The sequence below is a fragment of the Triticum aestivum genome, chromosome 7D (genome assembly GCF_018294505.1).
Source record: "Triticum aestivum cultivar Chinese Spring chromosome 7D, IWGSC CS RefSeq v2.1, whole genome shotgun sequence".
NCBI classification, from domain to species: domain Eukaryota; kingdom Viridiplantae; phylum Streptophyta; class Magnoliopsida; order Poales; family Poaceae; genus Triticum; species Triticum aestivum.
The window spans coordinates 182,566,223-182,637,774 of record NC_057814.1 but is presented as its reverse complement, the minus strand read 5'-3'; the positions used below and the strand labels follow the sequence as shown (position 1 = coordinate 182,637,774).

Below are 71,552 nucleotides of genomic sequence, written 5' to 3'. Positions count from 1 at the left end.
ATAAGATATAGCCGTTAATTTTGATCTCTCGCCAGACATTTGGTTATCCTTTTCATTATCTTTATTAGGGATGGCCAACCGGAGTTGGACAAGACACTTAATACTATTGTGCAAGGCGGGGGCTGGGGAAGAGAAAACAGAGGATAGAGAATCATGGAAGGAAGTAGAGTGTCGCGTCGAGAAGATGGAGGGGAGAGGATGACGATGAGATGCATTTATCTACCACTTCAGGACCATGAAATATCATCCCATGTGAATAGTCTATGCCTCATGTCACATGCCATTTTTCTTTGTATACATATTTTACTAGCCCGTGGCAACGCACCGGCGTTCTACTAGTAATTGGAATATTTCAGGCCGTGTGAACCTTTTTGTGAGCCAGCTTCGTCCGCCAAGTCAGGTATCTGCAGACCTACGAGACGCTATTTCACTCGTAATGTCAATTAACGCCGGACCATTCACAGATCCCCGCAAGAATAGCATGGGGTCAGATTGCAGCGATCAGATGCCGCTGCGTTCAGGACGTCCGCTCTCGGCCAATGACCCACTGTTTTTAAAAACAAAAGAAGGAGGAAAAGGTGCATGCGCATGGGATCCATCCCAGTACCTACAGAAAGGAGACCGGCATTGCTAGCCACTCCGCCCACCTAGCGTTCATGGCTAGTAGTTGGGGACGTCCTTCTTGAGGTAACTAGAGGCGGTTTTCTTTCTTCGCTTTATTTTGTTTCTTTTTCAATTTTCATTTTCTTGGTTTCTTTCTTTCTTCGTTTAAATTTATTTTCTTTGATTTTATTTTTCATTTTATTCTCCATTTTCCCATTCTTTTATCATTTGTTCTTCGGTTTTATTTGTTCATTTTACTTTTTTTTGGTTTATTCGGTTTCTTCTTTGATTTTTATTTTTTTTTGTTTCTTCTGGTGTTTCATTCTTCAGTTTTGTATATGTCAACAGTATTTTATAAAACACGTCTAAAAAATTCCAATACCGATTTAATAATTTTTCAATACATAGTCAACATTTTTTAAATACATAGTCAACACTTTTTCTATACACATTTTTTAACATTTTAAAAGATAAGATCAACATATTTGAATGCATAGTAAAAAAAATTCTTAAACATACTTTAAAGATTTTTTAAATGCTTCATTGACATTTCTCAAATACAAGATTAACATTTTCTAATACATTTAACATTTCTTCAAATGCTTTATCAACATTTTCTCAAATGAAAGATTGACATTATTTAGAATGGATTGTCAACACATTTTCTATACACATTTGCATTTTTCAAATGCTTGATTAATATTTTCTAAATCTAGTTCAACAGTTTTTCAAATGCTTGATGAACATTTTTATATACATTGATAAAAAAACTCTTTTTTTACGGATGGTCAACATTTTTTCTGTACATATTCAACATTTTTCCAACGCTTATCTAACATTTTGAAATACTTCTTCAACATGTTTTCAAATGCTTGACTATTATTTTTATATACATGATCAAAAGTTTTCATCATTTTTTAGTACCTGGTGAATATTTTTTATACACATTCAACATTTTTCAAATGCATGATCAACATTTTTCAAAATATTATGTAAAGTCTATATTTGTAATATATATGTTTAGAATATTTGAAAGTGTAACCAAAGGAAAAAATGGAATCAAAAACAGAAATAAAAATCTAAAAGAAAACAAGGCAGTCTACTACCATGAACTGGGTCTGCCCAGATGCTCGCACGCGCTTCAGCTAGTCGGAAGCTCGACTCGCTAAAGGTTGCTCCTATATTGCCACTCCTATTTGGCGCATAGATTGCCAAATAGGGAGCTGGCGCGTACCCCCTGCAGCGTCCGCTCATACTTGGGTCGGCCCATTTCGGGATTCCTCCACCACCGGAATTTCTTTTTTTCTGTTTTCTCTTTCTTTGGGGTACCCCTATTTCTCGCTTTAAGCGAGCACAGGCAAACACCTCGTGTCGGGAGGAGCCCCAGAGGTGCTGGCCCAGCCGCACGGGAGGCTACGGCCTATTTTTTTTCCTGTTTTCTGTTCTCATTTTTTTGCTTTTTTTTTGTGCTTTTTTTTATACTTTAAAATATTATAAAAATACGCAAAAAAAACTCTTCAAAAGCACATTTGTAAAATGTTGAACAAGTATTTGAAAATCTTGAAGAAATATTAATAAATATTGAACAAAAATTTAAAAAATGTTGAACAAGTATTTGAAAATGTTGTACAAGTATTTGACAAATGTTGAATAAGTAATAAAAATGTTGAACAAATATTTGACAAATGTTGAATAAGTATTAAAAATTGTTCAATGAGTATTTGAAAAAAAAATATTGAACAAGAATTTCAAAATGTTGAACAAGTATTTGAAAAATGTTGAACATATATTTAAAAAATGTTGAATAAGCATTAATTGAACAAGTATTTTAAAAATGTTGAATATGTGTTCGAACAATGTTGAATGTGTATAAAAAATGTTAATGACTTACTAAAAAATGTTTTTGACATATAAAAAAATGTAGAGTGAAAATGGAAGAAAAAACATAAGAAAAACCAAAAGGAAAAACAATAAATGGAGAACACAAAAGAAAAGCAAACACAAAATGGAGAAGAAAAAAGAAAACCAAATAAAAATGGAAAAGAAAAAGAAAATAAAGAAATAAAAACCAAGGAAAACTAGCTCGAATAGCTCAAGTGGGCTGCGCCCCTTTGTTTTAACAGCGAAGGGGACTTTGGTGGGGTGGTTATCGGAGCGTGGGATCTCCCTGGAGACCAGGGTCGATGCCGGCTTCTCACCTTTCTCGTATCATTTTTATTTAATATACGCGCTTGAATGGGTCGGCCCAATATGATGCGAGGCGGGGGGAAACCTTCAGCGAAAGATCCCTTCCACCTCAATGAAGGCAATAAATAGTTGGCGCGAATAGGAGGTCCCCTCGCCGAACGCGAGATATTGGTGCTCATATGGGCCGGATTTGTCAGAGGAGACTATTATGACTATGTGGATGGATGGCCCGGCTTTTGACGTTCCAGTGTATGCTGCTATTTACGGTTTTATTTCTTTCTGAGGGAAGATATTTACGGTTTTATAATAATGTGAGGCACTCTTAATAATCTGATTAAATTGACTTACTGTGTAAGTTATTTGTTTGCAACATTATTATGTACATGTTTGACTTAAATGAGATGTTTATTGTCATTTTATGCCATGTTATTGTCATGTTACTCATTGAATTAATTCCATAAAGTAGTATAGTGATTTAATAAGAAAACAATGTGATTCTCTAATGAGAGTGTTTGAATTGTAGAGTGATTTTTTACGGTAGCTCCACTCTCTTCCCAATAGAGCTTCACCGAAAACTAGACAAAGTTTTGCATTGCGGTAACATCGAACGGCCGTATTGATCACCCAACACATTGTTTTTCACCGAGTTTTATATCCAAGTTGAAAAGATGATAAAAAAAAGCAAATAAACATGAACGAAAATAATAAACATATATTTTATGCTCATCCTTGAGGGAACTTTAAAAAAAATCTTTCTATGCTTCATGAAGGAAAAAAATATTGATCTACCATACAATAACATCTCTTGATCTAACGGAATGATTGAATTTACGAGGAATGTTATTTATATGTTTTAAATAATAAGAAAAACGTTTTGTGATACTTTCTTCCTTGTATATGAGGTCTCCGGGACAATCCAGTGAACGTATTCCCTTCAAAGATACGTTGAACTCCTTGAATGCAAGTAATATTTAATGATTGAATGGTGTCTAAGTGTACATTCTGATGCACAAGAACTAAGCACATTGTGCATTTTTTAGGTGTCATCGGTATTACTAATGTAGGCGAACCTATAGATGCGAAAGAATGGAAGCGACAATGTGCTATGAAAAATGGATACTGAGAAAAAAGATGAACTGCTTAAGAAGCATCGCGAAGCCTATAAACAAAAGAAAGGTTGACCATTAGTTAATTGCCAGGAAGCATGGACAAGTCCATGTGTGCTCTCCCAACTACAAAGCACCCTGGTTGTTAAAGGCGCTTAACAATAGTCATAATGTTAGTTGAAATTATACACTTACATGGTTCCATTTTTCCAAGCAACTAAAACTTTTCTGCCATGATTAGAACAAGCAGACCCTGCTTGCAACAAAGGAAAATATAGTCCCGATGAAGATAATGATTGCCTAGGCAGAAATGACACGTACGAAAAGCAATTAAAAAAATTACCATCTCAAGGGAAAGAAAGCAACCTGACTGGTATGAAGACAACTAAAAAAATTACTATGTTAATAATTGATCACTTGTTTTTTATCTACATAGATATGTGACGCTTGTCTATTAGGTAGATATTGTTGACATCAACACTTGCAATAATGTTAGTCCCACGCCATCACATACTCAACCGCAACCCCTAGATACCAAAGAGCGGAAGGGGCAACGAGATAGGGAACGATATGCTCAGATGGATAGCGATAAGAAAGTTGTGCTACTAAAAGACAACATGAAGCCTATCAACAAATGAAATCATCGACAAGTAAGATTTGCACAACAACAGACATAATTGTTCATTCATAGCATGTAACACATATTTCGAATTTGTCTCCGCAACTAGCACCCGTACGGTGTTACCACTATCATGTCATTCAACAGAGAAAATCGGAAGTAATTGTGCTACTGATAGGGACCAATATGCTCTGATGGATAACAATATGAAAGATGCACTACTAGAAAGTAAACGTGAAGCCTATCAGCAAATGAAATCATCGGTGGGTAAGAATTGCACAACGCCAATTAAAATTGTTGATTACTAGAATGTAACACAACCAGCACTCTCACCGTGCTACCATTTCATATGGTTTCAACAGAGAAAATCAATAGTAAATGTGCTAATGATAAGGAACGGTATGCCAGTATGACTCATGAGCAAAAGCATGCAAATATAGTCCGCCGCATGTCAAGGCGCAACACTCTCAGCCAAGATTCCTTGGCCATGGAGAACCCATTTTACATCCCTGAGATAGTTCGTAAAAAATGCAAGTACATTTGATCAGGATGGCTCCGTGGTTAGACTTGATTGGTCTATTCCCGAGCTCATTGGCACCCCTATATATGTCAAATCCTCTTCTGAGCATATGTCGGGTGTGGACACACCCACGGTATGACGACGGTGTCGGGATATTGCTACCACCCACCGTGGTGCTACAACAGACACCGCTGGGAGATGGAACCAGTCACCGAGGGTGCTACGACCCACGTCGGTCGTTGCTATGAAGATGATGGCAGGATGCTACAACCAACCACCAGGGTGCTACTATGGGCACCACGGGGAGATGGAACAAGCCACTGAGGGTGCTACCTACGACCCACACCGGACGTTGCTACGATGGCAACAACGTGTTGCTGTAACTGGCCATCGAGGATGCTATGATTGGCACCACCTAGAGCTGGAACCAGGTATCGAAGGTGCTACGACCCCCTAAAGATTACATGGATTGATCTTATAGAAGATCATTGTATTGAAGATCAAAAGAGAGCGAGAAAACCATATAGCTACTACTATGGACCTGTAGGTCCTCAAGAAACTACTCACACATCATCATAGAGGCAGCTAGGTTGATGAAGATAGCCTCCCCAATGATTACCACTCCAACATCGATAAAATTGTTTCGGGTCTCGCTCTGAGGGTCTCAGAATATATGTGAATTTATAGGCCAAGAATGAGGTCAAAAAGAGCTATGGGGAGCCCACAAGTCAGGGGGCGCCTACCCCGTGTGCGCACCACCCTGGCTTGTGGGGTCCTCATGGGCCTTTTCGTCCTCCCCCGAAGCTTCTAGTGTCTCTTATATTCCAGGAAAAATCACTGTAAGGTTTCATCATGTTTGGACTTCTGTGGTACAGTTTTCCTCTGAAACAAAAAACATGCAAAAGAAAACATGAATTGACACGAGGCACTAAATTAATAGGTTAGTTCAAAAAAAATATAAAATGACAGGTAAAGCATACAAAAATGATAATATGATAACATGAAATAAAAAAATTATAGATACATTAGAGATTGTCGTCTGTACAACTACCACTTCCCCCCTTGCCATTAGCACAAACGCTTTTCCGTTGGGAAGAGTGTCCATTAATGACGCCCAATGCGTTTTGCACCCATTTCCCACCCGTGCGCGCCAAATTCAACATTTTTTCCCACCGAAGCGCCAAATTCGTGGGTATATGAACCAGGCCACCCCACTCGACGATGCCACTCCGCACTTATCTGCCCCTGTTTGTTGCTAGCGCCAGTCCTCACCTATCATCCCGCTTCCATGTGGTCGCCACCCTTACCCCAATCGGCCATGTCGCCAGCCCTCTTCACGGACCTTTCCCAGCAAGAAGAGGAATGCATAGAGAGATAGTTCTGGGAGAGGGCATGGGATCACTACTAGTGGTTCGAGGTGGACGCACTCCGTAAAACTGAACTAGTTGCCATCTCAGAGTGTCTCCCCGCCGTCAAACACTATCTTGGCCTGCGTATCGGTGGCCTTCTTGGCAGAAATGGATGGCGGGCTTCAGAAATGTGGCCTTGTCCCGCATCAAGGACGCACAGGTGTTTGTCGACCGCGTGACTGCAGAAGTCGGCGCAGCCTAAGCATCCTCCGCATGCGCGGTCACTTTCAAACAGAAAAGCCCATAGCCGAAATTGTAGTAGAAAACCGTAGTTGTAATCGACTACAAAAACGCTTCCATTGTTGAGATGAAGAGGGAAGAAGTCTTGATACTCAATGACAAACGGTTCTCACATGAAAAAAATTGAAGACACAGTTTACGGCAATTCTGCTTTTGCGCGTCCCCTCGGCAACCACCATAATATTATGGAGCGTGTTCCATGCGTGTTATGAGAGCTACTAATATGATGACTGCTAGAGTTGCTCTTAAGCAAATTATACTGAACCATATCTTGCCACACAAGGATAGTTTGGACAGAAATACTAGATGATTTTTCTCCGTAGGAATCGTATGCTAGAACAGTCGTATGATCTGATGAAAAGCCTGTACCTGTTTCTGTTGGTTCATTCCATGGGCTTGACTGAACCGGAAGTGCGGAACCTGGGCTCGATGGCAGAGTAGCTGAAATCAAGCCCATGAACTGGGATAAAGTTTGGCCAACTTATTCATCAACGCATTCAGTTTGAGCACCGGGGTGAAGTGATTGATGCATACGGTTCAGTATCCACATACTCATATATAAACAAAAAGAATAAAAATTGGCTCACTTGGTGCGTCTCTTTTCTTCCGAACACGGACGGCATCAGCTCTAGGCTGGACAGTTAGGTGGATCTCGTGATCCATTCCATGATCCATCGACACTTGCTTGACCGACCGTTCGAAGCAGAGGTTGGCCTCCCGTCAAATCAAGAACGAAAATCGCGCCTGACGCCAGGGTAGAACGGATCCGAAGCCACTACCTCGTCGAGAAATTCGGCCAAAGCTATCATCCATCGCCACTTCCGTCCTGGCGTCGACCGATCCATCGACACGCGGAGCCGTCCAGTTTCGGCGGGCGTCTCCGGCCAGACGTCGCCGCGTGAATGCTCACTACCGCATTGCCGCATTGCCACTACGTGGAGCACTTGGGCTTCCCCGGCCTAATTTTGCAGCGCACGGCAGACGTCGTTGTTTTGAGTTGTACCGGCCGAGAGCTACCTCTGGGAAGAGGATGCGCGGTATTATCCATCCAGAGGAGATTTCCCTCGGAGGCGCGGTCAGGTGATAAATCATCAGTCGATAATAATTTGTCAGCAAACAGCGGCAACTGATTCTCTTGGTGGGGGGCACAAGAGGAGAGGGAGAGGCCAATCATGAGTGAATGGTGTAGGGAGGAGAGGGCCACACCGACACGGGACCTGGACGTACGGCGGAAAGTTTTGATTCACGTGCGCTGCGTCGCACCAGCAGACCGTGGATCTGGCCTCTGGACATCTCCAAGCTCCAAGGGGCGTACGTGTACAACTCCTAGATTTTGGGGGGAAAAGCACCTTTCTCTCGCGGAGCAGCAGAAGAGCAAACCCATTTCAACTCACAGAAAATATGGTTTCAGCAACGTAAGAGCAACTCCAAGCCGGTGATCTATTTTATCCGTTTAGGTCATCCGGACACAAAACATGCCCCACAGGGCGACCAAATGGATACAGTGTCTGCCTGTTGTCTGTTTTGTGTCCGTTCGAACTCATATGCTGTCCAAATTTGAGGCATATTTGGGTCAGAGGCGGACACAAAACGGACATTCTTTGTGCCCTCTTCATCCGCCTCTCTCGGGCTGCATGTGCAGCTTGGCCCACTTGCCATCCACCCACCCGTCCCATCCCATCTCTCTTCTCCTTTTCCTCTCTCTTCTCTCACCCACCCACCCGCCCCATCCCATCTCTCTTCTCCTTTTCCTCTCTCTTATGCCACCCGCCCGCCCACCCCGCCTGAGAGCTGGAGCAGCGCCGGCCTGTCGCCCTGCCAGCGCGTCCTGCAGTCCAACTCACGGAGCTCGCCACGCCGGCCCCGCCATGCGCATGCGCCCATCCTGCCGTCCCCGCCAGCGCGTCTCCGCGTTAAAGCTCGCCGCGCCTGGCCTACCCCCCACGCCTCGCCTCCCCGTGCTCGCCCTGCCGTGCGCCCGGCCGCGCTCCTGGGCGCTCCTAGCCACGCCCGCTCTCAAGCTTCTGGCCACGCCTGGCCGCGCCTGCTCTCGAGCGCCCGGGCGCGCTCCTGGGTGCTCCTGGCCGCGCCCGACCACTCTAGCCCCGTTGCTTCCTGCTCGAGCTGCACGAGCACTTGCTTCGCCGGCGGAACCAGCCGTAGAGGCAGCAAATGGCTCCGCCGCTGTCTTTGTGTTGGGTGTATCCATCATCCTCGCGTGTCCGCCGCATGTCCGCTAGGCGGACGAGCGACCCAAACGGACAAAAAACAGATGAAATCCGTGTCCATTTGGGTCCCTGCGTTGGAGTTGCTCTAAAATTTACTCTTTTTTTGAAACGAGGCAAAAGATTTGCCATTTTCATTGATTAAGAAGGAGTGAGAATTGCCCCGTTAATTAACGGAAAACCGGGCTAAAACCGATACAATCAACCCACATAAAATGGGTACCACCGGCCAACCTGGCCACCGGCATGGGATCACAGAGCTACAAAGTGGGAAAGACATCCACTGTCCATTTGGGTCCCTGCGTTGGAGTTGCTCTAAAATTTACTCTTTTTTTGAAACGAGGCAAAAGATTTGCCATTTTCATTGATTAAGAAGGAGTGAGAATTGCCCCGTTAATTAACGGAAAACCGGGCTAAAACCGATACAATCAACCCACATAAAATGGGTACCACCGGCCAACCTGGCCACCGGCATGGGATCACAGAGCTACAAAGTGGGAAAGACATCCACTGAGCAGTCGCAAGCGTCATTGTCATCACCGGTACCTCCGAACGGGCGACTCCGACTTCACCGTAGACCTTCATCGTCGAAGCCGACCCGCAAACAGCTGCACAGAAACCATGAAAGCACATGCCAACAGAAGGCCACACGCACGAACAACCAACAACTCCGACTCCGACGACGATCATCACAAGGGAAATATGCAGGACTTGCGCCGACCGTGCCCGGAAGAGCACCTCGGACACGCCGGGAAGATCCAACTACCGAAGCCCGAGTCGCGACCAAAACTCCTCTCGACGCCATCATCGTTGCCAAACAGAAATCCGCGCCCCCGAAAAGGCCGCCTCAGCAAACTACGCAATGAAGATGTCGCAAACCACGCGGCGAAGATGCCGCCATCCACCGGTCTCCCAGTCGTAGCCGGCTCCGAGACGATTCCCCCAAGGAGGTGAAAGACGCGAAGACGTCTCCATCGCCCGATCCAGCGGATCTGAGGTTTCCCTCCGGAGTCAAAGCAGTGGGGAGAAGCAGGAGCACCTCCACGATGACGCTTCCAAAAAAGATCGCGGCACCCGCGAGCGCCGCCATCACCGGCTCCGATGGAGACCGAAGCAAGGATTTCTCCCGGAGTTGCGCCGACCACCAGCGCCACCGACCACCGCCTACCAACCACCACCCCTGCTGAGAGCAACCTCACTCCGGCCGCAAGATCCCTCGATCCACCGCAACCAGACACACACCACCTCCCTGGCCGTAGCCGCCGCACCACCAAATCCGGGGCTACCGCCCAGCAACCGAAGGCCTCCACCGCGCAGCCGCCGCACGCTGCACAGCCAGAGAGGAATCCCGGGCAGGGAGGCGGGCCGCCACCCCACCCCAACTCGCCGGACGAGCTGCCAGATCCGCCGCCCGTCAGCCGAAACACCAGCCGGCACCATCACGACACCAAGCCGGAGAACGCAGCAAGGGCCCCTCCACGACGCGCAGCAGGGGGCCGAGCCTCCCTCCACCCCAGCACCACCGTCCGCGCCGGCCGCAGCTCGCGAGGATCCAGATCGGGCCCGCATGGGCGCCACGACCGCGACCGCCGCTCGCAACGGCGCGCCCAACTCCGCGACCGGATCCCGCGCCTCCCGCTGGAGACCTCCTCCACCGCGAGCCAGGACGCCGCCCCGGAGCCAAGCGCCGGCCAACCGCCGCCCACACGTCGAATCCCCTTCCCGCGAGCGAGCAGCGGCCAGAAAAGCGCCCCGCCACCGCCGGCTTCGTGCAGGCTTTGCCTGCCGGAGGCCACCGGCGGCGGCGAGGGGGAGAAAGGAGGCGGGAGGGGCGGAGGCTGAGGGGGCGGGGGTCGCCGCCCGTGTCGCCCCGGGGAGGGAGCGGCGCGGGGGGAGGGGGTGTAGTATTTATTTTACATTGAAGTTTCGGTTTAGTAAGAGCATCTCCAGCCGCGCCCCCAGAAAGGCCTTCCCAGGCGATTTTTTCGCGCCGGCGCCAAAAAAGGCCCAGCCGCGCCCCCAGGAGCCCGATTTTCGCCGGCCTGGGCCGAAATCAGCGCCGACGGACCCAGGCCGAACCCGGCGCGCTGGGGGGCGCCGGGGCGAGCGGTTTTGGTGCGAAAGAGCCGCGGGCCAGCCGCGTCAGCGACACCGTGCCTCGTCTTCCCCCAACGCCTCGGTTTCCCGCGAGGAATCAATGGCAAGGCTGCCGCCGGTCAGTCTTGCCATTGATTCCTCACGGGCGGCGCGTCACGGGACGGCGCGCCGACGCCTCCCCTCCCTCGAACGCGTACACACGGGTGCGGCGCGACTATATAAGCCGGTAGCCTCGCTCGCCTCTGGCCACACCACACCAGCCCCGCCCTAGCCGCCGAGTTCTACCTCTCCCGAGCGTCGCCGCTGAGCCCTCCCTCTCCCTCTCCCGCGAGCCGCCGCCGAGCCCTCCCTCTCCCTCCTCCTCTCCCGATGGCCGAGCGTTTCCCCGGAGACGAGGCGGCGGCCAACGGCTTCGGCCGCCGCACGCTCCGCGAACAGGAGTCATGGCTCCTGTTCCAGGCGAACATCCTGGCGCCGCCAGACATGCGCGCCGGGCCGACGGGGTGGAGACTCAGCAACGGGGGAGTGCCCATTCCCCCGTTGCCCAACGTCGTGGCGCGCCCCTCCTACTTCGCCGATGAGGTGGAGGTCGTGTGTGCCTCCCTCACCGACGCCCAGCTCGCCCTCCCCCAGTACGCCGCCGACAACCACGCGGCTTGGGCGGCGTACTTCGAGCGCCCTCAGCAGCGGCGGCTTGCGTCCACCAACGGCGCGCCGGTGGTCGGCGGCCTGAAGAACAGCGAGGGGCGCCACCTGTGGTGGGGCGTCCCCGGCCGCACACTCAAGGGCGTGCCGACGCACCTCGAGGGCGGCAACAACCCGCCGTTGGCGTACCCCCCGGCGAGGGCGGCCGCCCCGACGCACCGCCGACGCGACTGGCAATGGGTGCCAAGGAGGTTCGGCTCCTCCTCTTCTTCCTCCTCGCGCTCTTCCTTCCACTCCTCCGGCTCTCCGGCGTTGCTCGGCGTCAAGGCCGAGCCCGCGGTGGAGATTTGCCGAAATTTAGTCGTGTTTAGCCGAACTTCGCAGAAATTTGCTATATATTTTTCTTTTTTGAACACGCCTGTGGGCGGCCCTGGGGCCGGCGGCTGGGACCAACTCACCCCGGGCCGATTTCTTGCGCCGGCTTATCCCCAGTCGGCGATTTTAGACGCTCCCTGAAGGGCCAACGGGTGGAGATGCTTTAATTTGTTCGGTTTTGAGTAATAATCACCTTGGATGGTGTAGAAATGTCGAATCCTCGTTCGTCCCCTTTTTCTTCCATGGGAGGAAAAGGACACGTGGTTTAACAGAAAAAGGGTAACGTGTTACTCGGCCCAAAGGCTTCCAAAGCAGTTCGACATCACGAGCTAATTCGGTCCATAAGATAACATAGTTAACCAAGCCACGCTTAGTTGCTGAAATCATCATCATTAGCCATTACGAAAAGCAAGCCAAGCAGAGAGGCAGTAGCTAGCACAACATCTCGCGCTCGCTCCACGTCCACGTCCACAAATGATGGTAGGTCGGCCCTTTTCACTCGCCGAAAGGGACTCGGTCGCATACAGCTCAACACACGATGGCTCCATGGATGGATGCTACGTACTCCCTCCGTTCCGTTTTACTTGTGGTTTTAGTAAATCGGAACGAAGGGAGTAGTACATACTACTGCTCCTTATCTGCTGCTAGTGTACAGTTTAGCAGCGCCGTTTTGGATGGACGGGAGGGAGGCATACGGACGGAGTGGCGAAATTGGGCTCATGTTCCGGTTGCCACTGGAGGCATGTTACCGTCGCGATCGCGATAAATATCTGGACGGATTATTGGAAAGGTGACCAGATCACCCACATGGTCGATCGTCGAATTAGTAGGGTTTTTTGTTTCTTGAGCAACTCGAATTAGTAGGTAGGTAGCGGCGGGGCGCAGAAGATATTTCCGTCGTCAGCGCGGCCCTGCTCCTGCTGTCGTGGGGACGAGGTTTTTGGCGACGTGGCCCGTGCGGCCACCAATCAGGAACAAAAGAAAACACCACTTGAGCATACTTTTTACATATAGTATTTATCAAGGAGTTCTATGAAGGAAAACGATGAATTATACTCTCCCTCTCATAATATAAGACTTTTTAAATATTACACTAGAGTCAAAAAATGCCTTACATTATGGGACAGAGGAAGTATTATATATTGTTTTCTGCGAAGGACAACGATGTGTATTAAATTAATTGAGAAATAAGACGATGTTTTTTAGTTGAAAAAAATAGACTATGTTAAGGTGTGTCAAACTCGGTCGAATACTCGCCACCATCTCCATCCTTGGATATTTTATAGCGACTCAAAAGAGTCTCTTTTGTACACCTGTTGATTTTGCCAGAGTGGAAGTGAACTGACAAGCACTCAAATCAAGCAAGGGGCATGTAAATGCCGACTACGAGTTTGATCACTTTACAGATAACCAGAATACTACTAGTACGAATTGCAAAAATACGATGCCTAAAAATTAGCGAAATCAACACAATCACTTCCATACAGTTTAAAAATTATACTATTTAGTCCTAAAAATACTATTTTTTAAAATAGATAAAACAGTTTGGAAAAATATATATCAACTTCTTTCGCATGTTGTAGAGTATATGATCATATATGTATGTAACAAATGTTCACGTGGTTTTCCTATGCGCGTCGCGTTAACGGTGGGTTCAGTGAGCTTCGGGTGAAAGCCTAGCTCGACTTCCGTCGATGCTCGTGTCGACAACATCATATGGTGTTGTTCACTCCTTGGAGGCGTTGTCGTGGAGCCCCTTCGCCTTCCACGTCATTTCGATCTCAAGCTCTACGGATGAAAAAAGATGTTTTGGCATTTGTTGAAGCGGGCATCGACATTGTTCCCTGTCGTTTCCCTCCCAGGGGCGACGTTTTGGAGGTCCAGGATGTTTTGTTAGATGGTGGTGTCTTATGTGTCTTTGCAATTTCGTCGCTAGCCAGGAGAGTGTGTAGCCTCGGGTTTGATGTGGAACTCAGAGCGATAACTCTGGAATTTTTTTAACATGGTGATGCATAGCAACGAGAGGGGAGAGTGTTGTCCACGTACCCTCGTAGACCGTAAGCGGAAGCGTTATGACAACGCGGTTGATGTAATCGTACGTCTTCACGATCGACCGATCCTAGTACCGAACGTACGGCACCTCCGCGATCTGCACACGTTCAGCTCGGTGACGTCCCACGAACTCACGATCCAGTGGAGCTTCGAGGGAGAGCTTCGTCAGCACGACGGCGTGGTGACGGTGATGATGAAGCTACCGGCGCAGGGCTTCGCCTAAGCACTGCAACGATATGACCGAGGTGGATTATGGTGGAGGGGGGCACCGCACACGGCTAAGAGATCAATGATCAACTTGTGTGTCTATGGGGTGGCCCCCTCCCCCGTATATAAAGGAGTGGAGGAGGGGGAGGAGGCCGGCCTCCTAGGCGCGCCTCAAGGGGAGTCCTACTCCCACCGGGAGTAGGATTCTTGGATTAGGAGAGAAGGAAGGCGGAGGAAGGAGGAAGGAAAGGGGGGGCGGCCCCCTCCCAATTCGGATTGGGCTTGGGAGGGGCGCCCCCTCCTTTGCTCCCTTCTCCTCTCTCCCACTATGGCCCAATAAGGCCCATATACCTCCCGGGGGGTTCCGGTAACCTCCCGATACTCCGGTATATTCCCGATCTCACCCGGAACCATTCCGATGTCCAAATATAGTCGGCCAATATATCAATCTTTATGTCTCGACCATTTCGAGACTCCTCGCCATGTCCGTGATCATATCCGGGACTCTGAACTATCTTTGGTACATCAGAACACATAAATTCATAATATCAATCGTCACCGGACGTTAAGCGTGCAGACCCTACGGGTTCGAGAACTATGTAGACATGACCGAGACTCATCTCCGGTCAATAACCAATAGCGGAACCTGGATGCTCATATTGGTTCCTACATATTCTATGAAGATCTTTATCGGTCAAACCGCATAAGAACATATGTTGTTCCCTTTGTCAACGGTATGTTACTATCCCGAGATTCGATCGTCGGTATCTCAATACCTAGTTCAATCTCGTTACCGGCAAGTCTCTTTACTCGTTCCGTAATACATCATCCCACAACTAACTCATTAGTTGCAATGCTTGCAAGGCTTAAGTGATGTGCATTACCGAGAGGGCCCAGAGATACCTCTCCGACAATCGGAGTGACAAATCCTAATCTCGAAATACGCCAACACAACAAGTACCTTTGGAGACACCTGTAGAGCACCTTTATAATCACCCAGTTACGTTGTGACGTTTGGTAGCACACAAAGTGTTCCTCCGGTATTCGGGAGTTGCATAATCTCATAGTCATAGGAACATGTATAAGTCATGATGAAAGCAATAGCAATATACTAAACAATCAAATGCTAAGCTAACGGAATGGATCAAGTCAATCACATCATTCTCTAATGATGTGATCCCATTAATCAAATGACAACTCATGTCTATGGCTAGGAAACTTAACTATCTTTGATTCAACGAGCTAGCCAAGTAGAGGCATACTAGTGACACTCTGTCTGTCTATGTATTCACACATGTACTAAGTTTCCGGTTAATACAATTCTAGCATGAATAATAAACATTTATCATGATATAAGAAAATATAAATAACAACTTTATTATTGTCTCTAGGGCATATTTCTTTCAGTCTCCCACTTGCACTAGAGTCAATAATCTAGATTACACAGTAATGATTCTAACACCCATGGAGTCTTGGTGCTGATCATGTTTTGCTCGTGAGAGAGGCTTAGTCAACGGGTCTGCAACATTCAGAATCGTATGTATCTTGCAAATCTCTATGTCTCCCTCCTTGACTTGATCGCTGATGGAATTGAAGCGTCTCTTGATGTGCTTGGTTCTTTTATGAAATATGGATTCCTTTGCCAAGGCAATTGCACCAGTATTGTCACAAAAGATTTTCATTGGACCCGATGCACTAGGTATGACACCTAGATCGGATATGAACTCCTTCATCCAGACTCCTTCATTTGCTGCTTCCGAAGCAGCTATGTACTCCGCTTCACATGTAGATCCCGCCATGACGCTTTGCTTAGAACTGCACCAACTGACAGCTCCACCGTTCAATATAAACACGTATCCGGTTTGTGACTTAGAGTCATGCGGATCAATGTCAAAGCTTGCATCGACGTAACCATTTACGACGAGCTCTTTGTCACCTCCATAAATGAGAAACATATCCTTAGCCCTTTTCAAGTATTTCAGGATGTTCTTGACCGCTGTCCAATGATCCACTTCTGGATTACTTTGGTACCTCCCTGCTAAACTAATAGCAAGGCACATATCAGGTCTGGTACACAACATTGCATACATGATAGAGCCTATGGCTGAAGCATAGGGAACACCTTTCATTTTCTCTCTATTTTCTGCAGTGGTCGGGCATTGAGTCTGACTCAACTTCACACCTTGTAACACAGGCAAGAACCCTTTCTTTGCTTGATCCATTTTGAACTTTTTCAAAACTTTATCAAGGTATGTGCTTTGTGAAAGTCAAATTAAGCGTCTTGATCTATCTCTATAGATCTTGATGCCCAATATATAAGCAGCTTCACCGAGGTCTTTCACTGAAAAACTCTTATTCAAGTATCCTTTTATGCTATCCAGAAATTCTATATCATTTCCAATCAACAATATGTCATCTACATATAATATTAGAAATGCTACAGAGCTCCCACTCACTTTCTTGTAAATACAGGCTTCTCCAAAAGTCTGTATAAAACCATATGCTTTGATCACACTATCAAAACGTTTATTCCAACTCCGAGATGCTTGCACCAGTCCATAAATGGATCGCTGGAGCTTGCACACTTTGTTAGCATCCTTTGGATCGATAAAACCTTCAGGTTGCATCATATACAACTCTTCTTCCAGAAATCCATTCAGGAATGCAGTCTTTACATCCATTTGCCAAATTTCATAATCATAAAATGCCGCAATTGCTAACATGATTCGGACGGACTTAAGCATCGCTACGGGTGAGAAGGTCTCATCATAGTCAACTCCATGAACTTGTCGAAAACCTTTTGCAATAAGTCGAGCTTTGTAGACAGTAACATTACCGTCAGCGTCCGTCTTCTTCTTGAAGATCCATTTATTCTCGATGGCTTGCCGATCATCGGGCAAGTCAACCAAAGTCCGCACTTTGTTCTCATACATGGATCCCATCTCAGATTTCATGGCCTCAAGCCATTTTGCGGAATCTGGGCTCATCATCGCTTCATCATAGTTCATAGGTTCGTCATGGTCAAGTAACATGACCTCCTGACCTCCAGAACAGGATTACCGTACCACTCTGGTGCGGATCTTACTCTGGTTGACCTACGAGGTTTGGTAGTGACTTGATCTGAAGTTACATGATCATCATCATTAGCTTCCTCACTAATTGGTGTGGGAGTCATAGGAACAGATTTCTGTGATAAACTACTTTCCAATAAGGGAGTAGGTACAGTTACCTCATCAAGTTCTACTTTCCTCCCACTCACTTCTTTCGAGAGAAACTCCTTCTCTAGAAAGGATCCATTCTTAGCAACGAATGTCTTGCCTTCGGATCTGTGATAGAAGGTGTACCCAACAGTCTCCTTTGGGTATCCTATGAAGACATATTTTTTCGATTTGGGTTCGAGCTTATCAGGTTGAAACTTTTTCACATAAGCATCACAGCCCCAAACTTTAAGAAATGATAACTTTAGTTTCTTGCCAAACTATAGTTCATAAGGTGTCATCTCAACGGATTTAGATGGTGCCCTATTTAACGTGAATGCAGCCGTCTCTAATGCATAACCCCAAAACAATAGCGGTAAATCAGTAAGAGACATCATAGATCGCACCATATCTAGTAAAGTATGATTACGACGTTCGGACACACCATTATGCTGTGGTGTTCCGGGTGGCGTGAGTTGCGAAACTATTCTGCATTGTTTCAAATGAAGACCAAACTCATAACTCAAACATTCCCCTCCATGATCAGATCGTAGAAACTTTATTTTCTTGTTACGATGATTTTCCACTTGACTCTGAAATTCTTTGAACTTTTCAAATGTTTTAGACTTATGTTTCATCAAGTAGATATACCCATATCTGCTCAAATCATCTGTGGAAGGTGAGAAAATAACGATACCCGCTGCGAGCCTCAACATTCATCGGACCACATACATCAGTATGTATGATTTCCAACAAATTTGTTGCTCGCTCCATTGTTCCGGAGAACGGCGTTTTAGTCATCTTGCTCATAAGGCATGGTTCGCAAGTACCAAGTGATTCATAATCAAGTGATTCCAAAAGTCCATCAGAATGGAGTTTCTTCATGCGCTTTACAACAATATGACATAAACGGCAGTGCCATAAATAAGTTGCACTATCGTTATCAACTCTGCATCTTTTGGCTTCAATATTATGAATATGTGTATCACTACTATCGAGATTCATTATAAATAGACCACTCTTCAAGGGTGCATGACCATAAAAGATATTACTCATATAAATAGAACAATCATTATTCTCAGATTTAAATGAATAACCGTCTCAAATCAAACAAGATCCAGATATAATGTTCATGCTCAACGCTGGCACCAAATAACAATTATTCAGGTCTAAAACTAACCCCGAAGGTAGATGTAGAGGTAGCGTGCCGACCGCGATCACATCGACTTTGGAACCATTTCTTACGCGCATCGTCACCTCGTCCTTAACCAATCTTCGCTTAATCCGTAGTCCCTGTTTCGAGTTGCAAATATTAGTAACAGAACCAGTATCAAATACCCAGGTGCTACTGCAAGCATTAGTAAGGTACACATCAATAACATGTATATCACATATACCTGTGTTCACCTTGCCATCCTTCTTATCCGCCAAATACTTGGGGCAGTTCCGCTTCCAGTGACCAGTTCCTTTGCGGTAGAAGCACTCAGTCTCAGGCTTAGGTCCAGACTTGGGCTTCTTCACTTGAGCAGCAACTTGCTTGCCGTTCTTCTTGAAGTTCCCCTTCTTCCCTTTACCCTTTTTCTTGAAACTAGTGGTCTTGTTGACCATCAACACTTGATGCTCCTTCTTGATTTCTACCTCCGCAGCCTTTAGCATCGCGAAGAGCTCGGGAATTGTCTTATCCATCCCTTGCATGTTATAGTTCATCACGAAGCTCTTGTAGCTTGGTGGCAGTGATTGAAGAATTCTGTCAATGACATTATCATCAGGAAGATTAACTCCCAGTTGAATCAAGTGATTATTATACCCAGACATTTTGAGTATATGTTCACTGAGAGAACTATTCTCCTCCATCTTGCAGCTGTAGAACTTATTGGAGACTTCATATCTCTCAATCCGGGCATTTGTTGAAATATTAACTTCAACTCCTGGAACATCTCATATGCTCCATGACGTTCAAAACGTCGTTGAAGTCCCGGTTCTAAGCCGTAAAGCATGGCACACTGAACTATCAAGTAGTCATCAACTTTGCTCTGCCAGACGTTCATAACATCTAGCGTTGCTCCTGCAACGGGTTTGGCACCTAGCGGTGCTTCCAGGACGTAATTCTTCTGTGCAGCAATGAGGATAATCCTCAAGTTACGGACCCAGTCTGTGTAATTGCTACCATCATCTTTCAACTTAGCTTTCTCAAGGAATGCATTAAAATTCAACGGAACAACAGCACGGGCCATCTATCTACAACAACATAGACATGCAAAATACTATCAGGTACTAAGTTCATGATAAATTAAAGTTCCATTAATCAAATTAATTAAAAACTCCCACTTAGATAGACATCCCTCTAATCATCTAAGTGATCACGTGATCCAAATCAACTAAACCATGTCCGATCATCACGTGAGATGGAGTAGTTTTCAATGGTGAACATCACTATGTTGATCATATCTACTATATGATTCACGCTCGACCTTTCGGTCTCAGTGTTCCGAGGCCATATCTGCATATTGTAGGCTCGTCAAGTTTAACCCGAGTATTCTTCGTGTGCAAAACTGGCTTGCACCCGTTGTATGTGAACGTAGAGCTTATCACACCCGATCATCACGTGGTGTCTCGGCACGACGAACTTTCGCAACGGTGCATACTCAGGGAGAACACTTGTACCTTGAAATTTAGTGAGAGATCATCTTATAATGCTACCACCGAACTAAGCAAAATAAGATGCATAAAAGCTAAATATCACATGCAATCAATATAAGTGATATGATATGGGCATCATCATCTTGTGCCTTTGATCTCCATCTCCAAAGCACCGTCATGATCACCATCGTCATCGGCGCGACACTTTGATTTCCATCGTAGCATCGTTGTCGTCTCGCCAACTATTGGTTCTATGACTATCGCTACCGCTTAGTGATAAAGTAAAGCAATTACATGGCGATTGTATTCATACAATAAAGCGACAACCATATGGCTCCTGCCAGTTGCCGATAACTTTGTTATAAAACATGATCATCTCATACAATAAAATTTAGCATCATGTCTTGACCATATCACATCACAACATGCCCTGCAAAAACAAGTTAGACGCCCTCTACTTTGTTGTTGCAAGTTTTACGTGGCTGCTACGGGCTGAGCAAGAACCGTTCTTACCTATGCATCAAATCCACAATGATATTTCGTCAAGTATGTGATGTTTTAACCTTCACAAGGACCGGACGTAGCCACACTCGATTCAACTAAAGTTGGAAAAACTAACACCCGCCAGCCACCTGTGTGCGAAGCACGTCGGTAGAACCAGTCTCGCGTAAGCGTACGCGTAATGTCGGTCCGGACCGCTTCATCTAACAATATCGCCGAATCAAAGTATGACATGCTGGTAAGCAGTATGACTAGTATCGCCCACAACTCACCTGTGTTCTACTCGTGCATATAACATCTACGCATAAACCTGGCTTGGATGCCACTGTTGGGGAACGTAGTAATTTCAAAAATTTCCTACGCACACGCAAGATCATGGTGATGCATAGCAACGAGAGGGGAGAGTGTTGTCCATGTACCCTCGTAGACCGTAAGCGGAAGCGTTATGACAACGCGGTTGATGTAGTCGTATGTCTTCACGATCGACCGATCCTAGTACCGAACGTATGGCACCTCCGCGATCTGCACACGTTCAGCTCGGTGATGTCCCACGAACCCACGATCTAGTAGAGCTTCAAGGGAGAGCTTCGTCGGCACGACGGCGTGATGACGGTGATGATGAAGCTACCGGCGCAGGGCTTCGCCTAAGCACTGCAACGATATGACCAAGGTGGATTATGGTGGAGGGGGGACCGCACACGGCTAAGAGATCAATGATCAACTTGTGTGTCTATGGGGTGCCCCCCTCCCCCGTATATAAAGGAGTGGAGGAGGGGGAGGAGGCCGGCCTCCTAGGCGCGCCCCAAGGGGAGTCCTACTCCCACCGGGAGTAGGATTCCCCCCCTCCCTAGTTGGATTAGGAGAGAAGGAAGGGGGAGGAAGGAGGAAGGAAAGGGGGGCCCGACCCCCCTCCCAATTCGGATTGGGCTTGGGAGGGGGGCGCCCCCTCCTTTGCTCCCTTCTCCTTTCTCCCACTATGGCCCAATAAGGGCCCATATACCTCCCGGGGGGGGTCCGGTAACCTCCTGGTACTCCGGTATATTCCCGATCTCACCCGGAACCATTCCGATGTCCAAATATAGTCGTCCAATATATCGATCTTTATGTCTCGACCATTTCGAGACTCCTCGTCATGTCCGTGATCATATTTGGGACTCCAAACTACCTTCGGTACATCAAAACAAATAAACTCATAATACCGATCGTCACCGAACATTAAGCATGCGGACCCTACGGGTTCGAGAACTATGTAGACATGACCGAGACTCATCTCTGTTCAATAACCAATAGCGGAACCTGGATGCTCATATTGGTTCCTACATATTCTACGAAGATCTTTATCGGTCAAACCGCATAACAACATACGTTGTTCGCTTTGTCAACGGTATGTTACTTGCCCGAGATTCGATCATCGGTATCTCAATACCTAGTTCAATCTCGTTACCGGCAAGTCTCTTTACTCGTTCCGTAATGTATCAACCCGCAACTAACTCATTAGTTACATTGCTTGCAAGGCTTATAGTGATGTGCATTATCGAGAGGGCCCAAAGATACCTCTCCGACAATCGGAGTGACAAATACTAATCTTGATCTATGCCAACTCAACAAGTACCGTCGAAGACACCTGTAGAGCATCTTTATAATCACCCAGTTAGGTTGTGACGTTTGGTAGCACACACAGTGTTCCTCCGGTATTCGGGAGTTGCATAATCTCATAGTCATAGGAACATGTATAAGTCATGAATAAAGCAATAGCAATATACTAAACGATCAAATGCTAAGCTAACAGAATGGGTCAAGTCAGTCACATCATTCTTTAATGATATGATCCCGTTAATCAAATGACAACTCCTGTCTATGGCTAGGAAACTTAATCATCTTTAATTCAACGAGCTAGTCAAGTAGAGGCATACTAGTGACACTCTATTTGTCTATGTATTCACACATGTACTAAGTTTTCGGTTAATACAATTCTAGCATGAATAATAAACATTTATCATGATATAAGGAAATATAAATAACAACTCTATTATTGCCTCTAGGGCATATTTCCTTCAGAGTGATGGCTCCAAAAATCTGTCGCATAAAGATTATACAACACCAGTCAACCCCGGTGGCACCCCGATGTGATGGTGTAGGATGATGGTCGAGCAAATAAGCAGGTGACACCTCACGACCATCAGTGGCTAGCTCTGGAACGACCGACTAGAGCACCAGCCACGACCACGCGAGCAATGTAGCAAAAGGGCCACATCCCAGCAATCGGGAAGCCATGCCAACGACTTGGCTACCGCAATGTCGAGGCGCGCCACCGGAGCTCCTCCTCCGTGAAGCCACTGCAGGACACCACACGCACCACGAGAGATGCAACGTAGGCCCCCCTTTGGAGGTGAGGCAGGGCATGGCAGCGACATACAAGGGAGATAGTGACACGAGATTTTTTTTCTAGGGTTTGTTGGGTTGCCTCCCGAGTCGCCTACAGGGAGCGGCACGTGGCCAAACGATACTTGTGAAACCCAACACGCCAGGGTATCTCTAGCAGATCCCTAAAACTCCAAAATGCATCCCTTAACCTATTTTCTTATCATTTTTAAGGGATTAAATGTTCTTAACCTAGCAAAATACCTTAAAACTCAATCCATGAAAAAATCGGAACATGAATTTTTTGCACACAACTCATTTCAAACACTAATTTTAATTAGTCAATTGCATAATTCCTAATTATAGAGTCCATGCCTACTATAGTAAGAACAAATCGGCATTGAACTAGCTCAACCATCGATCTAAAGAATATAAAACCACATACTAGCTAGCTCTACTAGTCGTCGCGATTAAGATACCTTTCAAAGTGCGAGCTCGATCCCAAGTTGAAGGATGAACCAAGAGCCGCCACCACCACCACCACCGCGCGCTGGAGGGGTCGACCTCATCCTCCTTCTCAAGGAGGTCATCGAACAACTGCTTGTTCTCATTTTCAAGGAGGTTGATCTTGCCATGCTTGTGGTCGACTACGCGCTCGTCGTCCATAGACCGATAGTAGCCTACAATGACGGCGACAAGGTTCGGCTCGTCCTTGATGAGTTTGGTCACCAACTCATCATTCGCACGCTCAGCTGCCAGCCGTGCCTCAGACTTTCAGTGCTTGTTCAACTCGGGCTAGGAGATGATCCGAATGGCTGGAGGGGTGAGAGCCGCCACAATGTTGGCCGAGATACTAAGCGTCGCCCGCATGCTGAAGAAGCGAACTGTGGTGGCTTCATAGGCGCGTGCCGCATCTTCCCCGTGTTGAAAATACCCAACCATTGACGACAAATGTCGACGTGGCATATCCTCGCCGCAAATATTCCTAATGGACGACGTCCGAAGACGTGATACTTTGCAGATGGCAGCGGCAGTGGCAGCAACAACGACATCACCACAAGGCTCGACGAGACGATGAGGGGTTTTGGAGACGGTGGCCGAATCATAGAGGACTACAGGTGCGAGGGGAGGCGGCAACGCAACTAGGAGGGCGGTCGTGCCAAAGTCGAGGAAGATGACGCTTGGGCTGTTGGCGGCAGTGCCAGCATGGTGGTGGTTTGTGGCGTTGCTGAAAAAAGTCAGATCGTGAAATAAAATCTGAGAGAGTTCATTTAGTGCTAAAGTATTCTGACAAAGTCAAAATAGTGATTTTGGTCACCTGCTGAGAGCGCATTAGCCCTCTTGATTTCATCACCCCATTTACTCTTTCTCCTTCTTTATTTTACCTTTCACTCTATTTCCAGTCGCGAGTCACTCACAATATTTTAAACTTTCGTCTCCGTTTTTATCTTGGAGTGTGACTAACTTGCAGACACAATTTCAGAAACCTTAACAAGAGGCAAAGATCATTTCATGTGCTTTTTGTGGGATTGATATTCTTACTTCGAAAAGATTGTAATTAAACTTTGTGCACTTGCAGATCATCACCTGTAAGCTGACGCCCAGAATTGCCATATTTTTATGCTGACCCTTCCAGGTCGGCTTATGAAATATATCAGAAATGTGATGTCTAGTGTTAGCCTTGAGCTTAACCACCCTAGGGCCGGTGTATCTATCCTTGCATTGGTGTTTTATGACCGGACATGGCGACGACGAACCGAGGGTGTTTATATCTTGCTGAGGATGTTTATCCCTTGAGAGAAAAGAAATTACTGTAATTGTTCTTCTATAGATGTCCATGTTATCAGTATGCACGTAGTTTATCAATTGATGGCTTTTATCCCTTATTTTACACCAAGTTAAACACCGGAGTAGCAAAACAAATGTTTTTTACGGCAATTTATATAGTCCGGGTATGGCAATTCCTTCAAGCAGAAATTTTCGTAGTAAATCCTTTGTTTGCCAGAATTTGCCATGTGTGTTTTCAAGAATTTGCCAGAAAAACCGTTCACATGTGCCATGTCTTCGGCGAACGTCTAAGCCGGTCCAACAAAAAAGAACATGAGCATCATAGATTTTCCAAAATATGTACCAACGTAGACCCCCTTTGGGTGGGGGGTGCAGTGACCACCTCGAACAGTATAGCAACTCAAGTCCTCATAGCCTGTCGGTCTCTTTTTGCCGATATTTTGAGGTTGCACAGCTAGACCAGTTAGAAAAGACAACGTTCTCTGCATGCAGCACAGGACGGGAAGGAAGGAAGGAAATATCTCCCCGCGCACAACACCACAATCATAGCAGCAGAATAACTGGACGTAGGGCACACACACAGACGGACTTAAATATCGAGGTTGACGATGCACGGAGAAGCGGAAATATCTGGAAAATATCTCCGGGGCGCGACGAGTGGCGACGGAATATCCAAGTCCTCCCCGGCTCCCGTCCGTCCATCCTAGTACCACTGCCACACAAAAGCGCACGCGAAAATCATAAAATACAGCCGCCCGTCCGAAAGTCGGAAAGCCTCGCCTTTCAGCTGCTAACCAAAACGGGCCGTCGCTGTGAGCCTGGGCCCGCCCGCCAGCGACCCGGCCGGGGCCCACCGCCTCCTCCCACGGTGTGGACCGCCGCTGCCTGCGCGAGTGCGCGGACCAGTGAGGGCAAATTTGATAAATTTGACCTGGGGACGAAATCAAATCACAAAATGAACTGTCCGTGAAACTATTTCACGTGGCTGACCTTTTTGTGTGACGTCCGACACAAAGGCGCCACACTACATCGTGCAACGCCTCACAGATAGGCGCTACACGTCTGGCCAGCGTTGCACCCCAGACTGCCCAAAAATTGCTAAGTCATTATGCAGAGCCTAAGAGCTAGGCGCTCCACTGACGCCTAGCTCTCAGGCGCTGCACACTGACTTAATAATTTTCGGATCACACCGGTGCGACTCTGGACAGGCGTGTAACGTCTATCTGTGAGGCGTTGCACAATGTAGTGTGGCGCCTTCATGTCGGGCGTCACATAAAAAGATCAGCCGCGTGAAATAATTTCACGGGCAGTTCATTCTGTGATTTGCGAGAGTCTACTAGTGGCGGGTGCAGCAGTGGAACTTTTCGCCCGAACAATACCCGCCAAGCCACCCTCCACGCACGCCGCTCCTGGTTACGGGACGTCACTGACATGGTAGACCTGTCGTAGAGACCTGGCCCGCGTGTCGGTGAGGGAGGGAGTGGATCGGCGGCGTGGCGTGGACCGCACCGGCGGGGGCCGGGCGACAGGGGGCACACGTGGCGCGCCTATCCTGGGCGGGAATGACGAGGGTGCCCTCCGAAAAGCGCAAAAGCGCGGGCCGGGGGGGAGATACCCTTTTCGCTTTCCCCGTGGCCCACCCGGTCCGGCGCGGGCGGGCCCCGCCACCCCATCTCCCCCCACGCTACCGCTTCCTCCTCTTACCACTACTACTTGTACCGCACCACACCCTCTCTTCCTCTCTTTTGTTGTGCTCCTCTCCTCCTCTGCTGTACATCTCTCTCTTATCTCTCTCAGAAAAATTGTTCTTCGTCCAGCCCCTCTTTTTTTTTCTCCCTCTCCCTGAGAAAAAATAGTTTCTACCGGGCTTTGGGCCGCCGGAGCGAGCTTCTGGCCGCGCCCCACCGCCTGGGGTCTCCCGGCGCGGGCTGGATCTGACGAGCTGCGGTGTTGGTTGCTTCTTCCTTCAAGGTGCGCGCCGTCTCTACCTTCTTTCTTAGCCTGTTCATGTTTCTCTTGGATTTGGGAACTCCGGTAGCGCGAATCTGATGATTTGTGTCGGTCCTACCACAGCGTCCTGTGGTTTGGATCCATTTTTTATGCTCGGGAAGCTGCGGTGTCGCTGGATTTGATTTTTTTTAAATTTATTTCCACGGCCGCCGTTTTCTTATGCTGATCACGCGGCTTGCTTTGATCCGGGGTGTTTTGCTTTTCTATTGATTTGGTTCGGGTTTTCACGATTGGGCCGGCGACTTCCGGTCGATTTAGCTTCGATTATGTCACTGTGGCTCGTGACTCTTCTACAGCAGTCTTGTCGTCTAGTTCAATTTCGATTTCTGCACTTCTATATATATTATTAGTAATCGGTTTTCCTCGAGCCATCCTCCGTTTTTAGCAGCAAGCGTAAAATGATTCCTTCTGCATACACGTTTTTTTCAGATGGATTTTTTAAAGAAAATAACGTAATTTTCCTTAATTTAATTGTCACCATGTTTTCGATTATAGATTTTTTATTAATAGGCTTCCCTTATTAAATAGGCAAAAAAGGAACGCTCGGTATTTAAATAGAGTTTAATAAAGTAAATTATATATTTATTTGCAAAGGAGATGTCAAAATCTATGTATTTTAGCTTTTATCCGCTAAAGCGTGCTTCGGTGCGCACGAACTGAAAATATCTTTTTAACTTTCAAAACAATATAACTTTTATATAAAACAACTTTTTGTACCACTTTGTTCGCACGAACGAATAGTCTATTTTCGTTTCCTTTACTTTTTCTTTTCCATTTACATTTTCTTTCTCGGCTATCTAATGCCATTTTATAGTACTAGAAATCGATCATTTTTAGTTTTCGCATTAAAAATAAACACCTAATGTTTCCTAGTAGTTCCAGCCCAATAAAATCAATATTGTGAAGTCTTTGTTCCCTTCATTTTTGTAACTCCTGTTTGATATTATTCCCCCCATTCACGATGCTTCTTGCAAACCGCTTATTGTCCTTAGGTAAAGTTGTGACAGAATATAGTTCATTCAAATGTAAACAACGATATGGTTGCAGTACCTATTGACCAGTGGGGAATATATACTTGCAAGCTACCATTGTGAATTATAGAAAGTACCGAGAGCATAAGATCCCAAGACTCGTGGTTTGTACTTTTGTAGTGGGACTCCTACTTCTTTATGCTGGTCGGCAAATCGAGGCGGAGTCCACGGGTGTACGTGCCCATCGAAACCTAAAATCTTCTTAATGAAGATGGCGGCAAGATGTCCCAATTAGGAAGTAGATATATATTATCCATGGTTTTATATTATTGTTACCTTGATGCAAGATGTCTATGTGGCACAGCATGATTGTTGCTGCATGTTTTGAACTCTTTTCTTTGTTTGAATTGAAAGGGCGGTTCCTTGGGTCAGTATATAGTAATTGCATCATGTTAGTCTCATGTATGCACCATTAAATCCCTCTGTGCTGGTTTATGATTTTATATCCTTTTCCATACTAATGAGTTCTACTAGCACACATTTTTAATGATTGATTGTCACTACTACACAGGTTTCTTGCAAATTTGGGTGATCTTGAAAGCTCGTGAAGAAGGGGTTGTTGGCCAAGTAAAAGATCCTGGAGCTGGCTTAAAGCGTTGTCCATAAAAAAATCATGGGTGCTCTCTGCGATTACTGTGGGGAGCATAGGTCCATGGTTTACTGCCGATCCGATGCAGCTTCTTTGTGCTTGTCATGCGATCGCAATGTGCATTCAGCTAATGCTCTTTCTCGGCGCCATACAAGAACTCTTCTATGTGATCGGTGTGCTTCACAGCCTGCTATGGTCCGCTGCCTAGAAGAGAACACCTCACTTTGCCAAAATTGTGACTGGAATGGGCATAGTGCTGGATCCTCTGCTGCTGGACACAAAAGACAGAATATAAACTGCTATTCAGGGTGCCCATCATCTGCAGAGCTTTCAAGAATGTGGTCATTCATTTTGGATATTCCTAATGTGGCTCCTGAGCTGAATTGTGAGCAAGTAATAAGCATGATGAGCATCAGTGACAGTGCTGTCAGTAATGGAGACAACGCGCAAGGGGACAACAGTTTGGTAGATATGGCTTGCGCAACACTTGATGAAGAAGACAAACAAAAGTCTGTGATAGGATCATCTTCTGAAGCTGCTCTGAACCTTCTTCCACCTGCTAATAATCAGACAGCTGTATCTGTGGATTCGACGACAGCTAAGGTGCAATAAGATTCTCACACATCCTTCTGCATGTAGAACTATTAATAAACTTATGCTGTTGCATATACTACTACGGTACTATGTGGCTATGCCATCGTTTTAAGATACTAGCAGCTTTCCTTCCTACAGTTGGCAAGTCCTTCACTTGCACTATATATCATGATTTTATTTCATTTTGTGCACGCATATTGCACTTGAATATTTTTTGTTACTTACTATATGAAATTTATTGCAACTTAGTAAAAATATATACCCCTACTGGATTTTTTTTCCAAAAAAGACGCTGCCTACAATATGCTAGCATTGGTGGGGTTACAAATGAATCTTGATTCTTGCCATGTCGTGGGTCATTCAGGACATTTTTGGAAATATGAACACTACTTGCTACTGATGGCATGACAAGGTTACATGGCATCCCACCAGTGGAGTGATATGTAAGATTCATTTTCAGAAACAAATTAGGGTGAGATTCTTTTAGAACAATTTTTTCAAAAAACTTTATTTTGGGGAACAAATTAGGATGTACTTTTGTTAGTAATTACTAATTAGCATATGTAAGTGAATATTAACACAAGCCAGATGATAGGAAAGCTGTGCGTATCACACTCTGTGCTTAATTGGAATGAGATACTTGCCATATTTATAACTATTGGTGGTCTACTACCACCTATGGGGTAAATAGGTAACCATGTAAAGTTCTAGCCATTCAGTATGAGTAATAGATGGTCTACATGTAAGTTAGCGGACTGTGAGCATCTACTTAGTGAGTTCTTAAGTTGGGAAAATTTGCAGATGTGTACAGATAAAAGACTTAACAGGATCTTCCCTCATTTGCATTTGATATTCTCTCATATATTTCTCTCTGTGGACTGGCATATGCAACATCTATAGGCTTCTCTTAAGTTCTTACCCTGCCCCGTGCTTCTTCAGATATTAATTTTTCACTAATGTGTGCTTATGGTTTCCTTGTGCAGTATACGCCAGACAAACATATGTTCAGCAAGGACAGCATATATGAAGATTTCTCTATGGATGATATTGATCTGAGTTACGAAAATTATGAAGAACTATTTGGTAACTCTCATATTCAGACTGAGGAACTCTTTGATGATGCTGGCATTGACAGTTACTTTGAACCTAAAGAAGCGACTGCTGTGAATTCTGATGAGGTTTGTAGCTTATTCCCACTAGCCATTTATTTAGTTAGAAAAGATGTTTTATAGGTGTTCACATTCATGTGGCGATGTTCTCATAACTGGAGTTCTCTCTTTGTTTGAACAATCACCTTGCTCTGATGTTAATTTTGTATTCCTCCGATGCAGACATACTTGAGATATAGGAGTACAATTTCATGTTTCCTTGCAAGAATTCAGTTTAAGAACTTAATGTGTAAATGATTGTTATGGTTTCCCTTTTGAATTACAATCATTGTTGAGAAAAGCATGAGCTGTCACTTTTGAATTACAATCATTGTTGGAAAAGCATCAGCTGTCACCTTTTTCTTTGTCATATTGCAATGCTTTTTCTTTCTCTTTTTTTGGCTGACCTCAAGATTACTTGGTTTCAGCAGCCCAAGCCAAAGCAGCCGGCTGCTAGCAATGCGTTATCTGCTGACTCTGGGATGTCAAATCCAGCAGTAAAAGAAGATGATTCCAGTCTTTGTATTCCTGTGAGGCAAGCTATTTCCTATTCTGGCTTTACTGGTGAGAGCATTCCTGAAGAATACCAAGACTGTGGTGTATCACCAATGCTCCTTATGGGCGAGCCTCCTTGGCTTCCTCCTGGCCCTGATGGGTCATTTGCTGGAATTAGAGACAGTGCTATCACACGGTACAAGGAGAAGAAGAAAAGAAGAAAGTAAGTGTCTTTATTATTAAACTTCCTGTGCCTTTTTATTTCTGGAAGGTGTTGCATGTTTACTTGTAACCATGTGGTAACTTTTAATCATACAACAAAAATATTCTGTAGCTTGTATATTTCTGACATGCTACTGCCTATGTAGCTCTATCTCCTATTTTTCCTTGATAGCTAGCTGACTATTCTTCATCTGTTGTGGCCCTTTTTATAGGTTTGACCACAAGATCAGGTATGAATCTCGCAAGGCTAGGGCGGATGTGAGAAAGAGAGTCAAGGGACGGTTTGTTAAGGCCGGTGAAGCGTATGACTATGATCCGCTCGACACAAGGAGCTACTGAATGCAGAAAAGCATTGTGCTTAGATTAGCAATCTTAAACCAGTGCCTATTGCAGCTGGGGTAAATCGATAAATCAGACGCTGAAGCAATCATGGCATACCCACCTCTGGAAAGAAAAGAATGGAAAGCAACCAGCGAGGCAAAAAAGATTTGAAAGTTGTGCAAGTTTTTGACGCTGTTTCTCCCGTTCCTTCTGTACAGCGGATGGATCTCGGGTCTTCTATTGCTTTCAGAGCAGTTTTGGTGAACGAAGACAACGCAACTAGATGGACTTTCTGCGTATTTCTCCCTTCTACTGACTCTGGCATCCACCTACCCTTGTTGTGGTGTTTACGGCGGTATGCTTCCAGATTGTGTTCTCTTAGGCGAAAGCTGTAGTTGTGAAGTATCCTGCTGCGTTATATTTTTATGTGAATTCTGCTGCAATCCGGAGTTTTGTGCAATTATGCATGTGTAAATACCAGGTCGGAAATAAGCCGGTGGTGGTTGTAAAGTTTGTTGTTTCAAGCTGGTGGTGGTTATGGAGCCCATGTAAACTTGCCGCCAATTTTGTGTGCTCACCCTGCCCAAATAAGGAAACCTTCAGACCTACTCGATGCTACTATTTGTACTTGAGCATATATATATGCTCAGATATGTCATTTTTGATCATCTGATTGACCTCTAGTTGCTCTGAAAAATGTCACATTTATCATCACACAGAATTTCACCGAGCCAAGGTGCTGAAAGAGTAGAAATTTAATTGTATCAGGCATGGTTGTTACTGATGTATCATCCTATCAGTAAAAAGAAGATGCATGATTCTCACTATTGTGTTCCGATGTATTGAAAATCTCAAGAAAATGTGTATGTACACGCCTGATATCAGGCTTCATAGTTCATAACAGCACACATGGCCGAAGAGACCTAGCGATTTGGCTTAACTATGAAGCTGGTTTCCCAGAACTCCAGGTATAAAGGTTCTACCCCTTCAATTTTGTTTACCCCATCAATTTTCCTTTCGAGTACAAGTGTTGAAAAGAATGGTGATTTATCTATAGGGAGTTTACAACTCCATGGACACTTGCCGGCGCTTGTGATCTAACATGAAGGCTATATCTGAATACTAATCAAACTACATTCTTCGCCCTTCTTTTAGTTCTCCAACCGTCCCTGCGTGGAATCATCCTCACTATGTACAATCCTCGCCGAAACTCAAAACTGGTCAATGCATCACCAGAAGAGGCTTTCTGGTGATACATATATGTATGTGCACCAGCAAAACTAGGATGCGAAAAATGGCTCCTAGTTAGCTGGTACGAGTTCCTTCTCAAGTTGGCTGAATGTGCAGAAGCGAAAGTAGGATGCGAAAAATGGCTACTAGTTAGCTGGTATAAGTTCCTTCTCAAGTTGGCTGAATATCTTCTTGAGGCGAGAAGACAACTTGGATGCCACCTCTTGCGTGATCTTCTTTCGATTTTTGCAGCTCTTTAACCATGCCATGCCGATAAATACTTGGACACTGCATGACTTCTGCTTGGACGAGGTCTGCTCCAACTGGTATCGAATATGGAGCTGTGGAAATTAAAGTAATAACTATGTCAGAAGTCAAAAAATCTGAAATCTCAGTTGTGACAAAATGACAAGAAAATAGACGGTAGTTGTTGCCTTTGACAAAACTAATGAACTAAAGAGAGACTATTTTTCTCATGCTTAGGTGTAATGCATACATGTGTAAACAATGTGATTGTTTTGTATAATGTGTACCCACAACTTTCTAAATTCAGAATGGCCACTTCACCACAATGACCACAGAAATCTTATTGAAAGGTTTTCAATTCAAAAAGATAATCTTATTGAGAGTCACGAACAAAGCAACCAAGATATATGTGCAGTGTTCGGTTAACCAAAATGAGGAAATACATAGAACAGAAAAAGAGGACATACAAATTCAAGATTATCAAGTTAACAAAAGGTCAATTGTTTGGCTACAAAGATGTCATGACAACCATCAAGAGGAAGGTGTGACCAAGAAAGCAACATAAGCAGAGCAGGCAAGAATACGACAAGATTAACACGATATAATATCATGCACAATTGAAATATATAGCTAATACTAAGATGTTTAATAAAAATAAAAAACTCGCCGAGCTAATACTAAGATGTTTAATAAAAATATATAGCTAATATCATGCACAATTGAAATATATAGCTAATACATGATATAATATCATGCACAATTATAATGCCAGAAAGACATTTCTTACATTGAAAAACTCGCCGAGTGGGATACCTTCAAGTGTCATCACTTCTTCAACGAGCCATCCATTCTTATCAGGCAATGGGGACTTCTGTTGGGTGCTCATTACTTCCCCGTCACGTCGTGCCACTTTCTTGTCAAGCCTGCAGTGGACTTGTCTCTGGTGCACATCAGCCCTGACTGGTTCCCATGCTGTGACAGAGTAGTCCATACAGCCAACTTTCTCCATAATTCGACGCTCCACAGGACCACCCTCAAATATGCCCATGAGTACTGGCACCTGGATGAAACATAGTAGTTGCTTTCAATCTAAAATTGTACTAACTGTTTCACTTGTTGTACATCACATAGTGGATTGTACATCATTGTCAGAATGAGATAAGGAAATCTTACATCAAAAGGTATTGTAGATGAAAATACTTCCGACATTTTGACATCCTCTATGCCTAAGAAAGATCCACCTTCCTCATTTTGGAGGTCTTTCGTTTCTGATTCCTCTTCTACCAGCTGAATTTTTTCTTCAGGGGTCAAAGACCTCGCCTTCCACAGTGCCATTATTGTTCTGCAAAGTACGCAATTCACATTTTTGAAGAATATGCTCATGAAGAGAGAAAATTAAACCGGACAATAAATTGGTGTCCCTTCAGTAGTTTATTGTGATGGCCAGCCACATATGACGAGTTAATGTCTATCATCCACGAAAACTAACTTACTTATGTGCTGCGTTGAATGACACAAAGGATTGGAGATGAAACTTGAGTCTCCCTTCATCGTCCAGTTGCTTTGCTCCATGCCTTGCATCCATTCCTCTGCCCTTGCGAAGAGTAATCAGCAGAGATGGGCTTCCCATCGAAGATAGAGTTGCAGGGAGCAATTGAATCTCTTCAATATCTTCCCAAAGAAAGAAGAATTTTGTTTTGTGGCCAAAAAGATTGGTGTAGAACCCAATAATTCTTGGGGATAAAAACAAGCGACCCTGTAAGACAGCCATAAGACTAAGCAGCCGAGCAGTCATACGAAACAGATGTTTATGTCTAATTAAGGTGTTAATTCAGATTAACAATAGCATGACCATGTGAAATATGACACTGATTACTGGTAATCATAAGTATGGTTAAGTGGTTAACAGACAATATTTGATACTCCCTCCGTCCCATAATGCAAGACGTTTTTTGACACAAAATGTAGTGTCAGAAAACATCTTACATTATGGGACGGAGGGAGTACCTTTTTATAGTAGAGCAGGAAAATCGAAACAAGGCAGAAAGATGAATAATTATATTGTTTTAACTGGGTTCAGAAACTGAATAAGTTTGAATGGAATCTTTGTACTACATCATACTGGCTGAAAATCGTGACCACCATTGTAGATTTGCATACTTTTGTAATCTGGAATGACAGTTGTGCCTATAGCTGACTCAGGATCCCAGCCGACTCTTTAATTTGAGGATACTGAATCCACTTTCTCAGCACATGGTGCTGTATTACAAAATGAATGAGGGTTTGCTTGCCGTAGAACAGGAACACAGCAGAAGCAAATAAATTTACCTGTGTGAGCATCTTGCGCTTTAAATGGCAGGTAAAATCATTGATAAGGAATTCTTCTGGTGGCAAAGAAAAGATCTTCTGGAACTCTAGGTTCGTGTGAGGTGACCGCATAGCAATCTGCATAATGAGATTGGCATCAATCAAGTCATGGACTGATTATATGTACCGTATACACCTTTATTTGTTCTGCACACTTGTGCATTTCAAAATTTCTCACTAAAATTGTAGACAGGTGTTGCATGTGATAAAAGAAACATACTTAATGACAAATAAGCATGCAGACTTTGGTCTTCTTGGTAACAGTGCAAATGTGATTATATTCTTGTAGAACTTTTAGCAAGTGAACATTTTCCAAGTTTCTAATATGCTCTACATTTATAAATTCTATGAATGCACACAATTGTAGTATTTGAGTGAGGCGCATATGGTCCTAAGAGTATGATTTGGTTTTACCACTTGATGATAGGGAATAGAGACCTACCTTTCTGCCAACCTCTTTCTCCATCCTGTCCAGGTAATCCTTCACAACTTCTGTACCCCTTGAATTGTTCAAGAAAATTCTCAAATGTAATTTTGATTGACATGCTTGAGCCAGCTTTCCCTTGAGAGGAATCCAAATGTCGGCAAGCTCAGGTATACTATATTTCAAGAAATTTACTTCAACGTGACCAAGGGAGGCAACTTCATCAAAGGGTCCATCAAAATCATATACATTTATTTCCATCACCGAGGGTGGGTCTTCCATGGCATCAAATTCAAAAATTTCTGCAAAATTTGAAAAGGTTATAATGAAACATTGCCACTTGAAAGACCTAAAAATACTTGCAAATAAATAGAAGCTCCTTTGAGCCCGTTCATACATTTTGGTTACTGGGAGTTCTACAGTTTAGCACTATGTGAATTAAAGCAAAATGCTAGCAAATGTAAATAGGTCAAATAAAGATGGCTTCAAATGTGTTCTAGTGAGTTATGAATACTCCCTCCGTTCCAAAATAAGTGCCGTGACACTTATTTTGGAACAGAGGGAGTAGCTAGTGAATATTGCAAACAAAATAAATTATAAGCTGGATTTAAATGCATTTCTAACGAGTTATGAGATGGCTAGTAAATATTGCAAACAAATTAAATTATAGCTTTACCATTCCACTGAGGCTCAAGAGTGTGAAACTTAATCGAGCTTGTCTTTGTCTGTCCATTGCAAGTAAATACAACATATGGATCAGAGTAACCAGATGACTTTGTTGCTGATAAGTTGGTCCCATCTATCAAAGCAACAGTCAGCAACCAGCCATCGCCTTTTGCTTTGACACCATGATCACCGCCTACACATTCCAAAAGACCATGTAAGCAAAGTTTGCTGATACGTGCAGATTATGAGAGTATATGTCCAGACCGGGGGCATTCCCTCTTTGAAAAAAGAAGAGTATATGTCCAGAATAATAACTGAAGATTATGTTGAAAAAAAATAAAAAGTAACAGTAACCCTTTTTTGCATCAGAATATTCGTAAAGAAGCATTTTTATCTTGTCACTGTGAAATTATTCGCAGTGATTCTGTTAAATAACACATGAGTTCATGCATAATGCTTCTGTTCCTACTAGGAAAAAGAACGGGAGTAAAACCAGAAAGGAGATATGAGCTACCTCTTTGCCTCCTTGCCTGGACAAACCGTGCAATCATATTAAGGACACGTTGTCCTTGCAGAACAAGAACTCCACAAACCACAACTTCACCAACAGAATCTGGCAAGTCCAGGCCAGGGAACTCGAGACCTTGAATTATACTAGGACTTGCAAGGATGATGTGTGCAAAAACATAAATAAACGCAATGACTGAGGATACCACAGTAAAATTTCCAAAGATTCGGAATGCTAGTTTCCAATCAGATTCTGTTTCCGGTTGCACTGAAGACAAGCTTTCATTATTTGTTGTTGTATCTTTTGCATCAACTGGTCTGACATTTTGAGCCAGAAGTTCAGAGAACTGATTGAAGTTGTCCTTCAGTCCTTGTTTTGCACCATTTTCTATCATGCCCTTCATCATGGTACTTTGCATGAAATTTAAGCGCCAAGAGATTACAAGCCGTGATGATATTTCATCATCTCTTAGTTCAGGCCCTGGCATTATACAGGTTAAAATCTCCACCCTAAAATTATTGCCAAAAGGGACTTCAGGAGTACTGACATCTGCTAAAACTGCATACATATCTCCATCTGCCTTCAGATATGCCACGTCTTCTGTTGCTTTCACGGCCTTAACTAGTTTAGTAGCAGCTTTTGTGTAGGTTACAACCCTCTTCAAGATCTCACCGTCATTTTCAAGTCTCCACTGTTGAATATCCAGACCAGTAGTCCCTTGCATCTTTGCTAGTGATTGCAGAAAGTCTGAAGTTGGTGAGAAAAGAAGTGTATTCAAGTCACTGGGTGCAACGGCATAAACCTGATCAATAAGAACTCCACCTGACAAATTTCCAGGCATATCATTCCCTTCATGCTTAGATGCAAAGGATTTTAGTAGTTCATCAAACGACATATTTGCACTAGTTTCAAGATCCTGCTCATTAGAATGTTGTGAGCTTGTTAATGGCGTTTCTTCAAGAGTGTCCAAACCACGGTCATGCTTGAAGAGAGGTGGAACAGAAGCTTCTGTGTCTTTTGGTTTTACTGAAAATATTTGATGTAGCCGGTTGACAAATGATGGAGCAGCATTTGATTTATCCTCTCTGGTGATTTCTGCTTCATCACTACGTGATGGTGATGTGGATAGTTCTATAGGAATATTTGGCAAAGAAGATCCCTTCCTTAGTTCACTTGATTTGTCTGAACTTGATGCAAAGTCGTCTGAAGCCCAATGTGCAAGTGTCGCTGTCTCTTCAGGGTAACTTTGAGATAGAGATATGGTAAGATGAATTTCTCCTACAGAAGATGTTAGCAGCATGTAAATAGTTGTCCACACTGAAAAATATGTCATAGTCTATACAAAAAAATAAAACAGGACAATCATGTCGGTCAGATAGGCACCGTTTTTGTTCGGCTTGTTTGAAGCCAAAAAAGCCAATCAATTATTTTTTGTTGAGATTAACCGATGGGGAATGAGTGGCAAGACGTCCATCAAACTAGTGAGCGGTAATATTGATGCTAATAGAAAAAGAGTCCCCGTGGTCTAGTCTTTTATGATTCATAACAGATTAAGCCATTAAATACATCATTCAGGACATAAACAGCTGATAGTGGGTTGGAAGCTAAGTATAAGTATAAAAAGGCAGTAAACCTATGACAGGCATACATCCACTACTGTATTGATTATGTCAGAAGTTTTGGATAATCTGGGAAGTAATATATTCCTAGAAATGATAAGGAACTGCTAATTGTTTCATAGCCCAACGGCGTGGCACCCTGCTCCTCAGGAACCAACTATAGATTGATTCATAGCAACTGTGGCTGGGGGGCATCGGTATGAGTTTTCCCTATAATTTGCCAGATTTGAACTCATGACCTGTTGCTTGTGAGCCTTCAGATGAGTACTACACAATTAACTAAGGAAAGAATATGAACAACATGATGCATGTATGGAAGGTTACGGACAGAAGCTATTGCCAAAAAGAGGATGCAAAAAGGAGGGTTAAACTAGCACAACCCCATCTATCACAACACTGGGTCGGTCACTGTCCAACTACACGAATTCAGAAAAAAAAAACACCACACTATCATCACCATGAAACAATTATTTAACTAAGAAAAGAATAGGGGAAAAAATGATGTATGGAAAGGAAGATGGTTACCGCAATCTCTGATCTTGGACTTCTTGCTCTTGGACTGCAGCGGGTACCAGCGCGTCCCGAGGGAGCGGTTGTCGGCGTCGAGCACGGCGGAGAGGGGCACCTTGACCTGGCCCAGGAAGTCGTCGGAGAAGTACTTGTCCTCGTCGGTGATGCGTATGAGGAGCTCCTCCTTGAGGTCCCCGACCCGGAAGGCGAACTCCTCGTCCCACACGGGGTTGGCCGACTTCCTGATCACCTTGGTCTTGCCCCGCTGCCTCCCCAGCTGCAGCTTGGCGTACGGGTCGCACAGCCCCTGCGCCTCCGCCGCCGGGAGGTTGCGGGCCTCCAGCACATGCACCACAAGCCTCATTTCCTTCTTCTTTTTTTGTGTTGTTGTCAAGATTGATTTGGGCGGTCTGCGTGGTTCAAATCAAACCAAGAAGCTTCGATCTCTTCTTTAACTTTTTCTTTCTTCAGACTGAAGCCAGGTTCTTGGGGAAGTAATTCAGAAGGAAATCATGGCGGCGGTTGGGATCGAATCATCAAATCAGCGAGAAGTAGCAGAAGAAGGTGTTGGCTTGCTGGGTCGAGGAAACGCGGGAGAGAGCTGAGACCACATAAAGTTCCGAGCAAGCAAGCGAGCAAAACGAATCAAACAATCCAGATTGAGGCGCGGCGAATCCGGGGAAAACGATGGGACGCTTTCCAGAATGAAGCAACAAAAAGGAAGGGGATCCCCCGAAAGACCAGGAAATACTAGAAGATTCGAGAAAAGGAACAGCGATGAGCGCCGCACGGAGAGGATGCACGGCGAGTCGAGTAGGGCTCAGGGTCTGGCGGAGAGCGGGGCGGGGTTCCGGCGGCGGGAGGAGGGTTTCTTGGGGGAGGGAGGGAGGGAGGAATGGGCGGTGGGTTTGGGGCATTGAAGACTTTGATTTGGGGAGGGAGAAGAGGAGAGGAGAGGAGATGGAAAATGAGGGAGAATTTTTGGAGAAAAGGAGTGACTTCACTGCCCGCGTCGCCTCCCTCCTTCCCTCTGCTGAGGCTGCTGCTGACTTTCAAACTGCCGCAGCCCCCGCAGCCGCAGCTCAGGTCGTGCTCGCACCGCCGCCCTTCTTTCTGCCCCCTCCCACACGCCCGTTTACCACGCTCATCTCCCTACGTCCGCGAATAAGTGTACATTTAGCTTTTGTCTTAAATCAAACTTTTAATACTTTAACCACATTTCTAGGAAAAAGTAAAAGCATTTATGGCACCAAATTAGTATCACTATATTCGTTTTGAAATGTACTTTGATAATATATCAATTTGATGTCACGTATGTTATTATTATTTTCAATAAAGTTGATCAAAAATTTAAAACTTTGACTTAGAACAAAAGTCAGATGTACACTTATTCGCGGACGGAGGGAGTATGCAAAAAGGAGCCCATGAAGTGTACCCTTTACCAAGTATGATTATTATATTCTTCTAGAAAAGCATGATTATTATTATCTCTTTTTTCTAAGTTAAAATTGTTGTCTCCTATCCACGGTGCTGGGCTAAATTCGAGATTTGCTAAGTTCTTTTAGCGGCTTAAAAAAATTCTTTTAGCGGCTTAAAAAATAAACTGCCTCTTTCACATCTTTTTTCATAAGCCGTCTCTTTTATTTATTGAGGCTTTCAAACTAGTTATGGTATAACTAACTTAGAAATCTCAACAAATTTCATAAAAAAATCTCAACAAATTTATGTGACGACTTTTTTTTAAGCTGGGGAGTGGCAACTTATTTTTGAAACCGTCCAAAAAAATGGTTAAGCATCCATAATACACAAGTGAGGGACCTTGAACCATCTTTTGCACGGCTCATTCCGGCTACCTTTCTTAGCTAAAGCATGAGCTACATCATTAAGCTAAACACATGGACTACTCCCATTAGTAGAACACATCTAAACCATAGGCTTCCGTGGATGTGAATAAAACCTTGACTTCCTCGACCATAGGCCTGTACACACATAAATCTCTCCCGGCATTATTGTACAAACAAGTCCATTGCTGATGCGTTCGCTGTAACGCAAGGGTTGTCTAATTACAACCAATTCTTTTCTCCTTCCTCTTCCCATCTCTATCGTTTTTCTCGGTGTTCGGCTTTCCTTTTTAGTCGAGGTCATATCTTGATAGATAATTTTGTAACGAATATTACAATAAGTATGGCTAGATTTATCTATGACGCAATGCGGTGGTTCGGGCAATAAAAGCTTTCATTGTCATCTAAAAAAGTTGGCTTAGCTTTTCCAACGGCTTTCTCAAACCTATCATATCACGCAACATATGCATCTTTGTTCTTCATGACTATTAAAAGAAAGATAATACATGATATGATTTGAGGGGCACGTCCTCTCGCTCGAATGCTATAGGATTAGAAAACCACTTTATGTTTGATCAAATAGTGTTTACGCCACAAGAAAACGAAAACTAGCTGTTTCTTAACTGCAATATTTTGGCTACAGGATTTTGGATCGAAAAAGCCCCCACGTCGCCTCCTAAGGGCGGCTCGGGCGAAAACCACATCCACCGCCGCCGGTCCCCTTCCTCCCTCCTCATCCCCTCACCGCAGCCTGCGCACGCCACCGGGCAAAGCTCGCTGGCGGCCGGCATCGGTGGGACCTGGTCCTCGTGCACTCGCGGCGGGGAGGCCCTTCCCGGTGGTTAACTTGCTCTGGATCTGCGTGGCGGTGGCGACTGGTCTCGGGCGGCGCTCCGGCGGGCTCTAGCGAGGTGGCTCCTGATTCGTGGTTCTCCGGTGTAGCGTGGGGTGGCAGCAGTGCAGGGCACGGCGCGCGGCGCGCGCGGCGGTGCTGCGGGCCCGATCTGGGCCATGCAGGGCCTGCGCGTGCAGGGGCGGCGTGGAGCTCGGCCGGTGCACCGGCGGCCGGTTCCGGCGCGTGGAGGTGCAGCAGTGCTGCTGCTGTTGGTGGTGGTGCCTTGCGGCCAAGGGCGTCGAGGGGCGCGGCCGAAGTGCGCCCCAACTGCGAGTGATGCAGATATGGTCTCCGGCGGCTTTGCTAGCATGCATGGGGAGCGCTGGTGTTTCTGTTGCTTGGCCGCGGCTCGGAACCACGGTGGTTCTTGGCTTCGGGCAGCGCTCCTCCGTTCCTATCGGCATGGTGCTTGGTAGGGCACGGCGACTTGTGCTGCGTCCGGTGGCTGTGCGTCTGGAAGGCCATTGATGGATCTGTCGCCTCGTTCTGGTGGTTGGCCGCCGGTGGTCTCCGCGAGGTGTGGTTGACTGCGGTGGGACGGATTTAGTCACGTGCGGTGGCGGGCTGCAGTGACTCTTGCTCTGTGGTGGTGCAGGGAGCAGCGATTCGCAGTCTACCGGTGCTCCTCGGAGGTGGTCTGCTCACTTGGGCGAAAGCCACTGCTCCTGCCGGAGCCGGCGATGGTGACGCCCACGGGTGCCGCTTACCTCCTTGGAGGCATCGCTGTAATGGTGACTTCCCCTTCAAGGCTCCTGGGGAAACCCATGTTCCTGGTTCGTCCGGAACGGCTGATGGCGGCGCTTTTCGCGTCGCATTCCTTCCTGAAGGCATCAGCTTGGTGGATTGTGTGGTGGCTGCTCACTGCGGGTTGGACGATGGTGGTGGCGCGGCCGGCTTGCGCTGGTGTGCTCGGAGAAGCGATCCGGGTGTAGACTCGGCTCCTTGATGCCCTTCGGCTTCGCCGGCGGTGCCGCTGTTGTGATGTAGACTCGGTTGCGTGTGACTCTTCGTCTGGGTGTGGACTCGGTCGCTCGTTGCCTTTCGGCTGCACCAATAGCCTTGAGGCATCATGGGTGGTCTCGGTTGATTGAAGCTCTTCGTCTACGGTGGTGGTCTTCTCCTGCGGCTCAGGTTGGTAATGGTTGCTAAGACCCTCTCATGATTACCGTTGTGTTGCGGCGAGCTTGGTGCTCTTGGTGTTGTCTCGACTCATCTTTGCTCAAGGATGGCGCAAGATGCCTCTCAAACTGCTATTCGTTCCGTTTTTCTGTGGCGGAGCCCCAGTCAAGGTTCGTGTCTGGGATGACACTCGTTGATTGTGGATGCTCCTGAGTTGTGCCATGGGGCCGGTATGCCCATCGATGCGTTCGGTTGTTTGCAAAGTCCTGGTATTGTGATCTCGCGACAACACCCCACATCTACTTGTGTCTTTCATGGGTATGGTCTTATGTCTGCCAGCTAGGTCGTGCGTTGTACGGTTTTCGGCCCGGTTTCCCTTATAAACGGGGCCAATTTGTTAAGGTTTTCGATCAGGTTTCCCTTATAAACTGGATCACCACTCTGGCATTGTGGCCACTTTGAGTAATATATTCAGGTGGGGAAACTCCCCCCGATGATTCTAAAAAAAACTAAGTTTTGGGTAGATGAAACTTTGGGGCTGTTTGGTTTCTGCCCCACCTTGCCCTTCCAAATTATTACCGTCATGGGCGCGCCAAATAATTGGCGGTTGATTTGGCCGCCCTTGTTCCGCCCGTGATTTGGCGTAAACGTTAGAGAGGAATGGCTGAAGCCTGCTGGTGTGCTAAAATTTTGGCTTGCAACCAAACAAGCAGTGACGCCTCGGTCAACGTCAATATATTGGCAGGGCAGACGAAGGCTCTCATCCAAACAACCCCTTTCCTCTAAAATAGGGTGTAAAGCAACACTTAGGAATAGCCACTACGGATTCCAATCCCGCGGATCAAACGAGCTAGGTATGAAATATTCCTAAGTATCCAATCATCCAAAACATTCTACTATGAAATTGACCAAAGGAGCCCTAACATGTAAAAAAAACATGACACCATTTTTTTTTGCGGATAAAAAACATGGCACCATGACAGGTAGTAGAACATGTGAGCTCATCGGCGGCACAGTAAGCCGCGTATGCCTAACGAAAATGATGAGGGTGAAAATACTTGATTGTTGTGCTGACAGCTAATATTATATTGAACGATGTACTCAAGCCGCCAACCTTGCTCAGTTCCTTTCACTTTCAAGAAAAGAGATCAGTGCCATGTCAAAATGGATACCTTCTGTTTGACCACAGCTTAGTTTGACTAATCTAGATTCTCGAAAAGAAAATTGACTAATCTAGATTCATGACAAGATACACAAGTCCTAACGACACTCAATTGGCTCGAAGACGAAGAGGATTGGCTTAAAGTACATTTATTCAAAGGAAGAACCACTGTGTTTTTCTTCCCATGAAATCTCTAATCATGATCCGATCAGGATAAAAATAACGCTTCTCAAAACACCTACTCATCATCAGTTTTTTTAAAGAGGTTGAAACCCCTTGCCTCTGCATAGGATACATTCATCTTTATTAAATTATTCAATAAAGTCTGACAAAACAAATATATGGATTAACCCAGAGACACCTTGCGATCCTTATCGTACACCTATAAATTTGATGATGTACCCTGACCTCGCATCAACACACACCATCTAAACCGGCAGCCTCACCAAGCCGCCCCATGGCGAGCCGAGAGCACCAACCTGTGACATCCCCAGATTAATAAACCCAAATTATGCTAATTGATCATGCCAAGTCATCATAATTATAACCTAAGAAAAGTATCTAACAGATAATCCAACTTTTAAATTCAAGTCAAATTTCAATTCGAAACGCAAGTCAAATAATTACTTCTTCAAGCATAGAAACAAAATGTTGGTCATGTTGCAAATATTCCTTAAGTAATTGTGATAAGTAAAGCAACGCCAATAAAGTTCTCAAAATGCCCCTAGGGATTAAAACAGTGGACCGACAGCAATTTAATTAACCTTTTCAATTTCTAAAAATATTTAAACCATTCCAAATGACCCCCAAACTCTGTGACATCTCCAAAATATTGCCCTGTATTTTGTGTGAAGTTTCATAAATAACAAACTTCATTTGGTCCCTGAAATAAATAGAAAACAACAGCTAAATTGTAAGACAGAAAAAAAGAAAAAGGAAAATAGGAACGAAACCATGTGCACTTAGGCCTATTCGCTACAGGAGCCGGCCCAGCCCACCAAGCCGGTTGTCTTCCTCCTCTGTTCATCGTGGGATTGCTAGACGCGCATGCTGCGTCCATGTCGCCGATGTCCACGTGTTGCCCATCCCGCGACCCGCTGCGATGGATAAGAACCCCCTCGACCCTTTGGCAAACCCTAGCTTCTTTTCCCCCTTCCCCTCACTCGATCTTGTCCCCGCATCTCACTACCGAGCCGCCACTACCATGACCAAGCTCATTCATGTGGCCACCGAGCTCCCCGCACCCTAAAAGCTTGTCCCTCAGCTCCGCCGTTCTCCTCTTCTTCGTCTTCGACCACGTGCTCGAGCTCCGAGCCCCTACGTCCTCGGGATCAACTCCGTCTTCCACCTTCGGCCACCATGGCCATCGAGCCTCCCCCGAGCTCACTAAGCACCTCTACAGGCTCGCCCTGAGCAGCCACACATTTTTCTCCTCTTTCCCCTTCGATAGCTCGCTCTAGCCGATGTTGCCGACGATGTTGAAGCTTGTCGTCGCTGCCATGCTCGATGTTGCGGCCACATACACCCAAGCTCGCCGAGCTTCACCTCGAGTTCCTAGCACCCCCAGGAGGCCAACGCTGCCTCCAACTCGCCTTGTCGTGCCTCCTGCGCTCGACCTCGAGCTCGTCCGATTTGCGCCCCCGCTGTCGTTGATTCTCTGGTCGACTTCGGCCATCTCAGCCCCTGCGACCACCGCCGTTGGACGCGGAACTTCACGGGCGTTCGAACGCACCATCCCGCGCTCCAAATGGAGCCCGATGGGAGAATCCCGACGCGACTAGTGCGTCGTCGCCGTGTTTTTGGTCGCCGGCGGCTAAACGTCGGCGCGCCACCGCCTCTGTGTCACTACCAGTGGGCCCGGGTGGTTAGCCATGCTAATTAAACCACTAAACACCCACTGACACGTGGGCCCTCAATGTAGCAATTAGTTAAATTAATTAAACTCTTGATTAGTTCAAACACTAGGCCCCACCGTTGCTAATTAACTTAAGTAAATTAAAATAACCACTGTTACTGCTTTATCAGTAGATCCTATACTGCTGCATAGCCTATCTTTGCTACTACTGTTGATACCATACCTGTTATCCTATATGCTTAATATAGATATGCTAGAGTCCCATTAGTGCCCTACATCGTTGTCCGTCTGCCATGCTATACTATCGGATTGTGATCCCTTCGGGCGATGATCACAGATATGCCTTATATTGCATACTATATATGTTACTTTGGTCGACCCTGGACTTTTGTGGCCTACGGCATGGAGTGACATGGATTGCAATGAGATGCCGTCGAAGACGAAGACTATTACTGCTTTATATTATATACATTTTACATGATACATTAAAGTCGGGTCGGCTCGGAGAGCACCCGCGAGAGATTTTCTGGCAGGTGGAGACCATCTAGGAGAGAGGTGGGCTGGACCCTGGTCGTTGTCCGCGGTTACTTAATAATAACACACTTAACAAGTTCGGTGTATTTGATCCGAGACTACCACTAGCATATACACACTAACCGCTACGTGGGATAATGGTATATGGGGCCCTCCGCGTCGTACGATTTCTCTCGAAAGCTTTGTCAGATGTCATAGTTCAGAGAGGCGGGCTGATTGTTGGGGTCAGCATCATGCCTGGATACAGAGGTGGGCTTGGCCCCCGACCAGTCTCGCGACGTGCAGGGGTGCTTAGGGGTGAGCGGACGAACTACCCATTCACGCTTAGGATTTAGACCGGGGGTGAGCTCTCTAGAGAGCCCAGGTAGGATTACAACGTATCGATCATTCGAGGCCGAGCATTACCTAGGAAAGTGTGTCCAGCCAGAGGTAATCGAGCGTATCAGGTATTGTGGTGCACCCTTGTAGGGAAGTAATCTATTCGAATAGGCGTGTCCACGATAACATGACGACTTGGAGTTGTATCCCGACCTCTTACAACTAAAACTAGATACTTGATAAAACACACCCAGATAACAGACAGATACCCCTGGAGATCACTTTCCGCAGGGAGACGTGGAGAGGATCTCTGGGCAGGTTTATTGATATATGTATGTGTACGATGATACCATTTTTGCTACTCTCTTCTACTGCTGCAAGATGATGGCCGCAGATGATGGTAGTCTTCGATAGGATGAGCTTCTCCCCCCTTATTCTGGCATTTTTGCAGTATAGTCCACAGGTACTACACCATTCCTTTGATACCGATGCATGTCTAGTATAGATCTGATGTAAGTCTTGCGAGTACTTTGGATGAGTACTCACCGTTGCTTTGCTCCCCTTTCATTCGACCCGGTTGCTGCAACAGCTAGTAGCACCGCGGGTGCAGGTTACCTCAATGGAGCTTACTACGTGAAGACCGATGGCCAGGAGTAGTTCGGAGGTCCCAGGCAGGAGGCCTTGCCTTTCAATCTAGTGTCGTTGTTTTGCCCAGTCTTCTTAAGGCAAAACTTGTCTAACTACGTCTGTACTCAGATATCATTTGCTTTGATGACTGATGCATTATGGGTCCTCGTGACCCGGGCTTGTAATATAAAAATTTATGTTTAAATTTGTGTCGTAGAGTTATGTTGTGATATTGACGCGAGTCACCGTTCACGATCGTGCATAGTGCATGTATAATTAGTGCATGATTATAAACGGGGGCGTCACACAACCAACCTAGTAGACCCTCAACGTGCACCGCATGTGCACGCTCTAGAATCCGACACCGCCATCTTCCGCCGTCCCCGTCTTCAGAGGGATCAATGCATTGACCTTGCCAGGCCCAACTGTTGTCGATGCCACCAAGACGCTAGACAATGCCACCATTCTGTGCGCGCCCATTGCTGAGACTCCACTGCACTACGCTGTCGAGACCCGCCATCGTCAATATGGTAGATGCAACACCACTCCACCTATTGGCCCCTCCAGCCAGCACCTGCTCCAAAACAATGCTTCGAGAGGTAGACCAACACCGAAGGAGCCGTCATCATCCGGTCCGGGAGACCTAAATCTAGGGTTTCCTCTGGAGCAGCAAAGCAAGGTGAGGACGATGCTTTCAACAAGGAAACGAAGTCTAAGACGCCGTCATGACGAAAATCAACATGGTTTTCACCGGCAATCGTGCCACTCCAAACCAGTAGCTTGTTGGATCCGTGCGGAGCAGCGCCGTGGAAGCGCACATAGCCACCGCAACGCCGACGGGGAACTAAAACACCCCTCGCTGACTCCTCTACCCGTCCTCGATAGACCACGAGCCAGACCGATGATGGATCCAAGGGGGAATTAGATCCACAGAACACCGCCGCCAACCATCGCCAGAGCAGTCCCCCATGAGGCGATGGCCGCCGCCCCCTGGCCGCCGCGCACAATCTCCGTAGTATCGCCCAGCTGCACCAGTGGACCACCGTTGCGACCAGCCGCCTCGAGCGCCGGGCCTACCGACAGCAGCGACCGAAGGGGGCTTCGAGATTCACGACTTTTGGTAGCGCTAGGGTGGGGCCCATGGTGCTGCCCTCGGGAGCGACGCGACGTGTACATGCGGGAGGTGGAGGTCTGGAGGAGGGTGGCGGCGGGAGGAGGAAGAGATCAGCTACTTATAATCAGGTACCATGTGCCTAGACTTGTATTAATCGATATTATTAATAATACTGTACAATTTCTGCATCAATCAAACAGAGGGCCAATCCCATGCATATCAAAACCAGATCTATCGGAAAATCCGATAGACATTAAGTTGCACTACAAAGAGGGCAAATTACAACAAGGAGGAATGAATCACAGCTGATGCAATATCTTGTATACCCGGGTATGTTACAAGGGAAAAGGCAACATGGAAATGCAGAGTAAAGGTCCTACGCATGTATTCTCTTCGAACATGTTGCCTTCCATCCAATGCTAGCTGCTCATCTCCTCTGTATCAGCAAGCACAAACTCTGTGTACAGGTTCTTCAATGCTATCACAACCGTCATAATAAGGGGGCCTAATATTGCACCCTGAAAAAAACACCGAATGGTCAGCCCAAAGTGAGTAATGAAAAGATTAATCCTCAGATGCACAATACAACAGAATTATGGTACAGTGGCATGTTCTCAGAGTAGCAGGATGATTCTTTGTGAATTAATGGACAAGCAGATGATGTCAAAGTACGCAGACATACTCCATAAAGAATTAATCAACACAACAGCTTTAGTACATACTCCGTATCTGTTAGCAAACTATAAGAACATTTACATTATAATACAGCTAAAGGTGCACAAAAATATATGCATAAATGCAGGATAGAGCGCAAACTTGTGGAGCAGAAAGATATGTGGAGTTACATGAACACAGAGGAGAGCAACGGTGTAACTAGCAGGAGCAGAAAAATATTTTTGTAGTGTATTGACCCGACTAGTCTGATTAGTGCATAAGTTTCTCTAGCTTAACAACTTGGCATGCAGAGGAAGACAGAAAATACTTGTAGCCTACAGTAAAAGCTCTTTTAGTCGCATCTCACAAAAAAGCCCTAGATTCTAATACCTTCTGGTTTATTTATGAAAATACCATATAGGAAAACTCATGCAACTGAACCACAGGAAGTTCATTATCATGGTATATGCAAGTTTGAACTGCGAAATGCACCTAATAACACAAACAAAGATAAGCCTAGAATAATATCTGTACCTCGAGAGCATTGGGAAATAATGTCATGCCACCGATTATGCTAAGGCCAGTCAGATACCCATTGTAGCCAGGTATATCCTCCTGAATGACCGTGGTTCCATAATCCATGATCACGAGGTGTATCACTGTAACCATAACCGCAAGGACATATCTCCCTTCCGTCAGCAGTTGTGCTGCGGCAAATACCGAGGACAGCCATGCTGGTAGTATTGGAAAAAGTGCACTGATGATTGTAAACACAGTTGCTGTGTACACAAAATGCACCTTGAAGAACTTGAGCAACAGCCATGTCAGGCATCCTTGGAATATAGCAATCTTGGCAGTGGCTAACAAGACACTGCTAATGGCATGGTCTATAACCTCGACGCAACGCTCCTTTACTTGTTTGGACACCGGTAAGAGGTCAATGACCTGCTCCGTTGCCCCGCTACCCTCAACAGTGATGAGGTAGTACAGCACCCACATAAAGACCATCAGCTGTGACACAAAATTGAGCACCTCTGCTGCACCGGAGAGAATGCGGAGAGCAATGGATAGCATCAAATTGGCACTACCACCGAGCACAGAGGTGCCGCTAGATAGCAGACTCTTTGCAATCTCTGTGCCCTGCAAAGCCAGGTCCTTGGCCTTCACCACTAGATCCTCCCTTGTGATTAACAGCTCCCTGAAGAATGAGTCCAGCTCCCTGTAGATCTCCAACCACTCCCTGTTCTTCACACGCAGCGTAATGGCCTGCAGCTTTAGCGAGTACGGGTGCGGTCTAGAAGTGATGAGCTCCTTGCTCTTGGCACCAGATGGGACTGATTGGCTGATCAAGAAGTGCTTGAATCCACTAGTGAAATCAGTAAGGTTGTATTGTACAGCCAATTGGTCTACCTGCTCCCAAACGGTTTCGACGAGCTTCCCTGAGTACTGCTCCACCAAGCCCGGGATGTCATTGTCGTCAAGCAACTTCTTGAGGCCAATCTTTTCGGAGTAGTTGCCATTTTCGACATGGGACTTGAGGGACATGACGGCATCCTTGCCCTCGAGGCCGATCTTGTAGGAGAAGAAGACGCTGCCCCCTAGGAAGCCAGCAATCATGCCAAGCATGAGGCCAACGGCGACGAGGGTCCTAAGGTGGCGGAGGATGCCGCCGGTGAGGAGGAGTCCGCGGGATGATGGTGTTCGACCGGAGATGCGGGAGGAGGCGGCACGGGGGATGAAAGAGGAGGGCTTGGGAGAGGCGGCGTAGAAGGCGAGGGAGAAGCCGAGGAGGAGCAGCGCCGCGGCGGTGCCGAGGCGCTCGAGCAGGAGGAGGAAGAAGAAGGATGAGGCGAGCCAGCGCAGCAGGCGCGGGAAGGACGGCGACGGCGGCAGCGGGCGGCGTAGCAGCGCGGCGCGCGCGTCGGCGAGGGTGGCCGCGCAGGAGCGCAGAGCTGCGAGCGGGAGCGCGAGCACGGTGGCGCTGAACCCGCCGCGGAGCGGCGGCTCCCAGAAGGCGACGAGCGCGTGCTGCGTCTCGCGGAGCGGGACGGAGCAGAGCAGCGCCCACTGCAGCGGGCGGAGGAAGTCGGCGAGCAGCATGTAGAGGCCGTAGAGCACGAGCAGCGCCGTGGCGAGCCCCGCGTGCGCCATGGCGATGTAGAGCGCCAGCCGCGCGTCCGGCTCGAGGGACAGCCCCTCGGCCTCGGCCGGCGGCGCCGCCTTCTTCCCCGTTGGCGTGGGCGCGGGCTTGGGCGGGTCCTCCGCCTGCTTTGGGCGGCGGACGGAGGCGGAGCGGAACATCTCGGACCAGGGGATGGTGGCCTTGCAGGCCGCGGCCTGGTCGTCGCCGCTGGGCACGAGAGCCATGCGGTCGACGGAATGCGGCGGCGGCGGCGGTGGGGCGTGGGAAACCCTGGCCGCCTCGCCCGCTCCGGTCCGCCCGGCCCCGCGCCGGAGAGGTGGTGGAATTGGAATCGGGGACGGGGACCGGGAGGGCGGAATGGATTTGGTGGGTGATTAGCGCGGGTGGGGTAACCATAATTGACGATTAATTACTGGGGGATTAATGTCCGTCGCCTTTTTTTTTGAAGGGATGTCCGTCGCCTTTAGGAAGGGGATGGGGTGGATTTCACCGATTGCTAACTGGGGGGGCCATGTGGGCCCCGCGATGTGTAACCACACGTGGCTGCCCGACAGTGAAACGTTGGTTGGTCCGACAGGTGTGTCGTGCCTGCTCCTTCTTAGCTGGAAAACAAATTAACAAGTGCTCCCACAGCAGGCACGACACAAAAGCATGACCACATGCTCATAGGGATGTAAATGGCGCCATCAAAATTAATGAAAAGGGGTGTGAGCCCGGTTGGAAGAAAATGTAAATGGCCCCATAAATGAGATGGTAAAGCTTTTTTTGTTAGCATGGTAGTTTGTTTTTTTGGGAAAAAAATCTCCAACTGTTAGACCGGGAAGTGGGCTTAAACATGCTTAAATGGTGTGCCGTTTACATTCCTAACTGCTTGATACAATTCTATAACAATAATGCTACGACAGAGTTGTTACACTTGTGATCCATTTGAAAACCATCCATCAAACTACACGTAGAACACAACATGTCGTAGAACACACCATGCCGACCCTGGGTAGCCGAGAGGACGTGACGTATGCGCAACATGGACCCATGATTGAAAGTAGTGACTTATCTATGTTGCAAATGGTTGACGAGCATGACGTTGGTGACAATAGAGATGCGGCGAGAGAGCAACACAAGGCATCACTAGTGGGGAGAAGTGGTGTGGCGAGGAGCGGGGGGAACGTGGTGAAACTGCGGTGGTGTTGAGGATATAGACCTTAGAGTCACCCGCCAGGAGGGGCCGGGTTACTCATATGGTCATTGCCAGAAGTCCGGCGCCAAGCCTGAAGACGGCGGGCCAAAGATGGGCTTAAGACCCGGATACGGCTTAAAGCCCGTAGTTGCAATCCTTGTTATGATAGAACTTGTAGTGTAAGGCAAGGATAGTTGAGAGTCCAAGCTGGACACTCTTATGAGCCGGCCGAGACTCTGAGAGCTGCTGGGCGTCAGCCTCCCTATATAAAGGGAGGACCCGACAGCGGTTTAGGGACAAGCACAATCTCATCGAAAGCCAGGTATAGCGGTTTAGCTCCCTGGCGATCGTAACCCTAATCAATACCACCTCAAACTGGACGTAGGCTTTTACCTTCACCGTAAGGGGCCGAACCAGTATAAACCCTCGTGTTCCTTGTCCCGCATTAACCCCTTCAAGCTTCCTAGCTGCGATGGCTCCACGACTAAGTCCTAGCTCGAGGACATCTGCCGTGGCAATTCCACGACAGTTGGCGCCCACCGTGGGGCCAGCGCACGATGGATTTGAGTTCTTGAAGGGCAGCTTCGAAGGGCTCAAGGGATACGCTGTGGGCCGGATGACCAAGAGTCGTCGCGGCAAGCTCTACATCGACGATGCAAACTAGGGCCCCGACGCCGGCTCAATTGAGTACGGGTACCGGGTCCCCTTCGGCGGAATTCATGTTTTCATTGGCAAGATTGGTGAGCCGGGCCCTGAGCCGGGTCTCTGCGCCGATCTCGTCGAGACGGCTCAGCGTGCGCGACCCGCCCGGGCCCGGCCTGCCTTAAGGCATGCTTTTGTGGGGTGTATCCATGGAGGACTCTCTGATCGATCTGGATCTGGTGATGAGACGGCCGCCGGCTCTGACGGCGAGTCGGCCACCGATGAGTCAAACTCGTTGTATCAACTTCAAGATGGCAGGCTCATGGGTTGTTCCGATGGTGACAGTATTCCGGACCTATTTGAGCCGCCAAGCCGGGTTGGAATCTTTATGGCCGGTGCGCAGCCTGTTCAGAACCCCGCTGCTGGAGCGGGAAACCCGGTGCCTTCTCTGGCTCAGGTGCTAATGGATCTCACGGACAAGATGACGACCCTGTTAACCGCCACGGTTGACCCGGCGGATCAAGCTCAGCATGATGCGGAGGTGGCACAGTTAAAATTGGATCTAGTGAAGGCTAAAGAGGATCTGGCAGCGGAAGGGATCATGATGACTGCGGAGCGGGCGGCTCTCGATGCCCAAACCCAGTTGATTCAAGCGCAGTCCTTCCGGCTCACGATGGATCAAAACGCGGCCAATGAGGTCCTGAGAAGGAGGCATCAAAAGGCCCAATCTCGACTCCCTCCGGTTTACGATCCACGCAACCTCTTCAACACGCCAGGTGCAGGGTCTAGTAACCCGCCAGGGGTCATAGTGCCCGGGTCTGGAACCCCTATTCAGCCACAAGTGATGGGGCCTCCCCAGGTGCCCCCTGCCCCGCCTCAGTACGTGCCAATACCACCGGGTCATTATAATAACCCGCTGGAGAACATGGTCGCTGCGGCAGCACGACTGGCGGCTCTCCCAGTCGACGGCGACTCTCCGACGGTTATTGAAACCCGCCGGGTCAGGGAACTCCTTCAGACAGCACTGGCACAACAAGAGGCGTACTCCTACAGCCGGGACATGATCCACTCGACCCCTCGTCCAGGCCGGAGCCTTTCACGCAGCAGACCAAGACAGAGCGCGGCAAGAGGCGGAGCAGGTGCCTCAGTTGACGGCTTACCAGACTCCCCTGGCTTATCCGACGACGTCCGTCGATGTGGGTATCCCTACCAGGACTGGGGGTGTCCCTTGTTTAGTGCCAGCTATCCGCAATGAACGTCTACCCAAGGACTTCAAAGGCCCTAGGAAGGTGCCTAATTACACGGCTGACTTACAGCCCGCAGCCTGGATCGAGAGTTACGAGATGGCCATGGAACTACTGGAGGTCAGTGAGGCGGCAATGGCCAAGTACTTCACCATGATGTTGGATGGGACTGCCCGCACTTGGTTGAAAGGGCTACCACCGAACTCCATCGGGTCTTGGGCTGAGCTGAAAGCCCGGTTCATCCAAAACTTTAAGGATACCTGCAGGCAGTCTATGTCAATTGTGGATTTGACTAACTGTAAGCAGCAGGAGGGTGAATCCACGACGCATTGGGTTCGCCGGGTCAAGGAGATCATACATTCGTCAGATAAGATGGATGCCGGCTCAGCAGTCTTAATGTTGGAGCAGAATTGTCGTTTTGTGCCCCTGAAGATGAAACTCGGGCGGCTTAAGCGCGACTGCAATGATATGGGTACACTAATGGCGGCTCTTGTCAAGTACGCCGATTCTGATGGTACCAAGGATCCCCCTTCAGATGATGAAAGGACAGGGAAGGGAAAGAAGAACGGCAATGGCAAGGGTCCTCAGCATAACCCGGGGAACCAAGGAGGAAGCAAGTGCAAGGCTGATGGCAGCTTAGAGTTTGTAGCCAACGCCAGCTCACAAGGTAATAACCAGCGACGCAAAGGGAGGCCCCCTCCCCGAGGCAGCGGGCCAGGCCCGACGCTGGAGCAACTGTTGAATGAGCCTTGTCCAAGGCATGGCTCTAGAGAGAAGCCAGCGACTCATCTATGGAAGGACTGTGCAATCATGAAGGCCTTTAAGAATTACAATGGCCCGGGCGGCGGCTCAGGCGCCGGCGGCTTTCATGGCCCGGGCGGCGGCTCAAATTCTGGTCCTCAGAACGGTCAAGGGGGCTTTAATCAACAGTCTGGCCAGGGTCATCAACTGCAGCAGGGGGGTTATCAGACCAATCCAAAGCAGCTTAGCGGTGGACAGTATCATGTGTTTACCACTAGTTTGTGCAAGCGAGATCAGAAGCTTCACAAGAGGGATGTGAATGCTGTTGAGCCGGCGGTTCCACGTTACTTGCGGTGGTCTGAACAGCCTATAGTGTGGAGCAGGGAGGATCACCCTCCACGGGTGGATAATCCGGGTCACCTGGCCCTGGTGGTGGCTCCTCAGGTGGGAGGATATAAGTTCACTAAGGTGCTCATGGATGGAGGCAGCAACATCAACATCCTCTATTATGAGACATTCCGTCGTATGGGGTTGATTGATAAGAACCTCAGCTAGTCCAACACTATTTTCCACGGTGTAGTACCTGGTAAGTCGGCTTATCCAGTCGGCAAGATTGAATTGGAAGTGGCCTTTGGGGATGAGAACAACTATAGGGTGGAGAAATTGACCTTTGAGGTGGTCAAGATAAGAAGTCCATACCATGCTATATTTGGACGGCCGGCTTATGCCAAGTTCATGGCACGGCCATGTTATGTGTACTTACAGCTCAAGATGCCGGGTCACAATGGGACCATTACGGTTCACGGCAGCCGGAAGGTGGCTCTGGAGTGTGAGGAAGGCGATGCGGCTTATGCAGAATCTGTTTGTGCAACAGAGGAGTTGAAGTTTTACAAAGACAATGTTGACCCAACAGATATGACCTCTCTGAAAAAGCCAACTACAGAGCAAGAGCCGGCAATGAAATTTAAGTCGGCTGATGAGACTAAACTTGTTGATTTTGTTCCAGGTGACTCATCTCAGCAGTTTAGCATCAGTGCCAATCTGGATCCAAAATAGGAAAGCGCGCTCATCGAGTTCATCCGTGAGAATAGGGACATCTTCGCATGGAAACCTTCTGACATGCCAGGTGTGCCTAGAGAACTCGCTGAGCACACTCTCAATATTGATCCGAAATTTAAGCCGGTCAGGCAGTTCCTTCGGCGGTTTAATGAAGAGAGGCGGAAAGCTATTGGTGAAGAGGTGGCCCGGCTCTTGGCGGCTGGGTTTATTGTTGAAGTCTTTCACCCAGAATGGTTAGCTAACCCAGTGCTCGTACTCGAGAAGAACGGCACTCGGCGGATGTGTGTGGACTACACGGACTTAAACAAGGCGTGTCCGGCTGATCCTTTTGCCCTTCCCCGTATTGATCAAATTATTGATGCTACGGCGGGTTGTGCGCGCTTAAGTTTCTTGGACGCTTATTCGGGATATCATCAGATTAAAATGGCAGTTAAGGACCAGGAGAAGACGACGTTCATCACTCCCTTTGGAGCCTTCTGCTATGTGTCTATGCTCTTTGGGCTCAAGTGTGCACAGGCGACTTATCAGCGTTGCGTGCAGAACTGTCTTCATAACCAGATTGGGCGCAATGTTCATGCTTATGTGGACGATATTGTGGTTAAGTCCATAAAAGAGGAAACCCTGATAGATGACTTAAGAGAAACCTTTGATAATCTCCGGGTTTACAAGATGATGCTTAACCCGGCCAAGTGTGTTTTTGGTGTTCCTGCAGGCAAACTCTTGGGTTTTTTGGTTTCTGACAGAGGCATTGAAGCTAACCCAGAGAAGATCAAGGCCATCACCTCCTTGGCTAAGCCGGCGTGTATAAATGACATTCAGCGCTTGGCGGGTCGCATCGCTGCTTTAAGCCGGTTTATAAGCCGTTTGGGTGAGAAGGCCATGCCCTTATATCAGTTGATGAAGAAAACTGATAACTTTGTCTGGAATGATGCAGCTAATACCGCCTTTGAGGAGTTGAAGAAGCAGCTGGCAGAGCCTCCGGTCCTTGCGGCTCCGGTTGATAAGGAGCCCTTATTATTATATGTGGCGGCAAACACACGAGCCGTCAGTGTGGCTATGGTGGTGGAGCGCAAGGAAGAGGGTAAGGAGCATCCGGTTCAGCGGCCGGTTTATTATGTCAGCGAAGTGCTCATCGAGTCCAAACAGAGGTACCCGCATTGGCAGAAGCTTGTTTACGGTGTGTTCATGGCGAGCCGGAAACTTAAGCATTATTTCCAGGGTCATCCCATCACTGTGGTCAGTTCTGCCCCTCTTGGTGACATCATTCAAAACAGAGAGGCCACAGGGAGAGTGGCTAAGTGGGCTATCGAGCTGGGACCTCACGGTCTCAAATATGTGCCACGCACTGCTGTTAAATCTCAGGCTTTGGTGGATTTCATCAATGATTGGACAGAGTCACAAGTGCCCGAGCAAAAGCCGGATAACACATATTGGACTATTCACTTCGATGGGTCCAGGCAGTTGGAGGGCTCGTGGGCTGGAGTTGTATTGGCTTCCCCTAAAGGTGACAAGTTCCATTATGTGTTACGGTTGATGTTTCCTTGCACTAACAATGCGGCTGAGTACGAGGCCTTGCTCCACGGTCTTCGGATGGCTAAGGAGATGAGCTTGAGCTGGGTAAGGTGTTTCGGTGACTCAGACTTGGTGGCTCAACAAGTATCAGGCAAGTGGGACTCTAAGGACCCTCTCATGGCGGCTTATCGCCGCGAAGTTGATGCCATTGCTGGGCACTTTCAGGGCTACCAAGTGGAGCACATTGATCGCAGGAAGAACGAGGCGGCTGATGCTCTAAGCCGGCTAGGCTCTCAGCGAAAGCCGGTGCCACCTAATACTTTCCTGGATGTCCTGTATAATCCTTCTGTTAAGCTGCCTACAGAGGAAGACTTGGCTGTCCCTGACCCGGAGGCGCGACTGGTGGCGGCTCTCCACATCATACCGGACTGGGCAATGCCCTATTTGGCTTACATGACCCGGGGTGAGTTTCCTGAGGATGAAACTTTGGCCAGACAAATAACACGCCGGGCTAAGTCAATGATTGTTATCAATGGTGAGTTGCATCATCGCAGTGTTACAGGAGCTTTTCAGCGTTGTGTCTCCCCTGCGGAAGGTCAAGAGATCTTGCGTGAGATTCACGAAGGGGATTGTGGCCATCACGCCGGCTCAAAGTCTCTTGTGGCCAAGGCTTTTCGCCATGGTTTTTATTAGCTGACGGCTCATGCTGATGCAGAAGACTTGGTCAGTAAATGTGATGGTTGCCAGAGGTTCTCACGACGGGCTCATGTGCCGGCTCAGGAGCTGAGGATGATCCCAATTACTTGGCCCTTTGCGGTCTGGGGGCTTGATATGGTTGGGCCTTTCAAACGATCCAAAGACAAGAAGACTCACCTATTGGTGGCGGTTGACAAATTTACCAAGTGGGTGGAAGCTGAGCCAGTTAGCAAGTGCGATGCGGCCACGGCGGTTCAATTTATGAAAAAGGTGATTTTCCGCTTTGGCTTTCCGCACAGTATTATAACTGACAATGGCACCAATCTATCCAAAGGCGCCATGGAAGAGTTTTGTCAACGAGAGCATATCCGACTTGATGTCTCCTCAGTTGCTCATCCTCAATCCAATGGTCAAGCTGAGAGAGCTAATCAGGAGATTCTGAAGGGTATGAAGCCCCGGCTTTTGGTCCCTTTGCAACGGACGCCGGGTTGTTGGGTGGAGGAGTTGCCCTCCGTGTTATGGAGCATCAACACTACTCCTAACAGATCTACAGGCTTCACGCCTTTCTTCATGGTTTATGGGGCAGAGGCCGTCCTCCCCAGTGACATCCGTCATGACTCACCTCGAGTGGCGGCTTATGTTGAGGCAGACAATGAACAGGCGCGCCAAGATGCTCTTGACTTGTTGGACGAACAACGTGATGTGGCCATAGCTCGCTCCGCGATTTACCAACAAGACCTGCGCCGTTATCATAGTCGCCGGGTTAAAACCCGGGTCTTCCAGGAAGGCGATCTCGTGCTCTGGCTCATCCAGGATCAAACAGATGTGCACAAGCTCTCCCCGCCTTGGGAAGGACCCTTTGTGGTCAGCAAGAACTTGCACAACGGGTCATATTACCTCATTGACATTCGGGAGCATAAAGATTCACGTAAGTCGGAGGAAGAGACCCGTCGGCCGTGGAACATAGCTCAGCTTCGGCCTTACTACACTTGAGTCACCAGCTCTCGTGATGTACATATTTCTCTCAGCCATGTATATATTATGATAAGCAATAAAGCAGGACCTCTGTCCTTTTTTCTCCTCCAAATATGCACGTGTTGTTTTCATTGCAAGATTACATGATGACTTGAAGGAGGATCCGGCTTATGATCGTATTCGAATCTAGCCATAAGCAACAAGGTCACTTGGGGGCTTCCTGTTCAAACATGGGTCGTATTCGAACCAAAGAGAACATAGCTGTCGATACCCATTTGATTGGCAAAGTGCCGAGCTCATTGGGGAGTTTTCCTTGATCATATTTGAATCATGATTTCACCCCTTTGGGAACCGACGTGGATCGTATTCGAATCAGCGTCGTTAAACAATTCTTAAAATCACTTGGGGGTTTCCTGTTCAAACATGGGTCGTATTCGAACCCAAGATAACATAGCTGTCGATACCCTCTTGATTGGCATCGCCACACCCACTGGGGGCTATATGATCGTATTCGAATCTTAGCATAACCCCTTTGGGCCAGGTCTCTGGTCGTATTCAAACCGGAAGCCCCAAAGTTCTTCCAGTTTATAGTCAGTTTTGTCTGATTATTCCAAGTGTGTATGGCCGGGTCTTACTTTGCCGGCTTAACTTGGGTTTACAGTATTGCTGGACGCAATGGGTGTTATAAGACAGGTAAATCGGAGTTGCGGTACCAACCTTCTTATCCGGATTATCTAAACCGGAAGTATGCTTGCAGGCTGTCAAGTATGTTCTTACGGCTGTATTCAGGATATCATTGAAGACAAGTCCTTTTTGATTCATATTCCGGGTTATCTAAAACTTATGATTCTTAGGGCGGTAAGCCGCCTCGAGACGTGTGATTTGCCCTTCTATGCAGGATAATTAAAGGTACCTCTTTTGAGGTTAAGAAAAACAAAGGATTGATTATGACCCGGAGAAACATCAAAGAGACAACTTCAAAAGATTTCAGCATTCAATACGTGCACGATGGCACGGCAGAGATAAACTGTGGCATCTACTCTATTAAAAAACTCATCAAGTCTAAAAGGGTGGAGCATTGTTTGGTAAACCGGCTGTGGAAGTTAAGACGCTTGCTGGGTGGAAGTCTCCGGCTCATCTCTTCCTTCTCCTCCGGTTGATCCCAAGACCCGGAAGGTTGATGACTTCCAGTCGATGCCGCTGAGAGCTTCGAACTGGGCTTCCTCGTCAATTAACCCGAAAGGGTCAATCTCCGGGGCGAAAGTGTGCTGACGAGCCGACGGGATCAAGTTGAGGGCTTCATAGCGCGGGGTAGGAATCCTCTGATTTTCTGCGTCGTAGCCCGGCTGGTACTTGGTCAGATCGGTATCGTTGCCAATAAGGGTGGCCACCGGGCGTACGGCCTTCACGCAAGCTGCAAAGTCCTTCTGATCAAAGGCGGTGCCGTCTTCCTTCAGACTTGGGTAGCCGAGGGCGATGTCCGCCGGGTCTAACTCTGGCAAGAACGCCTTAGCCCGGCTCAGCGCAGCAATCGCTCCGGCTCTGGCAGAGGCCCATCGCAGCTCTTGGATCCGTTGAGGCAGTACAGCGAGCCGGCGAAGGACTTCTGCCAGGTGAGTCGGCACCTCGTTGGATAGGGCCACCACAGCTAAGGCACGCTGTGACCCGGTGTAGAGCTCCTCCACCAGGGTATACACGGCCTTCAGCTTGGTTACCGCGCTCTGGTTGAGGTTGGCACTTCTGGGACCTGTTTAACAGAATCAGATAAGCCGCCGACAAGGATGAATTATGAGATGCAAAAATTCTAAACTTGATGAAAGCCGGTGAGGCGACTTACCGAAGATCGCGGCCACCATCTGGGACACCTGGCGCTTTAGGCCGGAGAGCTCGGCGGTCTTCTCGGAGAGAGTCTTCTCCGCCTGTTCAGCCCGGTTCACCAATGCGGCCTTTTCTTCGGCCCACGCCTTCCGCTCAGCGTCAAACTCTGTCTTCAGCTTCTCTTGCGCGGCGTTGCTGGATACAAACTTGGCGTTTGCCTTCCGGGTCTCCATCTCTTGCATCTTCAGCCGGTTCTTGAGATCAGCCATGTCGGCCTCTAGCTTCTTGCCAGCAGCCTGCATACATTTCCGGGTTATGACATGAACAGTTACTATATAAGTCCCAAGCGTTTTCCAAGCAAAGACACTTGGCACTTGGGGGCTAATGCATATTGAACGTATCTATCTACAAACTGCCGGCTCAATTGAGTAAGCCAGAACCTAAGTCTACAATGTATTCAATCATAAGTCGTCGACTCGGGGGCTAGCATGGTAAAGGTAACTATGCAGTAAGTAAGAGGACAGCAGAATGATACCTCAGACTTCTACTGGATCTGGTTCACCATGGCAACCTCTGCGTCCCGGCTCTTGTGCACTTGGCTGATGTAGCCAGAGACAAGCTCTCCGATGCTCAGGCTGGTGTAGTCGGAGAGGTCCAGGTTCACCCGGTGGGGCTGCAGCAACTCCCCCTTAGCGGAGCACTTGGCCAACACGGTAGGTCTCCCCGGCTCAACGAACTCCGTCCGGGTGATTACCACGTCCGGGTCATTTGTTGGTTGAGCTGAGCCGGAGGCCTCCGGGTCAGCAGAAGCTTCTACAGGTGCCGTGTCCATTGGAGTGGTGGCTTCGGGGGCGGAGGCAGCTGGCGGTTCTTGGACCGTCACCTCCGGCTCAGGCAAATCCGGCTCTCCGGCCGACTTGGTTTTCTTTGCCCTCTTGGTGAGCTTTGCCTGGGCACTGAAAGAACAACAAAGGTTAGTATAAAAAGTATGAGCAAAGACCAGAACAAATATAAGAGGGTTATCATTACCCGGGCACGGTCTTGAAAGCCGGCAGACTTGACTGCATAGAGTCGCCGGAAGAGGGGGAGGTCTCCTGATAATTTGAGTCAGAAGAATTGAGTGGCTGACGTATAACACCCGCTAACGGATGAAAAGGGTACAAGTGGGAAATAACCTCAGTTCGGCGCTTCCTTGATGCGTCAGGTAACCCGGAGGAGAGGTCGGTGTCCTTGTTGGTCCGGGTGTGACGCCGGCTCTCATGAACCTGTCGCTTCAAAATAAATTGAGGATCTTGATAAGCTAAAGGATGTGAAGAGCTTACTTTTCGGGTTACCCTTCGGACTTTCAGCCTTGGCAAGGGCTCCGAGTCAGAGGAAAGTGACATTACCTCTTCAACCACCGGGTTACTTGCGTCAGTGTCATCCTGTCAATGAACAAGTATTGATAAGGCGGACAACAACAAACAACAAATACATCAAGGACTTAAAGGCTCAGGGGTTACCTCTGACTCGGAGCTGTCGCTTAATTGCATCAGCTCTGAAGCAGTAGGCCTGCTTCCTTTGTTGCGAGGGGCGGCTTTCTTGGCGGCTTTCTTCACCTTTATGGCCTTCTTGGCCGCCTCATGGTCATATTTGACCCGCCAGAACTTGTCGTCAGCCTGAAAAATACAATGATGATTTCTTCAAACGATTCAGATGAAAGTTATATACAGAAGAAGATAGGATGATCAGATTGGTGGCTTACCGCTGGGGCTGGATTGGTCTTGCAGAAGGGGGCTAACCCGGTCCTTCCGCAGTCTGCCAGGCTCTCATTTAAAAGAGCCTTGGTCATCTCCTCTGCAACGTCTTCAGGAAGATCATTGCGGCTGTGTCTCTGAGGGTCGTCCTTTCGGCCCGTGTACTCACACATCAAGCCGGGGCGGCGGCTCAATGGGATCACCCGCCACGAGATCCAGACCCGGACCAGATCGATTCCATTCAGACCATTGCCCAGGAGAGCCTTGATCTTGTTGATAGTAGGGAGCAGAGGCTGGCGCTCCGCCGGAGTCAGTTTATCTGACAGTGGGTGTGTTGATTCCAGACGTGATGGGCGAAAGCCGGGCAGCGGACTTTCATCAGCCGGTGACGTATCTTGGCAATAGAACCAAGTCATGTTCCAGTCCTTTGGGTGGCTCGGCGGCTCTGCGTAAGGGAAAAGGTAGTCCCTACGCCGTTGGATGGAGATGCCACCTAACTCCAGACTTGGCCCATTGGCGCACTCATTCTGACGGTCCAAGTAAAAAAGCTCTCTGAAGAGCAGCAGACTAGGTTCTTCTCCAAGGTAAACCTCACAGAAGACTTGGAAGTTGCAGATGTTGGACACTGAGTTGGGTCCTATGTCTTGAGGCCGCAAGTCGAAGAAGTTTAGAACGTCTCTAAAAAACTTTGAGCCGGGCGGTGCGAAGCCCCGGCTCATGTGATCCGCAAATATCACTACCTCCCCGTCCTTTGGCTGTGGTCTCTCTTCTGACGGGTCGGGGGCACGGTAGGACATGACGTCCTTCTTGGGTAGGTATCCGGACTTAACAAAATCTGCTAGTGTCTCACTGGTGACATTGGACCTCATCCAGTTGCAAGTAATGGAGGCTTTGGGAGCTTTGGGAGGCATGGTGAAAGTCGGCAGTCTATGACACAAAGGAAAACGTCCGGATTAATTATAAGCCGGAGGAAATCTGCAGCTCAAAGCTAAGGTGGCGGCTTATGAAGGGGACTAATGGTATATACCTAAGTACAGCGGGTTATTTAAGCCGCAGGGGCATTCAGAACAAATTGATTATCTACGGTCTTATCACAGCTAAGCCGGAGGATTCTACGAAGCATAATTTTCTTTAACCCGGAAAGTTCTATGGCGTGTGGTTTCTTTAAGCCGGAACTGTTAACCGCCGAGATTCAATGATTGCAGTTTTTTACTAAGTGTGGTAAACAGGTTTCACACATCGCAGTAAATTTTTTGGATCAAAACAGTCGGGCAAAAGAAAAGTTCCTAGACCTAGAAACAGATGCTGGAGAAGTTCTTGGGCTCGAACAAGGTTTTTATGCAGTAAAAAGAAAGCTGCTTGCATGTAAAATGGGTGCTAAATAGTCACCACAATGGTTCTATGCAAGTCTAAGATCAAAAGGAGGCAGTAAAAATCAAATCTACTGAGGCCCGTGACGAACTACGAAGAACACTGACGAACTACTCGAGCTCTAGTACGGATCTGCCCTATGGAGTGGCGAGGACTCACCGGAGCTGAAGAGGAACGGAGGTAGCCGCCGTTTTTCTGGACCGAGTCAGGGTGATGCAGCGGCCAAGGTTGACGAAGACCGGGGGCGCGACGGCGGCGGCAGTAGCAGAGCTCGGGCAGGGGAGCAGTGGCGCGAGGATGAAGATGAGGGAGAGAGAAGTGGCTGAGAGCCCGTCGGGCCGGCCTATTTATAAGGTGAGCTCATAAGTGGGCGCGAGAATCAAGGAGACCACGGCGTGGTTATCTCCCCACGAAACGCCTCGATTTTCGGGATGACAGTAAATGCAAAGATCCATTGCGGATCTGGCGGAGTAAAAAACGGGCTTAATGGAAGATGACGTCATGGCGGATTATCCGGAGTCCGGAGGATGACATCACGCCGGGTTATGGCCTTCACACAATTGTAAGCCGGAGGTTTTCTGTCGAAGGAATGGAAGATTGACATGAGCCGGCTCAAATCAATCTGGGGCCTAATGTTGAGGATATAGACCTTAGAGTCACCCGCCAGGAGGGGCCGGGTTACTCATATGGTCATTGCCAGAAGCCCGGCGCCAAGCCTGAAGACGGTGGGCCAAAGATGGGCTTAAGACCCGGATACGGCTTAAAGCCCGTAGTTGCAATCCTTGTTATGATAGAACTTGTAGTGTAAGGCAAGGATAGTTGAGAGTCCGAGCCGGACACTCTTATGAGCCGGCCGGGACTCTGAGAGCTGCTGGGCGTCAGCCTCCCTATATAAAGGGAGGACCCGGCAGCGGTTTAGGGACAAGAACAATCTCATCGAAAGCCAGGTATAGCGGTTTAGCTCCCTGGCGATCGTAACCCTAATCAATACCACCTCAAACTGGACGTAGGCTTTTACCTTCACCGTAAGGGGCCGAACCAGTATAAACCCTTGTGTTCCTTGTCCCGCATTAACCCCTTCAAGCTTCCTAGCTGCGATGGCTCCACGACTAAGTCCTAGCTCGAGGACATCTGCCGTGGCAATTCCACGACAGGTGGCGTGGCCGCGTCTACACCATCATCATCCACAAACGTGTACTTACATAGCATCTCAGAGCAGATCCTCATGGTATGTGCATAGCAAATGCTCCTCGTGCGTATGTGCATAACAAATGCTCTTCATGCGTATGTGCATCACAAACCAGTCATCAACATGAGACACAAATCCATGCTACTAATGTGGAAACAAAAATATGATCGACCATCGTTGTGTCAGCCACCTGCAATCCACCAACATGAGTATGACAACCCGATTCCAGCCACCAAGTGGAGCTCAATGACAAGAAAGTTACATCCATGACGCCCAGTCGCCCTCCCATGCATTCACAAAGTTGATAGGGGTGTTCTTCTCTGACTGGCCACCACTGAAGGAAATATGCCCTAGAGGAAATAATAAAGTTATTATTTTTTTCCTTATTTCATGATAAATGTTTATTATTCATGCTAGAATTGTATTAACCGGAATCATAATACTTGTGTGAATACATAGACAAACAGAGTGTCACTAGTATGCCTCTACTTGACTAGCTCGTTGATCAAAGATGGTTATGTTTCCTAGCCATAGACATGAGTTGTCATTTGATTAACAGGATCACATCATTAGGAGAATGATGTGATTGACTTGACCCATTCCGTTAGCTTAGCACACGATCATTTAGTATTCTGCTATTGCTTTCTTCATGACTTATACATGTTCCTATGACTATGAGATTATGCAACTCCCGTTTACCGGAGGAACACTCTGTGTGCTACCAAACGTCACAACGTAACTGGGTGATTATAAAGGTGCTCTACAGGTGTCTCCGAAGGTACTTGTTGGGTTGGCGTATTTCGAGATTAGGATTTGTCACTCCGATTGTCGGAGAGGTATCTCTGGGCCCAGTCAGTAATGCACATCACTATAAGCCTTGCAAGCATTGTAACTAATGAATTAGTTGCGGGATGATGTATTACGGAACGAGTAAAGAGACTTGCCGGTAACGAGATTGAACTAGGTATTGAGATACCGACGATCGAATCTCGGGCAAGTAACATACCGATGACAAAGGGAACAACGTATGTTGTTATGCGGTTTGACCGATAAAGATCTTCGTAGAATATGTGGGAGCCAATATGAGCATCCAGGTTCCGCTATTGGTTATTGACCGGAGACGTGTCTCAGTCATGTCTACATTGTTCCCGAACCCGTAGGGTCCGCACGCTTAAAGTTTGATGATGGTTATATTATGAGTTTATGTGTTTTGATGTACCGAAGGTAGTTCGGAGTCCCGGATGAGATCGGGGACATGACGAGGAATCTCGAAATGGTCTAGACGTAAAGATCGATATATTGGGCGACTATATTCGGACCTCGGAAAGGTTCCGAGTGATTCGGGTATTTTTCGGAGTACCGGAGAGTTACGGGAATTCGCCGGGGAGTATATGGGCCTTATTGGGCTTTAGGGGAAAGAGAGAGGAGAGGTTGGGCGCCCCCAAGGCCTAGTCCTAATTGGACTAGGGGGAGGGGCTGCGCCCCCTCCTTCCTTCTCTTCTCTCTCCCCTTTCCTTGACTCCTACTCCTACTACTTGGAAGGGGGGGAATCCTACTCCTGGTAGGAGTAGGACTCCTCCTAGGGCGCGCCATAGAGAGCGCCGGCCCTCCCCCTCCTCCACTCATTTATATACGGGGAGGGGGGCACCCCTTGGAGACACAACAATTGATCCCTTGATCTCTTAGCCGTGTGCGGTGCCCCCCTCCACCATAATCCACCTCGATAATATCGTAGCGGTGCTTAGGCGAAGCCCTGCGTCGGTAGAACATCATCATCGTCACCACGCCGTCGTGCTGACGGAACTCTCCCTCAAAGCTCGGCTGGATCGGAGTTCGAGGGACGTCATCGAGTTGAACGTGTGCTGAACTCGGAGGTGCCGTGCGTTCGGTACTTGATCGGTCGGATCGTGAAGACGTACGACTATATCAACCGCGTTGTGCTAACGCTTCCGCTTTCGGTCTACGAGGGTACGTGGACAACACTCTCCCCTCTCGTTGCTATGCATCACCATGATCCTGTGTGTGCGTAGGAAAATTTTGAAATTACTACGTTCCCCAACAGTGGCATCCGAGCCTGGTTTTATGCGTAGATGTCATATGCACGAGTAAAACAACAAGTGAGTTGTGGGCGATATAAGTCATACTGCTTACCAGCATGTCATACTTTGGTTCGGCGGTATTGTTGGATGAAGCGACTCGGACCGACATTACGCGTACGCTTACGCGAGACTGGTTCTACCGACGTGCTTTGCACACAGGTGGCTGGCGGGTGTCAGTTTCTCCAACTTTAGTTGAACCGAGTGTGGCTACGCCCGGTCCTTGTGAAGGTTAAAACAACACCAACTTGACAAACTATCGTTGTGGTTTTGATGCGTAGGTAAGAACGGTTCTTGCTCAGCCCGTAGCAGCCACGTAAAACTTGCAACAACAAAGTAGAGGACGTCTAACTTGTTTTTGCAGGGCATGTTGTGATGTGATATGGTCAAAGCTTGATGCTAAATTTTATTGTATGAGATGATCATGTTTTGTAACCGAGTTATCGGCAACTAGCAGGAGCCATATGGTTGTCGCTTTATTGTATGCAATGCAATCGCCCTGTAATGCTTTACTTTATCACTAAGCGGTAGCGATAGTCGTAGAAGCATAAGATTGGCGAGACGACAACGATGCTACGATGGAGATCAAGGTGTCGCGCCGGTGACGATGGTGATCATGACGGTGCTTCAAAGATGGAGATCACAAGCACAAGATGATGATGGACATATCATATCACTTATATTGATTGCATGTGATGTTTATCTTTTATGCATCTTATCTTGCTTTGATTGACGGTAGCATTATAAGATGATCTCTCACTAAATTTCAAGATAAAAGTGTTCTCCCTGAGTATGCACCGTTGCCAAAGTTCTTCGTGCCCAGACACCGCGTGATGGTCGGGTGTGATAAGCTCTACGTCCATCTACAACGGGTGCAAGCCAGTTTTGCACACGCAGAATACTCAGGTTAAACTTGACGAGCCTAGCATATGCAGATATGGCCTCGGAAAACCGAGACCGAAAGGTCGAGCGTGAATCATATAGTGAAGGAAATATTCCCTAGAGGCAATAATAAAGTTATTATTTATTTCCTTATATCATGATAAATGTTTATTATTCATGCTAGAATTGTATTAACCGGAAACATAATACTTGTGTGAATACATAGACAAACAGAGTGTCACTAGTATGCCTCTACTTGACTAGCTCGTTGATCAAAGATGGTTATGCTTCCTAGCCATAGACATGAGTTGTCATTTGATTAACGGGATCACATCATTAGGAGAATGATGTGATTGACTTGACCCATTTCGTTAGCTTAGCACTCGATCGTTTAGTATGTTGCTATTGCTTTCTTCATGACTTACACATGTTCCTATGACTATGAGATTATGCAACTCCTGTTTACCAGAGGAACACTTTGTATGCTACCAAACGTCACAACGTAACTGGGTGATTATAAAGGTGCTCTACAGGTGTCTCCGAAGGTACTTGTTGGGTTGGTGTATTTCGAGATTAGGATTTGTCACTTCGATTGTCGGAGAGGTATCTCTGGGCCCTCTCGGTAATGCACATCACTTAAGCCTTGCAAGCATTGCAACTAATGAGTTAGTTGTGGGATGATGTATTACGGAACGAGTAAAGAGACTTGCCGGTAACGAGATTGAACTAGGTATTGAGATACCGACGATCGAATCTCGGGCAAGTAACATACCGATGACAAACGGAACAACGTATGTTGTTATGCGGTCTGATCGATAAAGATCTTCGTAGAATATGTGGGAGCCAATATGAGCATCCAGGTTCCGCTATTGGTGACCGGAGACGTGTCTCGGTCATGTCTACATAGTTCTCGAACCCGTAGGGTCCGCACGCTTAACGTTTCGATGACAATTATATTATGAGTTTATATTGTTTGATGTACCGAAGGTTGTTCGGAGTCCCAGATGTGATCACGGACATGACGAGGAGTCTCGAAATGGTCGAGACATGAAGATTGATATATTGGATGACTATATTCAGACACCGGAATGGTTCCGGGGGTTATCGGATATATACCGGAGTACTAGGGGGTTACCGGAACCCCCCCGGAGGCTATTGGGCCTCATGGGCCCAATTGGTGGAAGAGGAGAGGCAGCCAAGGGGCAGCCGCGCGCCCCTCCCCCCCAAGTCCGAATTGGACAAGGAGGGGGGGCGGCGCCCCCCTTTCCTTTCCCCCTCTCTCCTTCCCTCTCCTCTCCTAGTCCAACAAGGAAGGGAGGGAGTCCTACTCCAGGTGGGAGTAGGACTCCTCCTGGCGCGCCTCCTCCTGGCCGGCCGCACCTCCCCCCTTACTCCTTTATATACGGGGGCAGGGGGCACCCTAGACACAACAATTGATCGTTTGATCTTTTAGCCGTGTGCGGTGCCCCTCTCCACCATAGTCCACCTCGATAATACTGTAGCGGTGCTTAGGCGAAGCCCTGCGTCGGTAGAACATCATCATCATCACCACGCCGTCGTGCTGACGAAACTCTCCATCAACACTTGGCTGGATCGGAGTTCGAGGGACGTCATCGGGCTGAACGTGTGCTGAACTCGAAGGTGTCGTGCGTTCGGTACTTGATCGGCCGGATCATGAAGACGTACGACTACATCAACCGCATTGTGCTAACGCTTGCGCTTTCGGTCTACGAGGGTACATGGACAACACTCTCCCCTCGCGTTGCCATGCATCACCATGATCTTGCGTGTGCGTAGGAATTTTTTTGAAATTACTACGTTCCCCAACAGTGGCATCCGAGCCTGGTTTTATGCGTTGATGTTATATGCACGAGTAGAACATAAGTGAGTTGTGGGCGATATAAGTCATACTACTTACCAGAATGTCATACTTTGGTTCAGCGGTATTGTTGGATGAAGTGGCCTGGACCGACATTACGTGTACGCTTACGCGAGACTGGTTCTACCGACGTGCTTTGCACACAGGTGGCTGGCGGGTGTCAGTTTCTCCAACTTTAGTTGAACCGAGTGTGGCTACGCCCGGTCCTTGCGAAGGTTAAAACAACACCAACTTGACAAACTATCGTTGTGGTTTTGATGCGTAGGTAAGAATGGTTCTTGCTAAGCCTGTAGCAGCCACGTAAAATTTGCAACAACAAAGTAGAGGACGTCTAACTTGTTTTTGCAGGGCATGTTGTGATGTGATATGGTCAAGACATGATGCTAAATTTTATTGTACGAGATGATCATGTTTTGTAACCGAGTTATCGGCAACTGGCAGGAGCCATATGGTTGTCGCTTTATTGTATGCAATGCAATCGCCCTGTAATGCTTTACTTTTATCACTAAGCGGTAGCGATAGTCGTAGAAGCATAAGATTGGCGAGACGACAACGATGCTACGATGAAGATCAAGGTGTCGCGCCGGTGACGATGGTGATCATGACGGCGCTTCAGAGATGGAGATCACAAGCACAAGATGATGATGGCCATATCATATCACTTATATTGATTGCATGTGATGTTTATCTTTTATGCATCTTATCTTGCTTTGATTGACGGTAGCATTATAAGATGATCCCTCACTAAATTATCAAAGTATAAGTGTTCTCCCTGAGTATGCACCATTGCGAAAGTTCTTCGTGCTGAGACACCACGTGATGATCGGGTGTGATAGGCTCTACGTTCAAATACAACGGGTGCAAAACAGTTGCACACGCGGAATACTCAGGTTAAGCTTGACGAGCCTAGCATATAACAGATATGGCCTCGGAACACGGAGACCGAAAGGTCGAGCGTGAATCATATAGTAGATATGATCAACATAGTGATGTTCACCGTTGAAACTACTCCATCTCACGTGATGATCGGACATGGTTTAGTTGATATGGATCACGTGATCACTTAGAGGATTAGAGGGATGTCTATCTAAGTGGGAGTTCTTAAGTAATATGATTAATTGAACTTAAATTTATCATGAACTTAGTACCTGATAGTATCTTGCTTGTCTATGTTGATTGTAGATAGATGGCCCGTGCTGTTGTTCCGTTGAATTTTAATGTGTTCCTTGAGAAAGCAAAGTTGAAACATGATGGTAGCAATTACACGGAATGGGTCCGTAACTTGAGGATTATCCTCATTGCTGCACAGAAGAATTACGTCCTGGAAGCACCGCTGGGTGCCAGGCCTGCTGCCGATGCAACTGACGACATTAAGAACGTCTGGGAGAGCAAAGCTGATGACTACTCGATAGTTCAATGTGCCATGCTTTACGGCTTAGAACCGGGACTTCAACGACGTTTTGAACATCATGGAGCATATGAGATGTTCCAGGAGTTGAAGTTAATATTTCAAGCAAATGC

At 47.3% G+C, this 71,552-nt stretch overlaps 3 protein-coding genes across 5 annotated transcripts; 1 reads left to right on the top strand and 2 right to left on the bottom strand.

Moving 5' to 3' along the window:
- Positions 1 to 26,482: 26,482 nt before the first annotated feature.
- Positions 26,483 to 31,259, top strand: LOC123167272 (zinc finger protein CONSTANS-LIKE 9). 2 transcript variants are annotated; one of them, XM_044585101.1, is made up of 5 exons: positions 26,483 to 26,743; positions 28,325 to 29,005; positions 29,980 to 30,174; positions 30,576 to 30,862; positions 31,074 to 31,259. In XM_044585101.1, exons 2-5 carry the CDS (start codon positions 28,427 to 28,429, stop codon positions 31,198 to 31,200), a joined length of 1,188 nt encoding a protein of 395 aa, XP_044441036.1. In that variant the 5' UTR covers positions 26,483 to 26,743; positions 28,325 to 28,426; the 3' UTR covers positions 31,201 to 31,259. The 2 variants fall into 2 exon arrangements, with proteins under 2 accessions (XP_044441036.1, XP_044441035.1); XM_044585100.1 differs by having other exon boundaries at positions 30,573 to 30,862.
- A 741-nt stretch (positions 31,260 to 32,000) lies between these two features.
- Positions 32,001 to 39,797, bottom strand: LOC123167271 (C2 and GRAM domain-containing protein At1g03370). Of its 2 annotated transcripts, none has more exons than XM_044585099.1 (9): positions 38,768 to 39,797; positions 36,630 to 37,901; positions 36,126 to 36,308; positions 35,468 to 35,751; positions 34,987 to 35,103; positions 34,152 to 34,414; positions 33,832 to 34,000; positions 33,472 to 33,718; positions 32,001 to 32,753 (listed from the first exon to the last, which is right to left on the bottom strand). In XM_044585099.1, the coding sequence occupies exons 1-9, from the start codon at positions 39,114 to 39,116 to the stop codon at positions 32,584 to 32,586; spliced, it is 3,054 nt and encodes a 1,017-aa protein (XP_044441034.1). In that variant the 5' UTR covers positions 39,117 to 39,797; the 3' UTR covers positions 32,001 to 32,583. The 2 variants fall into 2 exon arrangements, with proteins under 2 accessions (XP_044441034.1, XP_044441033.1); XM_044585098.1 differs by having other exon boundaries at positions 33,446 to 33,718; positions 38,768 to 39,794.
- Positions 39,798 to 48,405: 8,608 nt separating this feature from the next.
- LOC123165509 (uncharacterized) lies at positions 48,406 to 51,387 on the bottom strand. The gene is made up of 2 exons (XM_044583168.1): positions 49,406 to 51,387; positions 48,406 to 48,735 (listed from the first exon to the last, which is right to left on the bottom strand). Exons 1-2 carry the CDS (start codon positions 51,236 to 51,238, stop codon positions 48,637 to 48,639), a joined length of 1,932 nt encoding a protein of 643 aa, XP_044439103.1. The 5' UTR covers positions 51,239 to 51,387; the 3' UTR covers positions 48,406 to 48,636.
- Between the last annotated feature and the right edge of the window lie 20,165 nt (positions 51,388 to 71,552).

Bases quoted from the DNA above. Each gene is read 5' to 3' on its own strand.
- LOC123167272 (XM_044585100.1), top strand. From the start codon at position 28,427: ATGGGTGCTCTCTGCGATTACTGTGGGGAGCATAGGTCCATGGTTTAC. The intron at 29,006-29,979 runs GTGCAATAAGAT...TTCCTTGTGCAG, and splicing joins TGGATTCGACGACAGCTAAG to TATACGCCAGACAAACATAT. The intron at 30,863-31,073 runs GTAAGTGTCTTT...CCCTTTTTATAG, and splicing joins GAGAAGAAGAAAAGAAGAAA to GTTTGACCACAAGATCAGGT.
- LOC123167271 (XM_044585098.1), bottom strand. From the start codon at position 39,116: ATGAGGCTTGTGGTGCATGTGCTGGAGGCCCGCAACCTCCCGGCGGCG. The intron at 36,309-36,629 runs GTAGCTCATATC...TGGAATGTGTAG, and splicing joins CCAGGCAAGGAGGCAAAGAG to GCGGTGATCATGGTGTCAAA. The intron at 35,104-35,467 runs GTAGGTCTCTAT...CTCATTATGCAG, and splicing joins AGAAAGAGGTTGGCAGAAAG to ATTGCTATGCGGTCACCTCA.
- LOC123165509 (XM_044583168.1), bottom strand. From the start codon at position 51,238: ATGGCTCTCGTGCCCAGCGGCGACGACCAGGCCGCGGCCTGCAAGGCC. The intron at 48,736-49,405 runs GTACAGATATTA...TGTTTTTTTCAG, and splicing joins TATTTCCCAATGCTCTCGAG to GGTGCAATATTAGGCCCCCT.